At 38.7% G+C, this 72,089-nt stretch overlaps 2 protein-coding genes and 1 long non-coding RNA gene across 6 annotated transcripts; 2 read left to right on the forward strand and 1 right to left on the reverse strand.

The window, feature by feature from the left end:
* Positions 1–16,614: 16,614 nt before the first annotated feature.
* Positions 16,615–20,035, forward strand: LOC107789113 (adenylyl-sulfate kinase 3-like). 4 transcript variants are annotated; one of them, XM_016610882.2, is made up of 7 exons: positions 16,615–16,779; positions 17,702–17,850; positions 18,083–18,232; positions 18,765–18,883; positions 18,957–19,041; positions 19,231–19,277; positions 19,405–20,035. In XM_016610882.2, exons 2-7 carry the CDS (start codon positions 17,727–17,729, stop codon positions 19,501–19,503), a joined length of 624 nt encoding a protein of 207 aa, XP_016466368.1. In that variant the 5' UTR covers positions 16,615–16,779; positions 17,702–17,726; the 3' UTR covers positions 19,504–20,035. The 4 variants fall into 4 exon arrangements, with proteins under 4 accessions (XP_016466368.1, XP_075109959.1, XP_075109961.1 ...); XM_075253858.1 differs by lacking the exon at positions 16,615–16,779 and adding an exon at positions 16,816–16,907; XM_075253860.1 differs by lacking the exon at positions 16,615–16,779 and adding an exon at positions 16,953–17,135.
* Positions 20,036–21,562: 1,527 nt separating this feature from the next.
* Positions 21,563–23,539, reverse strand: LOC107789114 (uncharacterized). Its single transcript, XM_016610883.2, has 3 exons — positions 23,172–23,539; positions 22,542–22,937; positions 21,563–21,924 (listed from the first exon to the last, which is right to left on the reverse strand). Exons 1-3 carry the CDS (start codon positions 23,409–23,411, stop codon positions 21,772–21,774), a joined length of 789 nt encoding a protein of 262 aa, XP_016466369.1. The 5' UTR covers positions 23,412–23,539; the 3' UTR covers positions 21,563–21,771.
* A 3,618-nt stretch (positions 23,540–27,157) lies between these two features.
* On the forward strand, positions 27,158–47,618 carry LOC142180626 (uncharacterized). Its single transcript, XR_012709248.1, has 3 exons — positions 27,158–27,397; positions 45,858–45,917; positions 47,308–47,618. It is a non-coding gene; the product is annotated as an uncharacterized LOC142180626 (long non-coding RNA).
* Positions 47,619–72,089: the final 24,471 nt, after the last annotated feature.

Below are 72,089 nucleotides of genomic sequence, written 5' to 3' on the forward strand. Positions count from 1 at the left end.
ACGACATTCAAAGCCTGCTTCCTTAGCGTGTATACCTATCTATTTACTCTTGGCCAGGTGGAGCCATCCTCACCTTCATTAGACCCCGTGATCCTCGACTTCTGTGAACGATATCGGGTGACTCTCGGCCAAATTCATCCATCATTTTGGCGGATTGTTTACATGATTAGACATTTTTCGAACATGATTAAGGGGATGCCCTTCATCCTCGACCACTTGATCAGAATGTATAGTCCCCGACTCCTTCGAGGGGGCCTGATTAAGCTCTGATGTTGGGCCTCGAAAGCCTTTTTTGCTTGTACTGACGAGGTTAGGGACGGAGGGTGGATGAGATGTTTTGTCCAAGTTAGGACCTCGGACCTGATCCCAGTGGAGAAGATGCCGTTCCCCGAAAGGCGGAACACGAAACGTAAGTGGATATGCTGATTAAGCATTTTTCCTTTAGTATTAATTTATTTATGAACTAATGTCCTCTGCTGATGCAGCTGACGTAGTGTACCCTGGCATGATTAGAGATCTATCTGACTGGGTTAGCTGGCTAGATTCGACTTGCCCATATGTTGAGCGCACGTGGCGCGATCTGTCTAGGGCTCGATGGGAGGCCAAGAACCATGGTGAGCCCTCACTTCTACTGTAATTGAATCACCGATTGCGCCCTTATCCCCTGCATTTATATTTTGTATTTGTGCGGGTTTGTGAGAGGCCTCCTTGTGAGAGAAGCAACGCCTGGGGAAATGGATACCCCGAAACCTGACAAAGAGAAGAGAAAATGAAGGGAATCGTCAACTGAGCCTTCAAAATCTAAGAAGGCCAAAGTGGAAGAACCTAAGGCAGATTTAGTAGCCTTAACTCTAAAAGTATCGGGGAGTCCCCAAGCTGAAGGCGAGGAAAAAGGTGATTCCTTGGTAGCACCCGAAGGAGGAGAAAACATGTCCGTCCTTCATATTGCTAAGCTGGTGGCTTCTAAATCAGAACTTGATGCTGTTGTTGACCTACCTCGGGCTAAAGAGGCCTTCGAGGGTGTATCAGGTAATGTCCCCGAGCCGGTTGACGACCAAAATATTCCTCGAGTTGAGGTATATTTGGTAGGCGGTCCAGAGGAGCGTAGTTCTGGAGTTCTCTAGAAATAAGAGGCGGACTTTATTGATCCAGTCGGGGTTATTGAAGTGAGAGATTCCCCTCCGGGACCGACTTTACCTCCAAGGGAGATGCAGGATGCCCAAAATAAAGAACCTTCTGATATGGGGGCATCCGTCAGAGATAAAGATGCATTTGAAAGGCTTTTTGTTGTGCCCGAGGAAAACCCTGAGCTTGACACCTCACTTACTTTCAGTGAGATCGATATGCTCTATGAGCAGGTAATTTTTTGTAAATTCTACTCAGCGTCCTGATCTTCATCTTTCTAACTTTGTTTCTTTCACGGTTCCAAGCCAAGGTGCTTCATAATCAGACCTTTGCTAGATTTCAATTCGAGTTGGCTCACTACGAGGGTGAGCGCAGGAAGCTCACCTCGGAAGTTGATAAACTTAGAGCTCTTTTTGCCAAGAAGGAGGAGGAACTCCATGGCCTTCGGGGTTGTTTGGAGGCGGTGTCCTGAGAGAGGACTCATTTTACTATGTAGGTTTTTGTAGTTTTTGTTCGTTTTTGTCTACATGCTTACCCGACTTCTGTGTTTTAATACCTTTGGGCTGATCTATGAATCTTGAGAAGAAGGATGCCCTAATGAGGGAGGAGCTCCGAGCTAGAGATTCTGAAATTGTCAAACTCAAATGGCACGTGAGTGAGATAGCCTCTGAGAGAGGTAACCTTCAGGGGAAGGTGGTCTCAGTCGGACGTCAACTTTATGATACGAGGGCGAAGAGCAATAAGTATAAAGAACTTCATACTGAGTTAGTTGTTGCGCTATCTGGGATCAATGCTGAAGCCGAGGCACTCGTATCCTCGCACAAAGAGGATGATGTTGCTGCAAATGCTCAGGCCAGGAAGGTGTCCGAGGGGGTCGAGCTGCAATTTACCCGAGCCGTGGAACATGCCCAGTTAGAATCTCCGAGGCAGGCTCTCGAGGATATACATCCAAGGAGCATCGATTTGTCTGCCGAGATCGAGAGGGCTAGAAGGGGAGGCTACAACCCTGTTTGCTTCTAAAGGTGAGTCGAGTAGTGGCTCAGAAGATGATGAAGGCGAAATCCTCGAAGGGGAAGATGCCATTAAAGACTTGGGGGCCATGGCCGGAGCTATTGAAGGAACAACCTTCGAGGGAGCCATCGAAGGCACAGCCCCGGTGGTAGATTAAGGTTTCACTTGCTTTCTCCCTTATAAGGGCTTTAGGCATAAGCCTTGTAAATGTACCATTGTGAACTTTCAATATATATATATATGTGTGTGTGTGTGTGTGTGTGTATGTAAAAAGCCATTCGTTTTATATTATTTCTTGTTTTTCCTTTGCCTTTTAGGAATAAACTATGACGCTTGTTGACAATTGGTCCAAAATTTTGGACCTCGGGTTAAACCCTTAGGTTCTCTCTATTGCTGAGTGATTTGTAATGGTCGAAAGTTGACCATTTGGGGCTTAGTCCCGAGTCGAGTTTTGACTTGAGTTCATCGACCTTTAGGTCTAAAAATCGGCCCAGAGGCTATTTGAGGCGGCCCTTAGGCTCTTACGCATTGGGTCGGTGCCACCTCTAATCGGCCCTAAGGCTCTTTCAAGATGGACCTTAGGCTCTTACGTGTTGGGTCGGTATGACCTCTAATATAGGCTGGCTCTTAGTCTCTTATGTGTTGGGTCGGTACGACCTCTAATATAGGCTGGTGCTTGGGCTCTTACGCGTTGGGTCGGTACGACCTCTAATACAGGCTGGCGCTTAGGCTCTTACGCATTGGGTCGGTACGACCTCTAATATAGGCTGGCGGTTAGGCTCTTATGCATTGTGTCAGTACGACCTCTAATATAGGTTTTATTTTTCCTTCGTTAAAGACTTTTTGAAATTTTTTTGTGTTCGTCCGACTCTTCGATGGTTTGATAAGAACCTCGATTGTGAGCCATTATGTAACAATAAATGAGCGCCTTGGGAGGTTTCGCTCGATGGCTGAGTTGTCTCGAAGCCTTTTTATTATTTGGAGCTGATATGATCGAAGCTCTTTTGCTTATGTCTAGGGTAGCCTGATTAACTAGTTCTTTTCGAAGTATTTTCGAAGTAATTGAAGGCTATTGATTTTATAGCGACGGTCGGGCGTCCCCGAGTCGTGTTAGTTTAGCTGGTACAGCCTTGTGACCATAGTCACTGTATTCGGCCATAGCCTTTTTAGTCCCCGAGTGAGGTAGCCTCAACGCCTATATCGAGGGTATGCCTTTTCAGGGGTCTTACAAGTTTGAATATATAGCCTTGACTTTAAGATCAGGATTATGCCTTTTGTAAGGTCTTATAAATTTGAACATGCTATACTTGGGGTCTTACAGGAAGGTTACTTGTTTTAAGTATAATTCATGCCTTTCTTGAGGCCTTACAAATTTGGTATTGCCTCATGAAGGTCTTATATTTCTAGCATTGCCACAGGAGGGCTGTCGGACTTTGAGGTTGCCCACTTGGGGTCTTACGGCCTCGAGTTTTTGATAGCTCGATGGGTGACAGTCCTCGAGACATCGAAAGTTTTTGGCTCTGGATCCGTTCCTTGTAAACTTGATGTTGGCTCATTCAGGGCTTGTGAGCTCGAAGTTTCCGGCCCAGAGGTCTTATGGCTTCGAGTTTTTGGTGTCAGTTTTTGAGTGTTCGGGAAATTTCTGGCCCTGGGGCTGTTTCTTGCGAAAATAGCAAACTTATTTGAAGTGCAAAGTGTTTTGATGGAAAAGATATTCCTTGATTACTTGGCACAAGTATACATAGTTTTCGTCGTCGAGGGTTCGATTATTCTACGCGGACACGGTTCATTCAACCGTTTGGCCCGATACATCATCTTACTATCGAGACCCTCTTTGGCTTGTTTTGATCTCTCCGATGAGGCGATCTCCCGGGTGAATGCCTCCAATATTCGAGGGTGATTGGAGAGAAGCCTTGAATACTTGTTGAGTCTGCTTTAGGTAGCATATAGGTGTAGCCTTGTTAAAAACCTTGCCGGTAAAACCCTTTCTAGGATAAAATCCGATCGAAGAAAAAGAGTACAATGCATGATTTAAAACCCAAGGTCTTTGAGTCAGAGGATGTTTATATGTCTTTCATTGGACACCTTAGAAGTAATAGCATTTGAGCATTGATATGTTCCAATTGCTTGGAAGCTATTCGCCTTCCATGGTACCGAGCTTGTAGGACCCTTTGACGATTACTCCGAGGACACGGTACTGTCCTTCCCAGGTTAGGCCTAGCTTCCCTTCATTAGGGTTTCAAATGTTTAGGGTGACTTTCCTTAGGACTAAGTCCCCGACTCCGAAATGTCGGAGATTTGCTCTCCTATTATAGTAACTTTCCATTCTTTGTTTTTGGGCAGCCATTCGGACCAGTGAAGCTTCTCACTTTTCATCTGTTAGTTCGAGGGCTGCAGTCATGACCTCGTTGTTCGAGATCTCGGTGGCATGTCGAAATTCGGCGCTTGGTTCTCCAACCTCGACCAGTATCAAAGCCTCGGACCCATACACCAGAGAAAAAGGCGTCTCTCCCGTGCTTGATTTTGTAGTTGTTTGATATGCCCATAGCACCTCGGACAACACTTCTCTCCATTTTCCTTTCGCATTTTCTAACTTCTTTTTCAAGTTTTGAATGATAGTCTTGTTTGTGGACTCGGCCTGACCATTTGCACATGGTGGTAGGGTGTCGATAGGATCCTTTTGATTTTATGGTCCTCGAGGAACGTTGTTACTTTGCTTCTGATGAACTGCTTCCCGTTATCATATGTTATCTTGGAGGGAATCCCGAATCGGCACATTATATGGTCCCAAATGAAGTTACTGACTTCTTTTTCTCTTATCTTCTCAAAAGCCTGCGCTTCCACCCATTTTGAGAAGTAGTCAGTCATAAATAAAATAAATGTAGCTTTACCTGGTGCCGTTGGTAGGGGTCCGACGATGTCCATCCCCCACTTCATGAACGACCATGGTGACAAGACTAAATTTAGCTATTCACCGGGTTGGTGGATCATAAGTGCAAATCTCTAGCACTTGTCGCATTTACGAACGAATTCTTTGGTGTCTTTCTCCATGCTATCCCAATAGTAGCCTGCTCTGATCACCTTTTGGACTAAGGAATCAGCACCGAAGTGATTTTTGTAGGTGCCCTCGTGGATTTCTCGGAGTACATAATCTGTGTCCCCCGGTCCCAAATATACTGCTATGGGCCTATCAAAGGCTCTTCTGTATAGAGTTCCTTTTTCATCGAGTGAGAATCGGGCTGCTTTGGTTCGTAGGGCCCTTGACTCTTTTGGGTCTGCGGGCAGCTTCCCACTTTCCAAATAGTCGATATATTTATTTCTCCAATCCCATGCCAGGCTAGTGGAGTTGATCTCGGCATGGCCTTCTTCGATCGCTGATTTGGATAGCTGAACAACAGCCTTGTGAGTATGTCATCTTCCTCGACAGATGATTCTAGGTTTGCGAGGGCATCGTCCTCGCTATTCTGCTCTCGAGGTATGTGGACCAGAGTCCATTCTTTGAAGCAGTGCAATGTGACTTGAATTTTGTCTAAGTATTTTTGCATCTTGTCTTCTCGAACCTCGAAGTTCCCATTTACCTGATTCACCACCAGAAGGGAATCACATTTTGCTTCGATGACCTCTACTCCTAGGCTTTTATCCAATTCCAGACCTGCAATCATAGCCTCATACTCGGCTTCGTTGTTAGTAAACCTTGCAGTTTTTATAGATTGCCTAATTATGCCGCCCGTAGGTGGCTTCAGAACTATGCCGAGCCCGGACCTTTTCACGTTCGAGGCACCATCAGTGAATAAGGTCCATACCCCTGAAGATGTGCCCGCTTTTAGGAGAAGTTCTTTCTCCACCTCGAGCACGAGGATGGGCGTAAAGTCGGCCACAAAATCTACCAGAATTTGGGACTTGATAGCCGTTCGGGGTTGATACTCGATGTCGTACCCCCGAGTTTGATGGCCCATTTAGCCAGTCGGCCCGATAGTTTAGGCTTATGCAATATGTTTCGAAGAGGATATGTCATTAAAACACAAATACGATGGCATTGGAAGTAAGGCTTTAATTTTCGAGATGCACTTATCAATGCAAGAGCTAATTTTTCTAGGTGCGGATACCTGGTTTCGGCATCTCCCAGGGTACGACTTATATAATAAATAGGGACTTGCGTACCTTGTTCTTCTCGAACCAATACCCCACTTACCGCTACCTCAGATACGGCCAGGTACAAATACAATGTTTCATCCTCCTTTGGGGTGTAGAGTAAAGGTGGGCTTGTTAGATATCGCTTCAACTCCTCTAAGGCACGTTGGCATTCCGGAGTCCATTCGAAGCTATTTTTCTATTTGAGTAAGGAGAAGAAATGATGATTCCTATCTGATGACCTCGATATAAATTGGCCCAAGGCTGCTATCTGCCCGGTCAGCCGTTGTACGACCTTCACATTGTTTATCATCGTGATTTCTTCGATGGCTTTGATTTTGTCGGGGTTGATCTCAATTCCCCTGTTTGACGCCATGAAGCCTAAGAACTTTTCCGAACCCACTTCAAAGGCACATTTCTCAGGATTGAGTTTCATGTTGTAGCTTCTAAGGATGTCAAATGTCTCCTGCAAATGGGGCAGATGGTCCTCTACGCGCAGGGACTTAACTAGCATATCATCAATGTAAACTTCCATGGATTTGCATATTTGATGTTCGAACATCTTATTAACTAGGAGTTGGTACGTGGCTCCCACATTTTTTAGCCCGAAATTCACATTGTAGCAGTACGTGCCGTACTTCGTGATGAATGAAGTTTTTTCCCTGTCCTCGGAGTTCATCTGAATTTGATTATACCCCGAGTAGGCATCGAGAAAGGTGAGGATCTCGTGGCCGACCGTGGCATCGATCAAGCGGTCGATGTTGGGCAATGGGAATGAATCTTTGGGGCACAATCTATTTAAGTCTTTATAATCTACACACATTCTTAACTTATTCCCCTTTTTGGGGACTACCACCACATTGGCCAACCATTTGGTATATTTTACCTCCCTGATAGACCCTATTTTGAAGAGTTTTGTTACCTTGTCCTTGATCGCGTGTTTTACCTTGGACTGAGGTCTCCTTTTTTGCTTCACCGATTTGAACCTGAGGTTGACACTTAGTCGATGGGTGGTTATTTCCGGCGGGATCCTTGCCATATCTAAATGGGATCAAGCAAAGCAATCGACGTTATTAATAAGAAATTGAATGAGTTTTCTCCTGAGTTCGGGGGTTAATCCCATTCCCAGGTATACCTTTCAATCTGGGAGATGCTCGATCGAAACAACTTGCTCCAGTTCTTCGATTGTTGATTTTGTTGCATCTGATTCTTCGGGGCAACAAAAGCTCGGGGAGCGAGGAAGTCTTCTTCATCATCCTCGGGGGTCTGTTTGCCCTCCGGCTCCTCTGAGGTAGAGGGTATAGAAGTTGGTGCCTCCATGCGAACCGCGAACATCTCCTTTGCCGCACGATGTTCTCCATATACCATTTTATACCGTCTTCTGCGGGAAACTTTATCATCTGATGAAGAGTTGACGGTACTGCCCTCATATTATGTATCCATGGCCTTCCAAGCAACACATTGTACCTCATGTCACCTTCGATGACGTGAAATTTGGTATTCCGAACTATATCAGACATATTGACCGCGAGGGTGATCTCCCCTTTTTTTTGCTTTGCCGGGCATGTTGAAGCCGTTGAGGACTCGAGAGGTAGGTATGATTTGATTGAGCAGTCTGAACTATTCTACCACCTTCGACCTGATTACGTTGGCCGAGCTACCTGGATCCACGAGTACATGCTTAATTTGAATATTATTCAAGAGAAACGAGATTACCAGCGCATCATAATGTGGATGCGACAAGGTCTCAAAGTCCTCTTCGCTGAATTCTAGGATGTCCTCGGGCATGCCGCCCCGAATTTGCCATTCTGTTGCAGCGGAAACTTTTGTCCGCTTGATCACGGGTCCTTGAGGAATGTCGTTCCCCCCAATGATCATATGAATGATGTGCTGAGGTTTTCCCGTTCCGTTCCTCCCATCTGCCTCTCTTTCCTCCTGGGTTGGAGTTTTTCGAGCTTTTTGTTGGCTTTCTTGGCGTATACTTCTGTTAGTGTAGGGGTTTGTCCCGACGCGTTGGGTGTTGCGCGAGCCCACATCTATGGGGATTGGCCTTGGTGCATCCTCAAGGTTTCGCATTGGTAAACCGATGCCTGGAACAACTACATCATTCTCTCCATAGTCCCCAGGACCATTGTTTTCAGGTGCATTCACTGAGTTAGACATTTTAACCTGAAATAAAAGATTCTTGGATAAGAAAACGTGTGAAGAATAACTTGTGTTTTCAGTAAACCAGCACCAAAACAATCACTATTATTTTTAGCCCCACGGTGGGCGCCAAATTATTTACCTTGAAAATGATAATTACAATTAGATTTGATTTTGTGGTTCTAAAAATACGTGATTTATTTTTATGCTAGTTGTTAGGCAATAGATGCTAAGTATGAACTAAGAAAGTAAAATAAGAGCTTGAGGATAGTATGTTAGGCAAACCAAATAGCCGTAAATCGGGTCCTCGAACTGGCCTAAGCTGGGCCTCGAGGTCGAGCTAGAGTGCTTGACTGGGGCTATCCGATGAAGGACTAACAGACCTAAGGGGATTGAAGGTTGCTCTTTATGATCAAGGATGAATAATAAATGAAGAAAAATTAATGAAACACAATAAATGTAAGCAATAAATCAAAGGAAAGACAATGAAGAATGTTTAAGTTAGAGAGCAAAGAATGTTCTTGTTTTTGTATTGAATATCATGTGTGTAAGAAATAGCAAGGGTCCCCTTTATATAGAAGAGGGGGAATATCAACATGGTACATGTATAATTATTACAAGGAAAAGTAGCCGGTACAACTACTTAAAGGTCCAGTACGTGCTCATACTATTCTTGCAGGCGTTGTTAGCTTTTGATCACGCGCCTTAGGAATTTCCCACTTGTCCATGATAGCCGTCGATTTAGGACCCTCGGGGTCGGACTCGAGCTGAACCTCGAGCCTTCTGAGCTATGGAATGTCATAATGATCATAAAACCGGACTCTCCGATTTTAGTCGTTACAATTATCAAGGGGATGTGAACTTTTGTGTTTCCAGTTAGACACCTGAACCTCGTTGTGAGAAGGTCCAGGTATTTCTGCTTGTGCACCTTGATTGCTTCTTATCTCAGCATGTTAGGTCCCTTGAACATCATTGACAACTCTGTTTTTAGCTTCAATTGTTGTGATTGAGGGACCAGGTTCCCCTCCATTAGTTGGAGATATGGTTGCACCATCCTCCTTTGATTCCTCAACGTGGCTCATCATATCAGCCTTTCCATTTGCCATGTCAATGATTTTACCAGGAACAAGTGACTGTTCTCCGTCTTGATCATTCTTATCATTCAAATCCCTTCCACATAGGTCATGAGATTCATTGAAGATAACATGAATGCTTTCCTCAACACATTGAGTTCTTTTGTTATATACTTTTTAGGTTTTGCTTTGTGATGAATAGCCTAGACAGATTCCCTCATTGCTTTTGGCGTCAAATTTTCCAAGGGCTTCCTTACCATTGTTGAGGACAAAACATTTGCAACCAAATGTACTCAGATGTGTCAGCTTGGGCTTCCCTCCGTTCAGCAGTTCATATGGCGTCTTGTTCAGAAGGAACCTGATCATGCACCTGTTCACCAAGTAGCATGCAGTATTGACGGCTTCTACCCAGAACCCTTTTGCAATGCCAGTGTCAATCAATATTGTTCTTGCTATGTCTTCAAGCATTCTGTTCTTCCTTTCCAAACCACCATTTTGTTGAGGTGTTTTTGGAGTTGAAAAGATGTGAGTGATGCCATTTTTAGTACAGAATTCGTCGAATTTTTCATTGTCAAATTTTGTCCCATGGTCAGGCATGATACATACTACATTTCGACTCATCTTCACCTGGATCTTCTTTACAAATGCCACAAACACTTGAAACGTTTCATCCTTGGTTATAAGAAACAGAGTCCAAGTGAATCTGGAATAGTCGTCCACTATGACAAATATGTACCTCTTTCCTCCTTTACTTGGCACCCTCATAGGTCCACATAGATCCATATGAAGGAGATCAAGTGGCTTTGAGGTGCTAACTTCCTTTTTGGGTTTGAAAGAGGATCTGACTTGCTTTCCTTTTACACATGCATCACACACCCTGTGATCCTTGAAGCTTGGCTTGGGTAGACCTCGAACCAGGTCCTTCTTGACCAATTTGTTCAGCAACGTGAAACTTGCATGACCCAGCCTTCTGTGCTATAGCTCAACATTATCATCAACATAACTCAGACAACTAAGATCCCTATTTTGGAAGGACTCAAGTTAGCAACATAGATGTTTTTGTATCTTTTGGCCACTAACACCACTTCACCAGTCACAAGATTTGTGACTGTGCATATTTTGGATAAAATTTCACTTTGTTCCGTTTGTCATAGATTTGGGAGATACCCAGCAAGCTATACTTCAATCCCTTCACATAGTACACATTTTCAATAGAGTGAAAGAGATACTTCTTGATCCTTTCAACTCTCAGAATGTATCTCTTTTTGCCATTTACAAAAGATACACTCCCTCCCTGTAGGACCTTTAGTGAAATAAAATCCTTTGTACTTCCAGTCATGTGCTTCGAGCAGCCGTTATCTATATACCATTATTGGCTGCTTTATTTCACTATTCCCTGCATAAGAGAATCAAGAGTTAGATTTAGGGACCCAAACTTGTAATGAGAAAAGGGTTAAATTAGGGCTCTTTTGGTCCAGGCAAGCATTACACATTTTTTATGTGAAGGACTAGGTTCCCTAGCAGTAGTTACTTTTTCAGCAAAAACTTTATTTTTCTGTTGAGATTGGAATTTGGCCTTACAGGTTTCCTTAAAGTACCCAGTGTTACCACAGTGAGTGCATAACCAATTGTCAGGTATAGTGACGTACTTGCTATGAGGGTTGTCGGGAGTCTTTTCCCATTGAAACCCGATTCCCTGCCTGTTTCCCCCATTGTTTGTGTATATGGAAGTGATAGCATCAGAGGACCAGGTCTACTTGAGTGATTTTTCAAGATCACTCTTGACTCTTCCTAGTTCTTCCTGAAGTTGTTTGTTTTTCTCAAGCTCAACACACAAACTAGATTTCACTGATTTTAACTTATTTTCAAGCTTAAGATGTGCCTCGCTTGTAACTTCCTTTCCCTTTTGACTATTCCCAGGCCTACTCTCCATTTTAAGTTCCTCAATTGTTTCCTTTAGATCTACCACCACTACTAGTAGGTCATCTCTCTCATGTTCAATGTTAGTGACTCGCTCAATTAAAACTTCTTTCTCATTTTTAACACAATCAATGGTCTCTTTTAGATCGACCACAAAAACCACTAGATTGTCTCTTTCATGTTCTATGTTTGCAATTTTTTCAGCTAAGACATCTTTTTCTTTCTCCAGACTCTCAATTGTTTCCTTTAAATCTACCACAATGATTACTAGATCATCTCTACACTGTTCTGCTTCTTCTAGTTCCACACTTAATACATCTTTATCATTTATGAGACTGTGATAAGCATCAATTAAAACATTTGCTAAAGACATAAGTTTTTTCGGAGAATAAGACTTTAGATTTCTTTGAACATCCAGAAAATTTACCTCATCATCATCGTCGTCATCTCCATCATCATTAAATTGTGCCATCAAGCCAAAAATGAATTCATACTTAGCTGTTTCATTTTCCACTACCATCATAGAGCTGTTACCTTGATCATCATCTTCTTCAGACTCGCTGGAAGAGTCTCCCCATGCAGTAAGAGCTTGTTTCACAACGTTATCAGCGACATTTTCCTCTTGAAGCGTTTATGAAATCAGGTTCCTCTTGGCTACTTTGTCAATATTGTTTTTGTACTGGTCTTGATTTAGGAGAGGGAAATCCTAGATGAAGTGTCCTAGCTTACCGTACTTACGACATAAGTCATAATCTTTTGGCTTGCTGGAGCTCCCCCTTTTTGGAATGCCTTCATTCTTGCGAACCATCTTCTAAAAATATTTTGTCAGGTAAGCCATATCAGCATCCTCGCCACTTAAATCATTGCTGTCAGTTTCTTCTTCTTCTTATTCTTCTTCTTATCATTATTTTTCATTCTGAAAAGCTTATATTCAGTTGTAAGCATGCCAATCATTGATTGCTTGACCTGTGTTGTTCCCTCATGGGCTATTTAAAGAGCTTCCCAGATTTCCTTTGCTGATTGGCATGCCGATATCCTGTTATATTCATCAGGACCAATGCCACAAACAAGAATTTTCTTTGCACGAAAATTCTTTTTTATGGCCTTTCGGTCAGCATCATTGAATTCCTTTTTTTTGTTTTGGGAATAGTTACAGCTGGGTTGCCAAGAGTCTTGGTAGGAACAAAGGATCCATCACAGATAACATCCCAAAGCTCAGAATCTTCAGCCATGATGAAATTGTGCATCCTAGTCTTCCACCATCCATAATATTGGTCGTTGAACCTTAGTGGTTTTTAAGTAGACTGGCCTTCTTCGAAGTTTGGCGGAGGATCCATGAGGATCCTTTCTAGGTGTTAGCCGGATAGAAAGAACTTGCTTTAATACCAATTGATAGAATTTAAAGGTCCACCAAACTAGATAGAGAACCAAGTTCTCTATTTGTTTTCACAAGTCACACGCACACTGCAGTAAGTAAATGACACAGAAGAATTTTACGTGAAAAATTTCCAGCTCACGAGATAAAAAACCACGACCTACCTTTGTAGAATTTTAACTTCACTACTGAGCAACTTTAGATTACAACCTATGTAACCTAGGAATTAACCTCTTAATCTCTTATTAACTTGTAACACTCTATTACAAGCCACTTTATAATAACTCTATTACAAAGACTTTATAACTCGACTAACTCTAGCCAAGACACAAACACAAGGGTTTATGATTTACAAAGGGTTTCCTACGCAATGCTTCTAACTAAGCTAAGTAGGAATTACAAGTAAAAAACTTCAACAAAGGTACAACACAACTAAGGACATATAATAACTCAATACGGGGAACTGGTCCGTTGCTATGTTGTTTTTTATTCTTGATGCCCTAAAGAGTCACTTGCAATATTGATGGATGACTTGAGAGAATAGTTGATCAATTCTTGAATGTGCAAGTAATTTGTTTTATCTTGCTTGATGTTAATAATTCATTTGTGACATCACTTTGAATGATGTAAGCAAGTTAGATAAAGGGCATTCCCCATAAAGTTGACTGCTGCACTGTTTATGTACTGTACTATGTGCAGGCAACAACTTTACAACTGGGGCAGTTGACTTGTACAGTCTCCTCGGAAACTGGTAGCTATCTGTTCCCTCTGTTGTTCCTTTGACTCTGAAGAGTTGAACTGTGTCCCCCAACTGGAGACTTGTTGATCGTTAAGTTCTTGAGGATGTGTATCGGGTTCCTTATCTGGTTCTTATCAGTAGGTTTATTAGATCATCCATATATAACAGGGATATACATATAACCTATCAAGAGGCAAAGCCCGCAACTTTTAGAGCTATTTTACCTGTATAACTGGCCCATTAAATTGCCCGAGAAGTTGTCTTTATTTACTAAATTCTCTTATGGCATTCAAAGTAATAATATAGAAAAATAGTGGCAAAATATAAAAGCCTAAGCAAGCATGTTGATGACACTGACTCCTGATGGAGCTTAACTGCCGCTTCTATAATAAGAGAAAAAAAGAACGACAGTCGAGTAAGTTAAAAAAATAAACAACTCAGCAGCTACTGAATTATCTTGATATTCCCAACAGACACATAGAAAGTTGGTAGAAAATGACAAGAAAACTCAACACTCCTGGTGTGTACGTAATAATTTTTGTAAGCGGTGTCACAATTTATAGAAGAATTAAAATAGTAACTTTAGTTATCATACTTCTATACAATAAATAACTTTTGTTTATTAGTTTTGTTGAGTATTAAGTTAGAAAAGACAATTTATGTTAAGTGGTGTTAGTTTTTCCTATTTATTCATTTACTCACAGTATTAATACATATATTTAGTTAAAAAATTCGACGAAGCGATATCACGTGGCACTGCTATGTTTAGCATGCATCCATCCCTGCAACACTCTGAGCATTGATATAAGTTTTTAGGGTTACACTTGATTGGCTATTTGATATTTTAATTTATTTGTGTGAATTTGATTCCTCACCTTATAATCTCATTCCCCTATTTCCCCTTTTCATATCCCATTTTTTTTTTTAAAAAAGAGGTTCATAATATTGGACAGTACTCGTAGTTGTAGTAACTAGCAACCAATCTTTCTAAGGAATATTCAATACTATATTGTATTAAATTATTTTATCAGATAGTGAGAAAATCTCATAAGTAGAATAGTTTGAATGATAAAAATCAACATGAGGCAATGCTTTTTATGATAAGTTTAGTTTCTTTTGCAGTCGTCCGCAGAAGCGGATCCAGAATGTAAACTCTATGAGTTCAACTTTTAAGGTTTTAGTATTGAAGTTTCACAATCTAGAATTCTCATCATCAGGACCATGATGGCTCCTAACATTTCACTTGCCAGACAAGCCAACGTTAGAATATTTTTTTTAAATCCATTTTTAACAGTTTAATTTTACTTAATGAGAATGAACTGAAACTACTGCAATAATTCAAAGTAATAATGCGGAAGCTAAAATAACCAAATATTTAATACATCTCTGGACCCGGTGTCACAAATGCATGAGCTACTAGAATAGTACAAACAAGGGTCTGAAATAACATAAAGATGTCTGAAAGGAAAGTACACAGCCAAATAGAAAGGAAATGAGACTCTAGGAGCTGTGGGCGCTGAGCAACTGTACCTCAAGTCTCCACAAGCTGTCCAATCCGAGCACGCTAATATCCGCCGCTAGGACTGACTCCAAAATCTGCACAAGAAGTGCAGAGTATAGTATGAGTACAACCGACCCCATGTACTCTGTAAGTGCCGGGCCTAACCTCGACGAAGTAGTGATGAGGTTAAGTGACGAGTGTCTAGCGTATATAAAATTCTAACTCGTACTATGTAAAATAATAGTATAGAAAGATATCGAACCCATAGAGATTGGTTTATCTATTGTACAGACGTTTCTTGTTTTAATTACTATTTGAGAAAATCAGAAAGAGTTGAGTTGTGACTTATCTAACTAAAAATACATGGATAGAGCAATAGAAAATATTTTGCTTTCCACAAATATAATAAAAAGGTGTTAGGATCTTGACTTCACTTAATATTTCTATTATATAGCAGAATTAATATTCCTCAATTTTTATTTCTAAAAAAAGTATAAATGCCTCTCACGATTATAAATATGTATTATTACTCAAGTTGAATAATTAATTGCACTCCTCTCAATTACACAAATTAATCTTCAAACTAGTAATACTAAAGAACTAGAAAGATATGATTGAACTAAAACATGTTCTAGTTAATAAGTCCATTTCTGTTACCCTACTTGTTATAACTAATTATTACACTATTCGCCTCTCTCGATTACAAATAAGTGTAAAAATTAATTATAACATAAAATAGATAGATGATACTAAATAAATATTAACATCTATCAATACTACAATTAACTATATTATTTCTTCCGTCTCTCTCGATTACAGAATTAATAAATAGTTAATATAAAGTACAAGATAGATAGATATTAATAAATCAAAATGTCTAACTGTAAAAGCAAATAAAAGTTTAAATAAAAAGTTTTAGCTCAACCATGTGAATTTGAGGAATAATATCTACTATTATATAGAAATATTAAGATCTGTCTTTCTCCCAATACAAGAAAAGTTACTCCATATTGGAATTAGTACTAACAATGAAAATATTCTCGTCCATTAAATAAGAAATAGAAAGAAATATTCAAGAAGAATAATTCTCCCTATTTAATTAAAAGCAGGAAGTAGAGTAATTTTCTACACTGGAATCTATTTAGAAACAACAACTAAACCACTATTGTGATTTAAAAGAAAAGATAACTCGATACTAGTGAAAGAAATAAACATAGAAGCTTATTAAGAATTTGGATTCAAACTTCTAGCTCTAAGCTTTCTCTCTACCGGGACAGATAGAGTTAGAAGAAAAACGCACTATACTTTTCTCTAAATAAAGAAGAAGATGCATTTATTTCTTATGAAAGAAATTAGTAAAATTAAATGGAATAGAAAATTAATCAAACTAATAAAATTCTAAGTCCTGAAATGCAAACTCTTACTATATGTTATGATTTACTAAGCGCTCAGTGAGCTTATTGTGCACTAATTCTGTATATTCCCTGATGACGAAATAAAAAAAAGGAAATTCCAATATAGTGTTTTTTGGGTAGAAAAGATAATTATATTATAATTAAAGGGCCGTTGCTTTCACTCAATTAACATCGTTTCGTACTCGGTCAGCAACGGCTACCGTCACACTGCCTAAAACCTGGGAGAATCACAGAGCCTGACTAGAGTGCCTCCACTTTACTACAGTTTCCATATTCATAAATTTGGAAGAGGAAAGAAAACAAACTCCCAATTCCAAATTCATATTTCTGCTCTTCTTTCACAGGTAATATCTTAATGAAGGGTAAAATAAATTTGCATTCAAATGATTGTTTCTTGCTTTATGTGCATGTTTCTGCGTTTACTGTTCCTGCCAATGTTGATAAAAACTGCACAAGTCCCTTCAATTTCTGAGTGAGTTCACATGAAATGTAGCAACTGGAGTTTGTGAAAGTGCTCACCTTTGGCAAATTTAAACGACTAAAACTACTCAATTAAGGATATAGTTAAGGAACCATTTTAGATCTACCCCACACGTTTTTGTCATTTTCTCAAGGAAATTACCAAGATAGTGAGATCCCATTTTCACTGGAGAGATCGATCCCATTTGGTTGATACCGAAGCGTTTGTGTTTTTATTGGGGTATAGAGATTTAGAAACTAAAGTGTAGCTACATTTACCTTTCGTTTAGGATATATTTAGACTATTTTGTAACGTTAGTTTTTGCAATGTCATGCTTACCTTCTTATGCGTTTAACTTGATTTGTCAATGCTTTTGCAAAAGGACTGTTTTACTCCCTATTGGATAATAACTTGTTAGGTTAATTTAAGTGTTTTTCTTCATCTATGAAGTATATTACAAAGATCAGAAGAAAAAGGGGAGTGCTAAAGCATAAAGATTCTTGAATTCTCCAAAATCTTCTTTACTTTCATCTGTATTGAAGTAATTGGTCAATGAAAATCATGTTATAATGCACCAACTGCTTAACTGTGTGGCGAAGTCAAGAATTTTGCTAAGGTGTTCAAAGTTTAATATATATATGTATAAAAGGTAAATTTTGATCTATATACATAGTATAATTTTTATATATACTCAGTGTAATTTTCCGATGAAGGGTGTTCAACTGACCAACGTTCACGCTATGTGGCTACGCCACTGAACTAGTGTACTGCTCTTATTAATTTCTCGCATTTTCATGTGTTACTAGGAAAGGCGAAGGGTGCTATTTCTTGATGTCTACAGTGGCCAATCCTGCAAACATATTCTGGCATGATAATCTAGTCGGTAAGACAGAAAGGGAAAAGCTGCTTAACCAACAGGGATGTGTTGTGTGGATTACAGGTCTCAGTGGATCAGGTTGGTGTTAATATGTGTTGTTGCTTATTATTTGTCTATTGTATCAGCTGTATCAAATTCATATAGTTTGGACGTGTGTTTAGAGGCAGAGGAAAAAATGCCATCCCATATTCAGTTTGACATTTAGTCTGAAGTCTGAACTATTATTATGAGGTGGTCAAAAGTTTCAGATGCTCACTCTTGCAACATATTTTTACCGTTAGTTTTCAAGATTCAATCTGAATTTATGCAGGAAAAAGCACAATTGCATGTTCCCTAGGTAGAGAATTTCAGGCAAGGGGAAAGCTTTCGTACATTCTTGATGGTGACAACCTTAGGCATGGTCTGAACAAGAATCTTGGGTTCTCAGCAGAAAGCCGTGCTGAGAATATACGTAGGACTGGTAAGTGTATTCTTGCAAAATATAAGTACAACAACCACGAGTTTAGTAAGTTGTCTATTAGTGAGACTTGTGATGCAAACAACTTGAGCAAACAATGTGTTGCATATCTGTTTACATATGACTCAATAGATTAATTCTAGATTTGGAAGCAAAATCCCGGCTTCAAAATCTCTCCAGTCTCCAGTCCCCAGGATTTCTTATTTCAAAATTTTAAGCTCAAAAACGACCTGTAAACACTTGGAGAACGTGATGGTTCTTTCACCTTCAAATTTAAGTCCACACTCCACTTCAGTTACATGAAAATGGAGTGTATAAAGGCGGTGATGGAGTGGGAATAGCTGCAGCCTTATGGGAATTGCGTGTATCTCAGGCTTTAGGCTCAGTGTCATCCTGAATAGGTGTAGTTAAGGGGTACCTTTTTATTTTCTCTTGGACTAATTGAATTACTCTAGGTACTTATCGGTTTGGCACGACACTTATTGGTAAACAGTTTGTGTTCCTGATTATCTGTACTATCTATAAATTTGATCAGGGGAAGTTGCAAAGCTCTTTGCGGATGCTGGATTAATTTGCATTGCAAGCCTGATATCTCCTTACAGAAAAGATCGAGATGCTTGTCGTGTGCTATTGCCAGATAAAAAGTTTATTGAGGCAAGTCTAATGTTCAACAATTTATTGTAGAATCTTTTGCATATCTAATGTTCCTTTTCTTATGACATTCCAGGTTTTTCTGAATATGCCTCTACAATTGTGTGAAGAAAGAGATCCAAAAGGCCTCTACAAGCTAGCTCGTGCAGGAAAGATCAAAGGTGTGTTTTAGCTTTAGGATAGTAGCCCATATTGCTTTTGATATCTGTAATCTGGAACCAGAGTGAATTATCTCATTAAGTAGTTGGCATCATTTACTGTAGTGCAGTGGTTTATATTTGCTTAATTGGTGGTGAAATGATATCTTTGACTTTATTACTGAATGAAATACTTCAAATTCTTATTTGCAGGTTTTACTGGAATAGATGATCCTTATGAACCACCTTTGAATTGTGAGGTATGTATTATATTACTTCCGCTGGCTGCTAAGCTTTGAAGAAATTGTTAACTCCCTATTGGTTTTCATAATCACTTGTGTTCAGAAATGATATCTTTCACTTTTTTCTTTTTGCTTCTCTTGTTAGATTGAAATACAACAAAAAGATGGACTAGTTCCTGCACCAAATGAAATGGCTGGGCAAGTAGTCTCTTATATGGAGGACAGAGGCTTTTTGGAAGCTTAGTAAGCGTGGCGTGCTTGCTGCAGATAACAAGAAAAGACTCAGCAGATGGAATTGCCGAGAATTTTTAGTTCTCTCCATCTGTTTCTAACATTACATTTGCTGTTTGATATCATCACTATCTATGTGCTACAGGGTTAGGAGGTCAGAGTACGGCTGGCTTGCTTCTTCCAATTAGTTAGATGTGTTACTTAGATGACGAATATGCTACCTGTCAATTTGCCACTTTCTTTAAGACAATGTTGAATGCCAGAGTCTCCTTATAAGTTGAAGGTTTTTCAAGCAGAGAAAACAAGAAAGTCGGCATTCCATGTTTTTATGGAGAAGCTACACTACCAAGGAGATATTCTTGTTGAACTCTCTTAGCAAATTAAAGGCATCTTCTGCTAAGGACTTGAACCAGTGGATTTAATTGGAATTATGCAGCTAGCTTGCTTATTTTTTTGCTCTTTAGTGATTAATTTACTTTTCACTTATCGGGAGTGAAATGATTCAGTCAAAGATATTCTTGCTTCTACGAGCAATTTTGATGCTAGTAATGATTTTGATGTTAGTGACTATATTGATCGTGACCTTGATACGAAGCTGGGACTGCTAATTCGAAGGAATGAGCTAACTATGGATGTAATGCTGGAAATAGACCTATTTTATATGGTGTCACACCTTCAACTTCAAGAATGTTATGACATGTTTGGTAGTGAATTGACAAAAAATAAGGTATGCTGAAAAGTTCCAAACACGATGCCAATACTGAATGATATCTGAAGTTAGAAAATGTATGTTCAGATCTACTTTTTCAAATGGAAGCTCACTGCTTTAGTAGTAATTCTTTAGTTTTATTTAATGATTTGAAACAACAACAACAACTCCCAGGATTAGTCACACATTTACTGGCTCTTATTGACTGATTATTAAATCATAAAAGAATAAAGAAAGACATGTTAAGTGCCGTCAAAAAGAAAAATAAGAGCTGTTTGCCAAATGTAAATGGCCTACGTCAATAAACCATCCACTTGGCCTCCAAATTCCAAAAAGTTGCTTTAGATTAAAAAGATAAGACGAAATCAAAAGCTAAAAGCAAGAATCAAATAGAGATTTGCAGCAAAAGAGACGGAGAAAAGCAATGGTTTTTAACAGTCCAGTGGTGGTGAGTGTGGCGAATTTATCTGCAGATTTTTGCCAATTTATAGCTTGCAATCCGGAAAGACTAAGCAGTGATCAAGTTCTTTATCTCCTCTTTTGTTACCCTTTTCAACAGCTTCATCGCTTCACACTCTGTCTCTGGACTTTCTTTTGTTTCCCTCTGCCTAACTCATCTCTCTCTTTTCCCTCCTCTGCTCTCTTTTAAATGTCACACCACATGCTACTTGAATAATGTTTGTTTTATAACCATCCCGATACTCACTGGCTTGACTAATCTGGATCCGTGCTGTGTATGCTCATTCTACTCGGACATCTTTGCTAAAGGGTGGAGGGATCCCATCAATCCAATACTCCCCTTGGTAGTTTCTGGAATAATGTTAATATATGCCCACATGTAGTACAGTGTCTGTAATAATGATCCTTTTTTTCCCTTACTAAGGAATATGTCATTTTGATCGTCTTACTATGATTTTCTTGTAACTCCCTGTTGGTTATGGGGGAAAGATTTTCTAGACTGGTTATGATATCTAAATTGGTTAAAGATTCAATTTTTGGCTGTTTCTTGTCAATTGAATGATCAGCTAATGGTTGTTGTAGATTTGATGAGTAATTATGTTGTTGCTTTAATTTGTTGTGTAAGATTTATTAGCGTAAAAATTCTTGGTTAATAAAACCTACTTGAAGGAATACCTTGATCAACTTATGCAGAGTTATGGATTCAAATTCGTAATTCTATCACCTTCATCTAATTTACTAGGTTCAAAAACTATTATTTGTATATATTTAGTGGATATTTGAGAAATATATATGGTCTAAGCCGAAAGTTATGGGTTCAGATGAACCCACAACTTGTTTACTGGATAAGCCCCTGAGCTTATGTGAATAACACTATCACAGAACAGGACTGAGCAGCATGTAAAGCATACAAAAGCACCTAGAACGGCCTAAAACAATACATTATTGAAATAGCTGTGTATTATCTTAACCAAACTCCAGTGTTACATAACATATGACTTTACTACAAATTGCTAATTGAATAATCTGGGAATTAAGTCCAGTATATATACAACGGTATATAGTATTCCTATGTTTGGACACTAGGATCGAATATTGAAGTGTTAAAATGATTCATGAGACTGATAAACAGTCTTGAATATGCTCCAAGGAGCGTAATAGTAACCCCTCAACGTCTGTGATGCGTTTGTTTGTTATAGGAACTCCTCTTACTCCACAAATTGCTTCATTCAACTTTGTTGGCTGCTCAACCACTTGCTTCATTTTCTGCAGTTCCACATATATATAACACTTTTGTTAGATCAGTGAGTTCATAAGACTGCACATGCATATGATGAATCATAATTGATAATATCAGTGTATTTCAACCTATTGCGCCAAGTTGTGTACTCTATTTTTCAGGTTACTATATCAAACTTAGTTATAAAATGTTGGTTCCCCTAAACAAAAGTTACTTTTAGGAAAGTTTTCCTAATGATCAATGCATAAAGCTTAGACCAAAAAAGGGAAGGGATCCCGCGTTTACGGAGAGTCCGAGGAAGGGCCACGCTGCGAGAGTGTGATGTGGACAACCTACCCTAATCAAGGGTGGATCTAGAGTTCAACATATGGGTTCACGGGGACCCAACAACTTTTGCTCAGACTCTGTTTATATATTAAAAAGTCCACTAAATATCTATAAATATTTGACTGTAAGCCGAGTTATTATTGTAAATTCTTGAAGTCAATTTTAGGATACATAAGCTTCAAATCCTCTGACCCTAATACAAGTTCTTCCAATTACATACTTGTTTTTGGCAAACCAGTAATATTGAGTGCTAAAGTTGTTGATGTTTAGATTCATAAAAAAGGATTCAAAGAAAATAATGGAAATTTAGTCAAACCTTGTCATCAGAAAATTGGAATTTAAGCTTCTGATTCTGCTTATTTTGTTTCTGTTTTTGGTGATTTCCTATGAAGATGCAAATGGCAGCAGCAGCAATCCCAAAGGAGCAAATAGCACCAATTCCAGTGAAGCTCCAGTTCCATAAGTTCAATCCACTATTGTTCTTTTCAATATCTGCTTCCATGTTTTCTCTTTTCTTGATCACAGTACTCTCTTTGTCAATTACCTCAGCGTTATCCTCAAACTGCAAAGGATCTGAATCAATTTGAGACACACAAGTCTTGTTACTGAACTTGGGTGAGTCCAATTTCATGTTTTCATATTCTGTTTCCTTCATTTTCTTGAAGAAAACTTGTGACACTTGATCTTGTTCATTTTCCACCACAGTTGCTCCCTGTTGTGATACAATAGACGTAAGTAATTAAAGTATGCTCTCCGTAATAATTTAAATTTTCAGGTGAGATGATCACTCAATTTAAATAGCCAAAAAGCAAAAAATATTTTCACATTTTTGATCAACAGAAAAAGAAACATTCTCGACTTTTAGGCGAGATGATCACACAATTTAACATTCCCAAATCTGGAGCTTTGATCTTTTTTAAAAATATTTAGATGGTAACATGTTTACCTCAACTGGAACCTTAGTGATAACTTCTTTAATAACCTCATCATCTTCTTGGATATTTTGTATACTTGGATTCAGCTGATTTGGGAGTGGAACAATTAGTTGATTTGGCACTCTAGAGTGCTCTGTTGAGTCGACAAATTGAGAATCATATTTCCTAAAGGAAATATTTTGGCCTCCATAATCATGGATTTCAAGAAGTCCATTATTAGGAAGAATTTCCCACTCAGTTTCAAGATCCATTTTTCACTGAATGAAATTAGCAAGGAGTTGTTACTATTGAATTGGTTTAAATAGTTTAGAATTCCGTGGAGTTCTTATTCTTTTGGCAATTGAAAAGTCAAAGAGAGTGAGTAATGTGGGATTTTATTGAGAGAAGGCACTCAACTCAATATGGAGGATGTCTTCTTGCTCTTTAGAGAGTGAATGTTGAATTTCTCCTCTTAGTTATGATGGTGATTGAGTCATATAGGTGGAAGCTTATCACTCTTTGAAAAATCAATAGGATAGACCACATATAAGGAGGCTAATCTATACTAGATATTTCTCTCAATTATTAATTGGATTAATTAATATATAGTCATTCTCATTAGTTCAATTATGTCATTTCGGATAAACTTGAACTATGGTGTGAATTAACTATAGATTTTCTTTATATTAGTGGCGTCTAATCAACTTGGCATACCTCAACTGTTCCATTCGATATTCAATATTTACTTAGATTTGAATTACCTAAGTTTTTCATAATTTTCGGTCACTTTTCAATATCTATTACTTACTTAAATTTGAGTACGCTAGTCTTTCATAATTTTTGCTCACTTCATTAATAGTAGTTAAGCCATACCCTTTAGTACAACTATAGAGTAAACAATGTTCTCAAAGCCCTTTTATTTCTTCTCTCTTTTAACTAAAGTGATTCTCATCAACGGTGTAATTATAACTCCAATCTCTCATAACATTTTTTTATTAGGCGAAATACATAAACAACTGACTCATTTACCATTTAGACACTTCAAGTAATTATTAAGTGTATCAAGTAAATACCCGAACGCTGAAGACTCTATACGTAAGCTACATTTGCCAATGACGTGTCAAATAAGCCAATTAAAAAACGACACGTGTAAATTGGAATAAAAAATTGACACATAATTAAAAAAAAAAAGAAAGAAAAGAAAATACATTAAAGATGAAAGAGAAACCATTTTCCTTTACTTTTGTTAAGACCAGTACTAACCCTCCCCTTCCCCCTTCCCCTCCCTTCCATCTTCTTCTTTGCAGCAATCGTGTCCCCCATCCCCTTTTCTTAAATCCCCCAACAAATTAATACTCAAACCAATATGAAATAACATAGAATAGCTAAATAGAGAACCACTAAGGATCGTTAATTGACCTCGCTGAAAAAGCACATTATGCAACCTTCATTGTCGAAAATTTGTTCTCCAAGTAAAGCTAGAAAACGATTCTACCGGAATCTTCAATCTTCTCTCTATTATTTTCTTGATTATGAATTTAGGCTTATATTACTTTTTTTCTCTCTACTTTGTTGTTTTTGGTATAAAATTATACTTTAAATTTCTGCCGTGAAAATGAAATAAGGTGGAGAAATTGTGTTTTTACGGTGGAGATGAGAGTGACAAGACTACTAAGAAAAATAATTGGTAGCTCTTGTTGCTGTATTTTTGTTGCTTCTTTCGCTGGGTTTGGGACTGATTTTTGGTCGATGGAACTAGGCGGAGCTCGTAATAGAGTTTTGTATTGAAAGGTGGTAGTTTCTGGTGGTTTCCGGTGGCTTAGTTAGAGCTCTAATGGCTGATTTCCTGGCCTCTATGGTGGTTTCATGGTGGGTTGAAGTGGTTTTGTTAAGAAGAAAGAAAGAAGAGAGGCTAAGTTCTTGGTTTTTTTCCAAAGAAAAAACAATAGGCTGAAAAAATGACTTCAGGCGCCCAAGACTTTGTTAGCAAACATGCATGTGACACATCAGAATCATGTGTTTACTTTATATACTTAATAAAGTCTAAATGAAATATGTGTTAGTTGAGGTATTTGTTTGATTGTTAAAAATAACTTAAAAGGGCATTTTTCTTTCTTTGTTTTATTATTATTATTATTATTATTATTATTATTATTATTATTATTATTGTTGTTGTTGTTGTTGTTGTTGTTGTTGTTGCAAATTGTAAGAGGTATTTTTAGAATTCACGTAGTCCTTTTTAATTAAGAGAAGGTAGAAAGGAAGAAAAAATTAAAAGAGGCAAGAGTGAAGTTACCACACTCTATAAGTCATTAGATACAACTTAGGCCGGTTTATAGATAATGAGTTGTAAAGCATGAATTAATATAACATACTATTATTCATTTAAGACTCTTCCATTTTCTTCAGCAATTGATGTGAATGGTTTTTTCATTCTTACTTGTAAAGGCCAACGACGCAGGAAGAGAGAGGAGCCAGCTAATAATTAAGTACTTTCTTGGATTACCAATTTTTTTTCATTTCAAATTCTCAAGTACATCCACAATATTCAAGTAACTATGATTCAGATAAGAGAAATATTAATTAAGGAATTGAGATAAGTTTAGCTTTAACCTAAATTTAATTTTTTTAAAAAGTATTTCACTCCTATTTTTTTTCTATAGATTTTAAAAAATGATGTTAAATTAATTATTGAAACTCTAACTAAGAGATACACTTGCGACATTTCCATTAGTTTTATTTATATTAGGCGAACAAAACTAATGGTTATCTCATTATTACACTTATTAGTTTAAAGTACTTTAGTAGTTTCCGTAATTATCTAGAGTATACTATATAGTTTGAGTTTTTTCTAAAATAAAAAAGATAAAGTACTATGTAGACAATAAATTGCGTCAAGAAAATAAAATCAAGATTGAAAATATCGCAACAATTGTAGTATTTTATTTCGAATATCTGGGTGTACAATCTCTATGAATCCTCTGATTCTTCTTTTCAATAGTAAATAAATTCAAGGGCCTTTGAGCTTGATCTTGAATCTATATTTGTTTCCACGAACGATGATCTTGTTCTTGAGCTTGAGCTTGATTGCTTGAACTTGACCTTGATTTGTTCTTCGTTCTTGAGCTTGAACTTGATTTCTTGAACTTGAACTTGATTGCTTGAAGTTTAAAACTTGTAGAGAAATTTGCGGCGTTTGATCCATGAGCTCTCTCTTGCTTCTTGTTATAACTTCTGGTGTCTTTTCTGGGTTATGAAGACCCCTATTTATAGTTGTGGAAGGGAGGAGTTATGATAAGAGCAAACTCTTTCCGACCAATCAAATTGAAGTGTGACATGGTCGCATTTGACTGGCCAGAACATGTCGCTTGCACACGTGGCATGATTACATTGGTCTTTTAGTGTGACTTGGCATGCCTTGTCATTTTGACATGTGGCATGACCCTATTGGCTTTCCCGTTTGACTTGGCACGCCACGTCATTTGACATGTGGCGCTAAACTGGGCCTCTAGGAAGATGACATCTTGACTTAATGAAGTGAGCTCATCACTTTAGCACAATTAAATGGGCTACCCCAATGGATTAAGACTTATTTATTTAATTCATATATATTGAACTTATATAATTAATTCAATTATATTAGCCCATAATATTTATTTGGATCAGTATATTTAAAATATAGTCCAATTATTTATTGAATTTAAATTCAATAAATTTTATATGCCTAAAAATGCCCCATACTTCAAGACTTGTCACAGTATATATTTTGTTTATCAAAGACGAAGCTAGAAGTATCAACTCATATAAAGATTAGCTTTGAATTTGTATGCTTCTTACGTGGGGCAAATGTCACTACTTTTTGAATTCATAAATTATCATATTTGTCATGACATGGACAAACACTAATCACATTACTTTGTCCACTTATTTTGCCCAATCGTGTTCTTTAACAGGGAATATTTTCCCTCTTTTTACGCAGATCCTTGGACATCCCAAGTCGGATACATTCGGGTAATTATTTGGAATCGAAATGCTTGAGGAAGCATATTTGACTTCAAATTGGATACCTAGTGCCATTCCCAGTAGATATAGGGAAGCAATTTTTTTGCCACCTATACACATGATCCCACATCGGTAGTTACTGCACACAAGTCGTCCTTTACACACCTATATAAACCCTATGCTCATGTGATTGTTGAGCATTAATTCGCAAGCCACTTGAGTTTAGTTTTTTGGATTCGGAAGCATCAACGCGAAGGTAATTTCTTCTTCTTTTCTTATGTTTTTCTTCCTTTGTTGTCTTTTTTTTTTCTTTTTTATATGTCAAGCGAGAAAGATATGCTCTTGTTCAACAAGATGATCTATGCATGAAGAAGGCGGTCTTAGGGTGTGAGGGGATGGATACTCATCCCTGCCCAAATATCGGAGAGATTACTCTCAATGGCCCAACTATCAGAGAGATTACTCTCAATGTGGCTCGACTATCAGAGAGATTACTCTCAAAATGACCCGACTATCAGAGAGATTACTCTCAATATGGCCTGATTATCGGAGAGATTACTCTCAAAATGACCCGACTATCGAAGAGATTACTCTCAATGACCCGACTATCGGAGAGATTACTCTCAATGTGGCTCGACTATCAGAGAGATTACTCTCAAAACGACCCGACTATCAGAGAGATTACTCTCAAAACGACCCGACCATCGAAGAGATTACTCTCAAAATGATCCGACTATTGGAGAGATTACTCTCAAGGCAACCCGACTATCAGAGAGATTACTCTCAATGTGGCCCGACTATCGGAGAGATTACTATCAATATTCCCCGACTATCGGAGAGATTACTCTCAATGTGCCTCGACTATCGGAGAGATTACTCTCAATGTGGCCCGACTATCAGAGAGATTACTCTCAATGTGGCTCGACTATCAGAGAGGCCAACTTAAGGTGCAAAGGGACTCATATGTCCACCTTAAGATTGGAAAGTTATAGTTCCTTTTAAGGACAAACCCACGAAGAGGACAACTTAAGGTGCAAAGAGACTTATATGTCCACCTTAAGATTGGAAAGTTATAAAGCTTCAACTCGAAGACTTTATGGACTTGATGACGTCTACTTGAACACTTGGAAAACTTTGAAGATTTGGCGGACTTTGCAGACTTCAACCTGAAGACCGACAAACTTGAAGATTCGGCGGACTTTGACGTTTCAACCTAAAGAAGGACAAACTTAAAGATTCGGTGAACTTTGACGTTTCAACTTGAAAAATTTGAGGGCTCAAATATTTCCACTTGAAGTCCAACGAGTTTGAGGACCTCAACTTGAAGACTTCAACTTGAAGATTTGGAGGGGTAAATATTTAGACTTTAAGACCGACGAATTTGAAGACTGAAACTTGAAGACCGACAGATTTGAAGACTTTAGCTTGGAGACTTGGAGGGCTTAAATATTTCAACTTGAAAGGTGGAGAACGTGAAGACGTCAACTTGAAGACCGACTGTTATGCCCTGCAATATTACGATGATGTTACGCCTTGCAGTATTACAATACGATGATGCTACGCTTCGCAGTATTAAATTACGATAATGTTGCACCCTGTAGTATTGTACGTTGAATTTGTCGTAAGGTAATTGACATAAGTCCAAGGGAAAGATTATTTGGAGATTATAAGGATTATGCTACTTCAAACAAGTGATGAGTAAGTTCGTGAAGATGAAAGGGGAAGAAAGTCAAAGAAAATAAACTTTCGTCCAAGTTTGGCATGTTGGGATAAAATACGGGCCGAGCATTAATACCCGATATTTATGGACTAGTACCATACAAGGTACCATATGATCATGTCAATATGATGTATAAAGTGTATTAAAAAGGAGTAGTATTTAAGTAATTTGAGACTATTCTTAATTATGTGGATAATTGGTTAATTATTGAATTAGTGAAGAATTACCAAGTTAATTAAAGAAATCGATAATTAATAATAATTTGTGTAATTCTTAAGCATGATGTGGAAGCCATATAAAGCCCACATTATGATTATTCACTTACATACCATGTGGCATGTGTAGAGGAGTTAGTGGCTTACAAGGATAATTATGTATAGCTATGAGAAAAGTGCATAAATTTGCCAAAAAAAGGCTTAACGGATGGAGCTTGGCATTCAAATATTTTCCATATCCAAAAACTACAATCATAAGTTTTTAATACATTCCATTCTTAGAACACTTCGATCAAAATCTAAACATTACAGTGATAACATGATTTCTTCAACCAAAATCCAACAAGGTTCTTAGCACAATTAACAACGTAACATTTTGCGATTCTAAGGGAGTAAGGTGCAACCTTTTACAAGAATATCATAAGAATTTTTTTCTACTCCAGGTATGTTAAGGCTAAGCTCTTCTTTCATTTTGCATGATCTCATAATTACACAAGTTTGATAACGAGTCATAAAGAAAAATTCATATCCCGAAATTTACGTATATTTTGCTAGCCTCGTAAGTTAAATATATTTTTCTAGTTTTGTAAATTACGATATTCTCCTTATCGGAACTTCATATTCAATTGAGTATTTCCTTCTTCCAGTCAAGAGAGCAGAGAGTCTATATTTATACAGTATCACAGTATTTTCATTACCATTGAGCTATAATCGATGGACAAGTCCCTATTGGGCAACCTCTGATAAGATGGTAAGTTATATACCGAGCCTACTGTGGCTGAGTGCCTATGAGCGAGCCCAGTAGGTCGCGATACAGAGATTAGTATGGTCGAGTACCTATGAGCGAGCCTACTACAATAGAGCAGTTATATATATACCAATCGTTATAGGGCCGGAAAGCTATTTTACTTACTATATTGAGAGAGTTGAGTCAGTATCAGCAGGTAAGCATATCTTTAGATTATCTTTGACTTTCAGCTACTTGCAGTTATTATATTATCAGTTCAGTTTCAGCTTTCTGTATATTGCCTTACATACTCAGTACATTATTCGTACTGACGTCCCTTTTCTGTGGGCGCTGCATTTCATGCATACAAGTTCAAACAGACAGACGGGTAGGCCTCCTCATTAAGTGTTGCCCGAGTTCAGCTTAATCGGTAAGCTCCATGCCTTTCAGAGTTACCGGGTCTAGAACCTTATGTACATCTTGTATATGTATGTATATATGTTATGAGTAGGTCGGGGAGCTGTTCCGATCACATTATATCAATCAGTAGAGGCTTGTAGACCTATCCTGTCAGATAGTGCAGTATGTTGGGCTTGCATGCCTTGTATGTATATTTGGTTAGTTTGTCAGCTGTAGTACTTATGATAGCCTTGTTGGCCCAGTTTTATATTGACATTTATTCAGTATTCGCAGTTGTCTTTCAATGTGGCCCATGGCCAAAGTATCACATCATATGTTTAGAGTCCCTTAATTGCAAGTAGGTACGTAAGGATAGGTGAGACACTGGGTGCCGGTATCGCCCCCAGGTTCGGGGCATGACAGAAGTGGTATCAGAGCAGTTCTATCCTAGGGAGTCTACAAGTCGTGTCTAGTAGAGTTTTGTTTATGGGTGTGTTGTGCACCACACTTATAAGCAGGAGGCTACAAGACATTTAGGATTGTCACTCTTTCTTCTTACTCTAGATTGTGTAATAGAGCTCACTTATAAGAATTCAAACTCCTAACTTCTATTCGTGATAAATGATACCTACATCCAGAAAGACAGTTGGTAAGAGATTGAATGTGGCTATGGAAGAGTTGAGTCAGGGGAACACAATTTTTCATGATGCCCATGATGAATAAATATGAGGTATTCAGCATATCATGTGTGTATTAAGACGTGTAAGTTTCTTGATAAGGATCTCTAAGGCAAGAATGTCTATCCACTCTTACGGTAAACAAAAAAAAGAATAAGAGAATCAAAAGGTAGACACAAGTTTCAACAAATAGAAGAATCAAGGTGAAAAAGGGTACGAGGTACCTAATTAGTAGAGATGAACATTACCTACAATTCAGGAACAGAGATATAAGCATTTTGAGTTACCTTCATTAATAACAGAGGTGATGTTCTAAACGTCAATACCACACAAGAGGGGGGGGGGGGTGATTTGTGCGGTACCCAATTTTTCGATCTAGAAGAACCTGATTCTTCTAGGTGTTCTAACTGCTACTGTTGCGGAATTAAAAGTACAAAAAATAAAGAACACAGAGATTTTTACGTGAAAAACACCTAACTCAAAAGGTAAAAAAACCACGACCTACTACTCAGTAGAATTTTCCCAAACATCCACTAAAATCACTGAGCCAAAACAACATTTACAAAACTCTTTGTAAACCTAAGGATTAACTCTAATCCCTGTGTAGCACACAACCTCAACTGTTGCGACACCTTTAAGTTAGCCTATAACTTGAACACTCAAAGTACCAATTACAAATGCTTCTATGAAAGCTGAAAAGGTACAACTTTAAACCACCTACTACAATTGAACTAGAATAAAAATAAACACAATGGAACTGGTTCTTCTATCTCTTTCAAGTAGATTCAGGTTTGCACACTTGAATCACACACGAACTGCTTGCAAAAAACATTGCTATTTTTCTCCCTATTCACGTTTAACTTCTGCGTATGTGCAACACCTGTAAAAGAGAACAATCACTATTATTTAATGAGTTCGTAATCAGAGTTTGATTGAAACTCAATTGCTGATCTTCCATCGAAGTTGAGTCCTTGTTCAATACAAACTCCAACCCTATCATTTATTCGAATTGTGTGATTGTGTCATCTTCCCATAAGGAGACTTTATCTCCTCATCCAATATGCAAACTTTTTGATCAGTTCAGGAGATATTGCTGCTTGATTACTGAGACTTATCTCCTTCACGTGTATCTCACATGTCTAGGTTGATAAATAATGTGCCTCACATGATGAACCTGGTCCATGACTGAGTTCATTTGTCATTCTTCAAAACTTCACCTGAACTTGGGCCAACAAATTCACCATTTTTGATGATGATAAACTCTGTGCTTTTACTAATCAATGAACCTGTAGGAACTCAGCTTGACCATCAACACATTAACTTAGAATTTTAACTTATCATCAAGGACTAGATTTAATTAGGTTATAAATATCACATTATTCAGAATAAAGAGTAAAGCATAGTATCTCTTCCCCCTTTTGGCATCATCAAAAAGTTACATGTATTGTGAATCCCAGATTTTAGTAATTACTCATGGCCACTTGGGCAACTGCAAGTGAGAACATCGATGAAATCATCAATAATCAACAAACATATTCAAACTATTAAGAGCAAAATCTTCATAGAACAAGAGAAACAACAGCTGTCATTGATAAGATATGTTTCCACCAAAAAACCACAAAAAGAAAGAAAAACTTCCAAAGCATGAGCAAAAAAAAACGAAAAAGTCCTAATCTGGGTCACTGGGGGTACTAGTTTGGTTCAGAAGACAACAACTGGACATCCTAAGGCTTGGAGGAACTAGAGGGCTGGGTTTGGAGAAGGTTGAGCATATTTTGAAGCATCCCATCACTCTTCTCCTTTTCTTTTGCTATCTCAGTTCTAAGGCCATCTCTTTCAGTTTCCAGTTCAGCTACACGAGCCTGGAGCCGAGCAATTTCAGCATCCTTAGATCCACACTCTTGAACCAAAGCCCTAACCTTGCTATTCACATGTGTCTTCAGGGATGAACCATGTTCAACTGGGGTGACATTGACTGGATAGCCACAAGCCAGAAGAGTCTTGACCCAAAAGTGTTCCTTTCTTGATGCCATCTCCCATTTCTTTAAAGGCACATTCAACCTATCCAGAACAGTAGTCAATATGAACCCATATGGGGTGGCATGAGCCTTGGAGCCATTTATGACCCTGTCCAGTAATTTGATAATAAAGGTAGGCCAATTGATCTGCATTCCTCTCACAAGGCACTCCATAAGAACCAGGTCCATGTAGTTGGCAGTGTGCCTCCTCTCCTCTTTGGGCAGCAGGCACTTGTTAACAAATTCAAACAAGACCTTGTGCTCAGGCCTCATCTCACTTTTCTGCCCAAACCTGGCTTCAGGCACATCTTCAGCAGTTGCGGCATCACAAAAATTCCTAGTGATTTGAAGAGCAGTAGGGAGAGAATCTAGACATGGCCACCTTTGCCTTGTATAATCATCATACCCCTCACTAGGTATGTCTAGAATTTTACCCAATTTGAGTGCATCAAACTGCACCCTTACTCCTTTCACTATACTGGTGACTACCCCATTCTTCACTGTGGCATTGGCCATAAACTCAATCAATTCTTTCCTAGCCAGCCTCCCATCCATTTCAAGGACCATGTCCTTCCAACCTTGTGCAGCTAGGGTATCCACCAGTCTTTCTCATTCCTGGCTCATCCAGGTCTCTCAACAGTTTTCCTTTCAAAAATTTTCTTCTGCCAAAGATAGCAAACCTATCTTGTTCCTTTTCAGATTCCTCTTATTCTTCTTCTTCTTCTTCTTCTTCTTCTTCTTCTTCTTCTTCTTCTTCTTCTTCTTCTCCACTCCATTCTTCTTCTTCCTCAGTAATTTTTACCTGCTTACCTTTCACTACAGATCTGGTTCTTTTGGCTAAAGGGGGTTCATCAGATACAGGTTTAGAGGAAGACTTCTTGGAAGAAGCCTTGGCCCTTTTTGGTTTGGGTGTAGGAACCTCCAAAGTTGTTCCCCTTTCTTGATGGACCAGTTCCATCTCTTCTTCTTCTTCTTCTTATTCTTCTGCAACCTCATAACTCTCCACAGCCTTTGCTTTTCCCTTCTCCTTCTTTTTCTTCTTGCTTTCTACTAGAGCTTTCTGTAACTCAGCTTCACTTTGTCTGACCCTGCTTCTAGTGGCTCTTCCCTTAGGTACTGAAGGTACAGTAGGTTTTGGGAATGACATTTTGCTTTTCTTTATTGGCTTGGAAGCAGTTGGAGCCTTTTGTGTGGAAGCTTTACGCTTCTTTGGATCATAACTGGCCCCAACCCTCTTCAGAAGATCAGCCAGTGTTTCCTCAACAGATGAACCAGGTTCATCTTGTTGCTTGCTTAGATGCACAAGCCCTTCAGCCGCCTCCCCAGAACCACTTCCCCCTGACTTGTTGCCACCTTCTTCAACACCTCCACTAATAGCCATAACCTTTTCTTTCCCATTTCCCCTCTCATCATCACTTGCTCCCTCTTTTTTTTTCTTTTTACCTCCACTTCTACTAGATTCAGCCCCTTTTACATCTTTGACAGGACCAACCAAGACAAACCTATTTTCTACATTTTCAACCACAGTAGAGAGTACCACACAAGAACTTACCTCACCAGGGGTTTCTTGAATTTTGGTAGTGTTAGAAGACCCATGTTCTCCTCCTTCGCTAGTAGAAATAAAAGCTTCAGACTCAAAGCTTGAGTCAGATTCTTGAGTAGGACTTTCCTTCCTCTTGCTAGCCTTCAATTTCTCATTTAGAACTTTTCTTAGAGCTCCAGAAGCTACAGTTTTTCTGGCCAACATTTTCTGCCTACGAAACTTAGGTTTTGGGGTTTTACTAGGGGGTGTAGATGAGGATGTATTTGAAGGGGATACTGGTGGTGGAGTGCCAGGATTATCTTGGGGGTTAGTCATGGTGGATTGTTTCTTAAGAAAAATTTGGGAATTTTGGAGAGAAGAAGAGCGATCAGAACTTGAGAAGAGTTTTGACGGTTATGGACTAATGAAGAAGAGGTGTGGCGTGTATTTAAAGATGATTAGACTTAAATGCAGTAACGATAGCTTTTTCAAAGGTCAATTAGAAGTCTAATCAAGATATAATTCCGGTCTCTTAGTGATTATTAGGCATCACTAGATTTTAGGAAAAAATCCCGATTTTTAGAGTTCTAGGGGAACGAAACCGGTTCAATGCTCAACAGATAGAATTTCTGAGAATTTGATGAATGTAGGACTTCTGCTCATGATTGGAAAAATAATCTTTCTAATTGTGAAGAGTATAGAAAACATACTTGAGCTTTTCATATGAACACATACTGATGAACCAGGTTCTTTATATAGAACTCTCTTGAACATGCCTCAAATGCCAAAATAGAAGAAACTTTGTAAGAGATCAGTGAGTCATACATATGTCACAGGAGTATACTAATTAAAGTATGAAACTGAGTAAGAATTGATCTAGATATTTACACAAAGTTAGAACTCCTAACCAATATATATATATATATTTTTTTCATTGTGCATTCTGAACTGGACCTATTAGGTGATCTTAATCATCCCTAACTCCAACCTGTTCCTCTCAAAGTTTTCTCTACTCAGTGCTTTAGTGAAGATGTCAGCTATTTGTTTATCAGTAGCACAGAATTCTATTGAAATCAATCCTTTCTCATAGTTATCTATTAAGAAGTGGTGTCTAACATCTATGTGCTTAGTCCTCTTATGATGAACAAGGTTCTTTGTCATACTTATAGCACTAGTGTTATTACAGAATATTGGAATACATCCCACTTCAATTCCAAAATATACCAGCTGTTGTTTGATCCATAATAATTGAGCACAACAGGAAGCAACATCAACATACTCAGCCAGCAGTAGATATGGCCGCATAATTTTGCTTTTTGGTAGCCCATGACACAAGACATGAACCAAGGAAATGTGCCATACCTGAGGTGCTTTTCCTGTCCACTAAGAAACTTGCATAATCAGCATCAACATATCCAACTAGATCAAAATTACTACCTTTAGGATACCAGAGACACATATCATTGGTGCCTTTCAGATATCTCAGTATCCTCTTTACCGCAGTGAAGTTGGACTTTTTTGGATTTGCCTAAAAACGAGCACAAAGCCCTACACTGAAAACGATGTCAGGTATGCTTGAAGTAAGATACAAGAGTGAACCAATCATACCCCTATACAACTTTTGATCGAATGATGAACTAGGTTCATCAATATCTAATTTGGTGGCAGTTGCAATGGGTGTGTCTATTTCTTTAGATTCCTCCATTTTAAACTTTTTGATTAGCTATTTTGTATACTTCTACTGATGGATCATGGTTCCATTTGAACTTTGTTTGATCTGCAAGCCTAAAAAGAAGTTAAGCTCACCCATCATGCTCATTTCAAACTCACTGCCCATTAGTTTTGCAAAGTCCTTACTTAGCTTATTAGTGGTAGCCCCAAATATGATGTCATCCATATATATTTGCACAACAAGGAGATCTTTACCTTTTTCCCTTAAAAATAAGGTACTGTCAATTTTACCTCTTTTGTAACCATTCTCTAGTAGAAATTTGGATAGTCGTTCATACCAAGCTCTTGGGGCCTGCTTGAGCCCATAGAGAGCTTTGTCTAACTTGTACACATGCTCAAGACATTCCTTGATCTCAAATCCCGGAGGTTGTTTCACAAACACTTCTTCCTTTAGGTAGCCATTCAAGAAGGCACTTTTGACATCCATCTGATGAAGAATGAATTCCATGTGTGCTGCAAAGGCTATGAGGAGTCTGATTGCCTCTAGTCTGGCAACTGGAGCAAATGTCTCATCATAGTCTATGCCCTCCTCTTGTCTGTATCCTTGTACCACCAGTCTTGCTTTGTTTCTTGTAACTGTTCCATCTTCATCAAGTTTGTTTCTGAAGACCCATTTTGTACCAATGACTGATCTGTCCTTGGGTCTTAGAACTAGATGCGAAACTTGACTTCTTTCAAATTGGTTGAGTTCATCTTGCATTGCATTCACCCAATCTGCATCCTGCAAAGTCTCAACAACATTTTTAGGTTCAATAAGAGATAAAAAAGCATCAAAAGCACACAGATTCTTTAGCTGTGATCTAGTTTTGACTCCAGATGTTGGATCAGTAATAATGTTCTCAATGGGATGAGAACTTTGATACTTGTGAGGTTTCACAACCAACTGGTTTCTGCTAGATGTCTCTCCCATGTTTTGTTGCTGAGTAACATGTTGATGAACAAGTTCCTCTAGGGGGTTTGATTCAATTTCTCCTTGATTAGTTCTCCCTGTCAGGTTGCCCTGATTTGAAGGACCTGTTCCATCACCTGTTCCTTCTTTTGATGCCACTTTGACTTGTGCTGGGGATTCAGTCAGTTCCTTTACCAATCCAATGGCTTCATCTTCATATTCTTGTCTCTCAAAAAGAGTGTTAGTTTCATCAAATACTACATGTACACTTTCTTCTATACACAGAGTTCTTTTATTAAACACTTTATATGCTTTGCTATGTGAAGAATATCCCAAGAATACTCCCTCATCACTTATGGGATCAAACTTACCTAGGGAGTCTTTTCCATTATTGTGCACATAGCACTTGCAACCAAATGCCCTAAGATGGGATATGTTTGGTTTTATCCCTTTAAGTAACTCATAGGGAGTCTTCTCTACCAGAGGTCCGGTCATGCATCTATTGATTATGTAACATGCAGTGTTTACGGCCTCTGCCCAGAAGCTGTGGGGCAATTTACTAGAAAGTAGCATGATTCTAGCCATGTCCTCCAGAGTTCTATTCTTCCTTTCAACTACTCCATTTTGTTAAGGGGTCCTAGGGGCAGAGAAATTATGATCTATACCATTTTCATCACAGAATTCAGCAAACTTGAAATTTTCAAATTCAGTTCCATGATCAGACCTAATGGATACAAGTTGATTTCCTAATTGTTTCTGAGTTTTTCTAACAAATGCAATAAACATGTCGAATGCTTCATCTTTGGAGGTTAGAAATAGAACCCAGGTAAATCTAGAATAATCATCAACAAGCACCATTACATATTTCTTTCCACTTTTGCTCATGGTTCTCATTGGACCATATAGATCCATATGGACCAGTTCTAATGACTTGGTTGTACTTACCATTTTCTTGCTTTTGAAGGATGATCTTACCTGCTTCCCCCTTGTACATGCCTCACAAACTTTGTCTTCCTTGAACTTGATATTAGGTAACCCTATCACCAAGTCTTTAGAGACTAATTTGTTTAGCTGATTTAGACTTGCATGACCAAGTCTTTTATGCCACAGGAGGGGATCATTAACCAACACACTTAAGCAAGTGAGTTCATTTTCTGAAAGAGTAGACAAATTTACAATGTAAATATTGTTATCTCTTTTTCCCTATAAAACAATCTTGTCAGTGGTAAGGTTAATCACAAAGCATTTGGTAGAGGTAAAAGCTACACGATTACCTCTGTCACACAATTGTGACACACTTATTAGGCTATATTTCAAGCCATCTATCAGGTAGACATTCTCTATGGAATGAGAATCTGTTTTGCCTACCTTTCCAACCCCAATGATCTCACCTTTCTTTCCATTTCCAAAGGAGACATTACCTCCTTTTAAGTCCTCAAGTGAAAGGAACTGGTCCTTGTTCCCAGTCATATGTTTTGAGCAGCCACTATCCATATACCATATTTGGCTCCTCCCTTTCACTTGGACCTCTTGTTCATCATCTGATTCTCCTATGGCCATAAGAACTTGTTCATCTCCAGCTTCAGCTTCTGATTCCTCATCTGATGTATCTCCCCAGGTAGAAACCATAGCCTTTGGTTATCCTTTGTTCCCTTTTGGTTGAACCTGTTCCTTCTTCCTGCTCCTTCATTCAGCTCTTTCCTTCTTCCATTCAATTTCCCATTGAGGGCAGTTTTTGATGTGGTGATCAGTCTTCCCACACTTGTAACACCCCTCATTGGTTTGTTTTTCAGGAACCCTTGGTTTGTTGTAACTTCCACTTCTGGAAGGACCCTTTCCTCTCATTAGGTACTTCTTGAATTCTTTGTGATCATGGTGATTTCATCCTCCTCTAGATCAGCACCTTCAGTGATTTTGAATGCCAGGATCCTTTCCTTCTTGGGTGCATCCATCTTCAAGGTTTGCCTTCTAAGTTCATAGGCAGTGAGATTTCCAATTAGCTTATCCAACTTAAGAGTGACAATGTTCTTTGATTCCTGAATGGCAGTGATTTTGCTTTCCCAAGTGACTGGCAGAACCCTTGTCAAAATTTTCTCAACTTTGTCCTCTTCAAGAATAACCCTTCCAAGAGACTTAAGTTCATTTGTCAGTGTGGTGAACCTTGTATACATCTCCTGGATGGTTTCCCCTTCCTCCATGGTAAATTTCTCATATTGAGAATATAGCAGTGTTCCTCTAGACCTCTTCACTTGAGGTGTACCTTCATGAGACACTTGCAAAGTATCTCAGATTTCTTTAACAGTGGTACAACTTTTAATTCTACTATACTCGTCTGGACCAAGTTCACACACAAGCCATTTTTCACTTTAACATTCTTTTTCCATTTCCTCAAGTCCTCAGCATTGCAGTTAGCTCTTGTTTTTGGCACATCTGCTCCTTCAGCATTCTTCTTTATGGTAGCCAGGGGACCATCAGTGATGATGTCCCATAGCTGATAGTCTTCTCCGATGATGTGATATCTCATCCTATTTTTCCACCAAGAGTAGTACTGAGCATATAAAAGTGGAGGCCTAGCAGTGGATTGCCCTTCCCAGTTCCCAGGTGGTGCACTCATGTTGATCTTTTCCTAAGGTGTTAGCCTCTTCAAGGATAACCCGCTCTGATACCAATTGATGTTCTAAACGTCAATACCACACAAGAGGGGGGAGGGGTGATTTGTGTGGTACCCAATTTTTCGATCTAGAAGAGCCTGGTTCTTCTAGGTGTTCTAACTGCTACTGTTGCGGAATTAAAATTACAGAAAATAAAGAACACATAGATTTTTACGTGGAAAGCACCTGACTCAAAAGGTAAAAAAACCACGACCTACTATTCAGTAGGATTTTCCCAAACATCCACTAAAATCACTGAGCCAAAACAGCATTTACAAAACTCTTTGTAAACCTAAGGATTAACTCTAATCCCTGTGTAGCACACAACCTCAACTGTTACGACACCTTCAAGTTAGCCTATAACTTGAACACTCAAAGTACCTATTACAAATGCTTCAATGAAAGCTGAAAAGGTACAACTTTAAACCACCTACTACAATTGAACTAGAATAAGAATAAACACAACGGAACTGGTTCTTCTATCTCGTTCAAGTAGCTTTAGGTTTGCACACTTGAATCACACACGAACTGCTTGCAAAAAGCATTGCTATTTTGCTCCCTATTCACGTTTAACTTCTGCGTATGTGCAACACCTGTAAAAGAGAACAATCATTGTTATTTAATGAGTTAGTAATCAGAGTTTGATTGAGACTCAATTGCTGATCTTCCATTGATGTTGAGTCCTTGTTCAATACAAACTTCAACCCTATCATTTATTCGGATTGTATGATTGTGTCCTTTTCCCATAAGGAGACTTTCTCTCCTCATCCAATATGCAACCTTTTCGATCAGTTCATGAGATATTGTTGCTTGATTACTGAGACTTATCTCCTTCACGTGTATCTCACATGTCTAGGTTGATAAATACTGTGCCTCACATGATGAACCTAATCCATGACTGAGTTCATTTGTCATTCTTCAAAACTTCAAATGAACTTGGGCCAACAAGAGGTATGTACAATTAGTCGCACCCATCTCAGTTATGCCCTATGGGGGTTAACAAGTGTAGTTTAAGGAAAGGACAGAATATCAGAATCCGGTTGGGGTTAGAGTAATCCAAAATGGTGAATTGATTATTTGTATTAGTTGACATTTCCAAAGAATATTATAGATGTGCTAATAGATCTCCCCGTAAGACACCCAGGTGATGCACTCTAGAATATTACAATTAGATGTGAATACTAGCATGGTCAAAAATAATTTCGAAGATAGGCACTGAAAGCCTGTAAAAGATAAATATTACCTTAGTGTGACTCTCGTCCCTAGTAGAGCGAGGACGTTGAGAAACCCGAAGAGTAATAGAAATCAGTATGGACTGATGAACAGGATAAACTAAAAATGAATTTGGGACTGAGTTATTTAGTTATAGTCTGCATCATGAGAATTTCAGATTGTATTCCGGTAATAATAGAATGGACAACAAAAGAAGATCCATGATGAATTCATAAAATGATCATTCAGGGAGACGCTTCCTTAAAGCAAGCAGTATGATCAAAGTTAAGCTTAAGAGACTGTATGTGCCAGTTACACTAAGTGTCACCATCGCAAGTGAGGAATTTTGTTATCCTTGGTACAGAAGGATTACCGCAAGGCGAGTAAGGGTCATTGATGATGTGAAAGGATGCCAAAATGAAAAGGAAAACATCTATAGGCAGGTCGTTATAGCTCCAAGTCTTAGTACTCCCCTAAAGGGGGGAGGAATATGGAATAATAAAGGAAGAATGCGATAAAAATGAGAAAGAAATGAGATTGCACCTATCCAGATGTTACAGATATGCTATGATTCCAGAATGTTATGTAAGCACGACATCAAAAAAAAGTAAGGGTTTCTGCCCCGGGTATTATTGATAGATAAGGAGCCAGTATGTGAGGTCAGTTAAGACAAGGAAATAACCCAAGAAAGAATACGTGGAATATGGATATGAGAATGGGCTGACGAGTAGTTAGTAGTTGATTCAGGAAGAGCCTAGTCATGACTATACAAGAAGTTACAGACAAATTAGTAGATCATGCAAGATAAATGTAGTAAACCACAACATGGAGAATTCAGTCTCACAGTAATGACATTATAATACTTGAGATGTATTCAAATAGGAGTCGGGATAGTTAAAGGTAGCGTAGAAGTGTTACGGGGATAAAAAAGTGCCACTAGGAAGCCAGTCAAAATATCAGTTCAGGAGAAACCCTACAAGCACAAGGGCATGGAGGTAAGCAACTACGGATGATTATAGGAAAGGAAGGACATCAAAAGGTCCGTAATAATCTCATAGCTTTACAAGAGTCAAGGGTTCTCCCTAAGTACTACAACAAAAGACTAGCAATAGCTGAGGAAATAAGGAAGAAGGCTTCAACCTAAGCACAACAACCTAAAGAGGAGATGGTCGTGTAACGATAGTCTCACAACAATATTGTAAGCACTCCAAAGGAAAGTGGCACATACCGTGGCTAATGAACGAGAAGTAAAATTAAAAGTAATGTTCGAGATCATATGAGTTGCACGAAAACTCTGGCATGTGTGGGAACTAACATAAGCTAAGTATGTACGCAACAAGAGGACAGAAAGGTCAGGAAAAGTAATAGCTTATGTTAAAGGAAGTTAAGAAGGAACGAAAGGAATTGTTCGATCAATGATCCCGAGTTAGTTACGTTATGAACACACTTAAGAGTTTGGAGTTTTATACATGCAACATATACAGTCGTAGAAGATTCTGGTATATGTTAAAAGAAGGAATTGAGCCTAGGTTATAGACAAAGGATTGAATTATTAAAGGATTGCATCATGAATATTCCTCAGCACCCATGAAAGGCTAAACAGAATAACTAATACCATGAATCGCAGATCGGGAAATGACTTAAGCCTACATAAAGGCTAATCAGAAGAAGGAGGAAACTAAAGAGTTACATCAACAAACAAAATCTGGAATCCGATTATTGGACCCAGAAGTTATAGGAATCATGATTGAGAACATAGCAGAATCACTCTTATTATTAGAGGTGCAAGAGAGATAGAACAAAAACCATATTCTATAACGGCTCTACGATAAAGCCAGTTAGAAAAATACCAGCCTCATAAGAATTCAATAAGGAGCTCCCGTCGGATTGTATAGGCACCAGAGGTGCAAGTATTATAATAGAGCTTCAAATGGTGGACGTAATTTATACCTATGTGGGAGGGAGGTTATGAAAGAGATAGAAGAATGTGAGGTGATATTTTAAAGTAAGTAATGTAAAAGTGAACAACGTACAAAATACTCTAGTATAGAAGGATTAGAGTGGTCCATAGTTCAGGTAAAAGACTAGAAGCGATGGGATTCATTATCCATGAATTATAGCAGCGTTGTTAGTGGCATAACTTCCAGCCTATGGTTTCTATGTACCGAGAGGTCTATTAAAGAGAATAAAGAAGAGATAGAGACGACGTGATGTTTCGCTTGATGTTCTAGAATAACATAAGGAAATATATGGTGCAAGGAAGTTGAAGGAAGGCTGCGAGTAGTATAAATGGACATGTATGGTTCGCAAGCTAAATTATGGTAAAGCGACAAGGTTGTAGGAAGATAGGAGTAAGAATAAGAAAGGGCGAGTGCGAAGGTGACAAGAATGGATAAGCCCTCGGGATTAAGCCCACGAAAATGAGAGAGAGCTGATGGGTTTTTTAAATTATATAAAGCTCAATGTAGCCTGAATAAGCTCAAAGGAGTCTAAGACTAGTAGCATTTAGAAGAAATGGAATACTAACCTGGTAATAAAATGAGGGTGTAATTGTGACAGATAAAGATTGACGTTTGGGCCTTCGTTTGAATAATGATTTGAAGAAAAAAGGAGAAAGAGAAAAGATTTCGCAGACGGCACGAGATTAAAATACCCAACATAAGGTGAATCATATTGAGAGACTATGAAATACGATTATGGAAATCACTTTAAATATTCCTCAATGCAACGTAAGCCCTAATTGCAAGGTATTACGTAAGACGTTTCAAGTTATCAGTGGTATAATGTAGATCAATATGAAGGCAAATCAATAATGGATGGACAAAAGTCATAAAGTATGAGATGAGATTAGGTCGTCATTTTTAAGATGAACAGTAATGAGGAAGCATTAAAGGACTTAGACTTCTACATACAGGATAAGCAATGAGAGTAAGCTGGAATTTGGTAGCAGACCTCAGTAATGATAAATCGAAGTAAGAATTACGGTATAGTATGACCTATCTGGATGCAGTAAAGTCATACGGATGGATAAACGGATCCATGGAATAAGGTATAAACATATTCGTAAATTCAACAAAGTACGGAGCGAAAAATTTCAGTATACCTATAGATGCCCAGAGGGACATCTTGTCAAGCTCTGTATATGTTCACAAAGTAAGGCCTAGAGGTTGGCTAAACGCTGGAGGAAAAAGGAGAGAAGAGTCGCATAGGCGCACTTCCAAGGTCAGAATCGTACAGGCTACATGAAAGAAGGTAGCAATAGTTACAAGATTGGAAGGATTTCGGCCACAAGTCATGGCGTGAGAAAGAAGCCTAAAGGGGGAATACCCTATCCTTTGGATTTATTAAGGTATTCATAAGAGCTATAAGTTATGAAAATGATAAGAGCATCAATCAACATTCGAGGACGAATGTTCCAAAGGAGGGAATAATGTTACGCCCTACAATATTACGATGATGTTACGCCTTGCAGTATTACAATACGATGACGCTACGCTTCGCAATATTAAATTACGATAATGTTGCACCCTATAGTATTGTACGTTGAATTTGTCGTAAGGTAATTGACATGAGTCCAAGGGAAAGATTATTTGGAGATTATAAGGATTATGCTACTTCAAACAAGTGATGAGTAAGTTCGTGAAGATGAGAGAGGAAGAAAGTCAAAGAAAATGAACTTTCGTCCAAGTTTGGCTTGTTCGGATAAAATACGGGACAAACGTCCCGATATTTATGGACTAGTACCATACAAGGTACCATATGACCATGTCAATATGATGTATAAAGTGTATTAAAAAGGTGTAGTATTTTAAGTAATTTGAGACAATTCTTAATTATGTGGATAATTGGTTAATTATTGGATTAGAGGAGAATTACCAAGTTAATTAAAGAAATTGATAATTAATAATAATTTGTATAATTCTTAAGCATGATGTGGAAGCCATATAAAGCCCACATGATGATTATTCACTTATATACCATGTGGCATGTGTAGAGGAGTTGGTGGCTTACAAGGATAATTATGTATAACTATGAGAAAAGTGCATATATTTGCCAAAAAAGGCTTAACGGATAGAGCTTGGCATTCAAATATTTTCCATATCCAAAAATTACAATCATAAGTTTTTAATACATTCCATTCTCAGAACACTTCGATCAAAATCTAAACATTACAGTGATAACATGATTTCTTCAACCAAAATCCAACAAGGTTCTTAGCACAATTAACAACGTAACATTTTGCGATTCTAAGGGAGTAAGGTGCAACCTTTTACAAGAATATCATAAGAATTTTTTTCTACTCCAGGTATGTTAAGGCTAAGCTCTTCTTTCATTTTGTATGATCTCGTAATTACACAAGTTTGATAACAATTCATAAAGAAAAATTCATATCCCAGAATTTACGTATATTTTGCTAGTCTCGCAAGTTACATATATTTTCCTAATTTTGTAAATTACGATATTCTCCTTATCGGGACTTCATATTCAATTGAGTATTTCCTTCTTCCAGTCAAGAGAGCAGAGAGTCTATATTATACAGTATCACAATATTTTTATTACCATCGAGCTATAACCGATGGGCAGGTCCCTATTGGGCAACCTCTAATTAGATGGTAAGTGATATACTGAGCCTACTATGACCGAGAACCTATGAGCGAGCCCAGTTGGTCGAGATACAGAGCCTAGTATGACTGAGCGCCTATGAGCGAGCCTACTACGGTAGAGCAGTTATATATATACGTTATAGGTCCGAAAAGCTATTTTACTGACTATATTGATAGAGTTGAGTCAGTATCATCAGGTAAGCATATCTTCAGATTATCTTTGATTTCTAGCTACTTGCAGTTATTATATTATCAGTTCAATTTCAACTTTCAGTATATTGCTTTACATACTTAGTACATTATTTCATACTAACGTCCCTTTTATGGGGGCGCTGCATTTCATGCATGCAGGTTCAGACAAACAGACGGGTAGGCCTCCTCATTAAGTGTTGTCCGAGTTCAGCTTGATCGGTAAGCTCCATGCCTTTCGGAGTTATCGGGTTTAGAACCTTACGATGTGTGTGTATATGTATGTATGTATGTATGTATGTATGTATGTATGTATGTATGTATGTATGTATGTATGTATGTATGTATGTATGTATGTATGTATGTATGTATGTATGTATGTATGTATGTATGTATGTATGTATGTATGTATGTTATGAGTAGGTCGGGGAGCTGTTCCAATCACAATATATCCATCAGTAGAGGCTTGTAGACCTATCTTGTCAGATAATGCAGTATGTTGGGCTTGCAGGCCTTGTATGTATATTTGGTTGGTTTGTTAGCTGTAGTACTTATGATGGCCTTGTCGGCCCAGTTTTATATTGACATTTAGTCAGCATTCACAGTTGTCTTTCAATGTGGCCCATGGCCAAAGTATGATATCATATGTTCAGTATCCCTTAATTGCAAGTTGGTACGCAAGGATAGGTGAGGCACTGTGTGCCGGTCTTGCCCCCAGGTTCGGGGCATGATACCGACGAACTTGAAGATTTCAACTTGGATATTTCGAGGGCTTAAATGTTTCAGCTTCTCTTTTGCTTTACATTGTTCGACTTTTATCTTAGTTGCATAATTTTCAGCTTTAGGCGCTTGTAACAAAAGATTCTTTTTTTGTGGTGGGAGAGTCCAAATAATGAACCGTTTGATTTTTCAAAAATTAGATTTCAATATCTAATATATATCCAAAATTTAGAATCAAACACCTTCAAAATCACATCAGATAATATTTTGAACCCAACTTTAGATTTCACCATGTTGAAAATTTCAGATTTGCGCGGTCTCACCAAAAATATCATATCTTGATGTAGAAACGTTAAAATTATAAACCGTTTAATTTCTTGAAAAATAAACATTAAGATCTAGAACATATCCAAAATTCTCAATAAAAAAACTTCAGAATCGTCCAAGATAATATTTTGAATTCAACTTTATATTGCACCATGCTATCAATTCTAGATTTGCGCAGTCTCACCAAAATAATTCATATCTTGGTGTAGAAACGTCAAAATTATGAACCGTTTGATTTTTCGGAAACCAAACTTCGAAATTTAAATCATATCCAAAATGTAAAATTTAATACCATAAGTATAGTTTCAGATAATATTCCAAAAATCAACATAAAATTCTGACACACTGATTATTTCAGATTGCGCGATTTCACCAAAACTTTTGTATCTTGGTATGAAAGCCTCGAGATCAGAAGATGTATTACTTGCCATCAATCAAAATTTAAGATCTATATTCTCACAAATATTGGGTTCAAGTCTCGCGAAATTTGAAACGTTGTGCCAAGCAATCTTTTACTTATACTTGTGTTTCCTTTTGATGTCTCTCTTCTCTTTTTTTTTTAAAGGCAGAGGGAAGACTTGGAGACCAACAAACTTGAAGGTTTGGCGAACCTGAAGATATAGAGAATCCCTGGACTTCAATGCAAATACTTGACATCCTCCTAAAATCGGCCCATTGAAGATATCAATTTACCATGGAGGGTTGCCCCCTTTAAATCAAATGAGATCAAAGTTCAATAGGAGGATGACATTTCAGCTTGATCTTACATTTCTTCATACTTCATTCGAACAACAATTGGGGCAATATGTATCTTTTGAACTTGTGCGACTGAACTTAGAATGAAACTCTAAGCTGCCTACTGTGAGCACGTGATTTTTGCCCTATATGAATTATTCCCATAAATTCAAACAAAATAATTGTTTCCCATTGTTTGCAATTTCGTGGATGTTTATAGCATTTTTGTTAATTACTTGCATTTGTCTGTGCACGTCTATTTTATTTAGTTCATGAAAAATACAAAACAAAATACATTGCATTTGCATTTAGGATTTAATTTTGCATTTTTAAATCAATTAGTAATTTAGTTGCTTTACAAAAATGAAAATTACAAAAAATAACTTATTTTTGCATTTTTTTTAACTTTTAGCTTTAAATTTTGGTAGTTTTCTTTTAATTTGGTATTTAATTAGTCGTGGTAATTATTTTTAGAGTTAATTAATTTAATTTGGTAGAATAATTTGGTTTAGGGATTAATTTAGGTTTTATTTTCAATTTTTTTTTAAAAGAAAAAAAGAGTTTTGAAATAAAAAGAAAGGAAAAGAAGTGAAAAGAATTGAATTTTAGGCCAAATCCTTAAATTCCCGAAGCCCAAATTAATTTAATACCTGAAACCCGTTTAAGCCAGCCCAAACCCGTCTGTTACCCGGTTCAATCCCGTTGCAAGCCCGAATGACCCCATTTTGATCCCCTTTAATTTGAACCATCGATCTCCCTAGATCGAACGACTCAGAACTAAGCCTCATTTTATATAAAACTGTCTGAACCATTGCAACCCCCCATCTCATCTTTCTCAATCACCCTATCTTCAGATATGCATCCTCAACCCTAGCGCCGCCCTAGCTTCCTCTGGTGGTGGCGCCACCCCCGAAACACCCCAAATCAACACCATAAAACCTCCATAGTCCCCTCTTTCCCAATCTATCATTAGTTTCCCTCGAATCTGTCTAGAGCTCCTCGAATTTTGAATTTGAGTTTCGAGCCCTAAAAGCTTAAAATCGAACCTGTGCATGCAAGGTTACTCCTCTGAATTCCCTGGCTGTTCAAGGCTGTTTTATCACAAAAAAATAACATGCGCTTGTTCTTGACCAAGAACAAGCGTTTGACATTGTTTTGGGCTAACTCAGAGTGTCGATATCGACTTCGAGCCTAGTCAGTAAGTTCCCCTCATTTTTTCTGTTCATTATAGTTTTATCTCACGTTTTATTCTTCTTATTTTCTTTTCCTTTGTTTTAGTAGAAATTTGACCAATTTTCTGAGTTTGAATTGTTTTCTATTCGTTTGTTCCCTCTATTTCTTTTTCAAATCGTACAAAGCTTGTTCTCCGATTTTCTTGTTTTGTTGAGTTTTATTAATATCATAGTTAAATATTTGATTTTCCCTCTTGATTTTAGTCTCATTAGTTTAGTTTGATTAGGTTTATTTTGATTTAATAACTTAGTTGATTCCATGCTTATTTGTATTAATTAACCAGTAACTTAGTTTAGATTTTTTTTGATTGTGGAAATCATTTCAGTATTTGTATGCTTACAGAATTTGGTTGGGTCCGTTTATTGTTTGGGATTTGGTTTGTCTCTGACCCATTTGCAAAGAGCATCCCGTTCAATTGAGTTTAATTTATTGGATCAATTTGACCCTTGAGATTTCTGAAGTAATTAGCAGGTGTTTAAGGGATAGTCTAGGAATTTAGGCTAGGGGAATCTCTAGTAACTGATCTAGGAAATTTCTGGGAAGGTGCCTTTGGGACTTATTTGAAATACTGATCTAGGAAAGATTTAAAGTGCAAAACTGATTTCAGTATTGCTGCCCTAAAAGCTTGCCTATAAAGGCACCCTTTCTTCTTTAGCAAAGAGGAGGAGAAAGAAAAAATACCCTGAAAACTGAAACGGCTAGCTCAAACAAGAATACTGATTTCTTTGTTGAAACTGCTCCAAATTGAGTTTTGATTCTTGTTTCCTAGCCTTCTTATTTAGCTATAACTTTTGAAAATCACAAATTCTGATCGGGGAGGAAATGGTTTGAGTTTTGGGGTTTGAAGGTCTGGTTTGAAGCTGTTTGGTTCCTGGGTTACTGCTTCATTGCTGGGGATCAGAACTGATTTTTGCTGCTGCTTGATTACTGCTTCCTCACTTCTTTTGGTTTTTCCTTATCCCAGGTACATGTTTCTGAATTCACCTCACATGAGGTTTGACTTGAAGTGTAAAATGAAATCTAGAGTTTAAAACATGGTTTCAACATGCTCGGATTCATTAGTTTAGCCTCATTCTTTATAAGTTATATGGTTTTGAACTTATTTGATGCACTGTATATTTATTATAAGAGCTGTAGTTAGTTGATATCTGGTATGAAGTTATTTTCTAGCAAAGCACTCATAGCTCGATGTTGGTTTTTGAGTTCTTGTAATTGTAGCTAATTTTGAACTGTTAAGAAAGAAAACTTGATGGAAATCTGTTAATTGGATCATTAGCTAGATTCTGTGTTACGCATGTTAGCTAGAGTATGTTGTATTAGATCTCTTACTACTTTGCAAACTCACTTAAATGTTGTGACATAGTGTTGCGTCCATGATTTCATGTTACTATATGAATATTGTCCATAGATTGAGTTATATTACAGGCAAATGTCATGAGGAGTAGCGGAATGTTTTATTTTGAAAGTTAACTGTTGATTTAAAGTCATTTGGAATGAGGATTTAAGGTGGGGGAAATGGGATAGAGAGGAGCATATGCTAATACATGTGTACTGAATTTGGGAATCATGCTAGTGTGTAGATTATTGAATAAATTGCTCGCATATTGAAATTATAACAACAACTCTCAAAATGCTCAATTTAATGGTGCTTCAATTTTATGTATTTGAATATTTTCAGTAATTAATGACTTGCTTGTTCACTACTGAAACCAAGTAAAGTACTTGGAATTTGTACTTTAGAATGGCCATTTGGAGCCAAGAGAGTCTTGATGCCCAAACTGATTTGGCACCGTCCAGACTCGAACTCGAGTCCATTCTTGCCCAAAATTCGGGCATGTTCCAGGTCCAAGTCAGAGGGAAATTGAGAATATGACTATCATTAATTGAGCTTGAGCATCTCTCTTTAGAATAAAGTAGAAGTTTCCTTTAGTCTTTAATAAATTAATTAGGTCCATTAATTAATGGAGGTGAGCCGTATTAGATATCACAAATGGCTTATGGAACTCCAAAATTTAGTTTGAGCTTCCCTTTAAAATTGGAATCGAGGTGTGCCATGCCGAATAAAATCTTAAAATGCATGGCCCTCGCTTAATTAATATTTTAATCCTTAAAAATCGAGGCGTGCCATTTAGTTGAATTTCCATGGCCCTCGCAAACTTGAAAGTGCGTAGTTGATTTAGGCGCGCTATTTTTAAAAATTACCTTCCTAAACTCGGGGGTGCATTTATGTGACCCAAATCTAACTCTCAACAATGTTAGATAAAATATGTCGGGGACCTCGGGTGCATTTATGTGACGTGGTTCAAGACGTGTTTTAAATAACGTTGAAATCTTCCTTACAAAAATAATTAAATAAAAGCGGTTATAAAGTTAAAATTGCACCATAGGCTAAAACACGTACTAAAATCAATAAATAGGCCAATAATAATAGTTGAGCGACCGTGCTAAAACCATGGAACTCGGAAATGTCTAACACCTTCTCCCGGGTTAACAGAATTCCTTACCCGGATTTCTGTGTTCGCGGACTGTAAAATAGAGTCAATCTTTCCTCGATTCGGGATTTGAACTGGTGACTTGAGACACCATAAATTATCCCAAGTGGCAACTCTGATTTTAAACAAATAATCCCATTTCGATTGTCACTTAAATTGGGAAAAAACTCCCTTATACCCTCTCGGGGGTAGTGAAAAGGAGGTGTGACAGCTCTGGCGACTCTGCTGGGGATCGAAGAACCCAGAACTTCTGGTTCAGGGTTCAGAATTCGAGCTTGGAATAATTGTTATAGTTGGCTTTGTTTATTATCTGACTTTTACGTGTTTGGGCCTAATGTGCTAAGTGTTGCTTTTTACCACTTTGATACTATTTGAGCTATATATAAACTGCTACGAAACCCTTCTCTTCTCATCTTCGGGGATGTGCACGCTGGCGTGACTCCCTATTCTGTTAGTGTCATACCTTGAAATAAGAAAGAGGCTCGGACAAGTTACAAAGTCGGATGACCTTTTGGTTTCCGGTACGTAGCCCCCTCCTTGGCTCGAGCTGTCCGCTCGGGTGCACAAGTCTAGAACAGTATACCCAGGTTTAATACTTAAAATAACTCAGCCTCATGTCGGATCCCTAGTAGGAACGTTTGTTTGCATCATATGCATTTGACTTTGGAGACTCAACACATGGGTTGGGTCTGTCTAGGACATGTGTACCCGAAATGAAAAGACCATCCTGATGCATCTTACTTGCTACTTGCGCATTCATTTGCTTTGGATATGCATGTTGACCAACTTATAAAATAATAGGAGAAAAGTTGAGAAGAAGAAAGTCAATGTGAGGGCTGAGAGAGATAATTGCATGTTTTTGAAAAACCGATGTCCAAAATATACTGGAACTCTGCCGAAATGTTGGAAAAAAAAGAAAAAAAAGAAAATTTTATTTTTTTAAAAAATATAGTTGGTTTTTGTTTTGTCAAAACTACCCGAACTATGCCAGTTTGGTTCTCACCGGATGTGAGATACATAGGCAACCCCCATCGGGTCCAACTTTCCTTTTGCAAAAATAGCCCAAAAAGAACCAATTTTTTTATTGATTTGTTGTAAATAATTAAGGGGGTGCCATGCTTGTCAAAAATAGCCGAATGTCCCCAAAAGGACGCCGGAAGGCTATTTTTGCAAGAACAGCCACCTTTGGTCTCTTTTTCAAATTTTTGGTCGGTTAGCAAGCATTGCCTTAAAATCTCCTCCCCCGAAGTGCTGAAAGGACGTATTTGCAAAGTCGGGTTTTATTTTTGAAATAAAAATTTGAAAAATAGTGTTAACTTTTTCTTGAGTCAAATGAGTCATGATTTTACTTAATTAAATCACCCTAATAAATGTGCAGAATGAGCACCAGTCAAAATTTACCAATAACAGTCATGACCAGATTCCTTTGGAGCTGTATATGTGGTGGTAAGATCTAGGTGAATCAGGACAAGATAGGGTCAATCACTACTTGGGAGGTCTCCCCGGGTTATTGAAGATCAGGCTTAGAGGAGACATAATAAAGGCACTGGTTACGTTTTGGGACCCAGCTCACAATGTGTTTCATTTCTCGGATTTTGAACTCACACCCACTCTGGAAGAAATAGCCGGATATATTGGGAGCATTGAAGCTCCTCTGAGACACAAGTATTTAATTGCTCCAAGAGTCGTCGCTGCACACAAGTTCCTAGATTTCTTAAAGATAAGCAGGGGGTCCATTACCCAGATTTGGCAGCTGGTTTTTCCACTTCGCAGTTTATATACCAGCGATACAGACACATAGGGGGTTTAACAATCCAGAAAGCAAAATTTGCAGCAAAGGGAATCGCCTAAAATGGGAAGAACACAGGTGCTTTGCTTTTATGGTGGTATTTTTGGGTCGTCTAGTATTTCCCAGAAAAGATGGGAATATCGATATATGGATAGCTGGGGTCGTCAGCACTTTGCTTACTCAGGCCAAAAGCACCCTCGCACCTATGATAGTGTATGAAATCTTCTGAGCTCTCACAGCCTGCAAAGCCGGAGGAGACTTTTTTGTAAGGTGCAACTTGTTGCTACAAATGTGGATGATTGAACATCTATGTCATCGTCCTCAATACATGAACTATGGGTCGACAGAGAAAAGTTGCATAGAGGAGTTTTATACAAGGGTTTACGGGTTTAGCATGCCAGAAGGGGTCACAGAATGGATATCACGTCTCCGTTCCGTCACTACAATCAAATAGAATGGAAGTTCGGGTGGCTTCCTGTAGATGAAATCATATACATGCCAGCTACTAGACCTCACTTCCTCCTAATGGGTCTCAGAAGTATCCAGCCTTATGCCCCATACCGGGTTTTGAGGTAGCTGGGGAGATGTCAAATAGTTCCAAAGGATGAAGACCTTAGTACTCAGGTAGTCGAGATTGGTTATAACGGTCAATTTCATAAAGCATCAGTTTGCCAGATCTGGAGCGAGTGTCAGTACTTGACAGCAAGCACCCAAGTGCATGATCTATCCAAGGGTAAAGTCTCGCCCGATTATCTCGCATGGTACCAAAGAAGTGTTGAGTTTGGGAGACCAGCCAAAAGACCCCATCTTCAAGAATTTGTCGAGGCGTCACAAGCGCAATGGGATTGGTTGGACAAAGAAAATGAATATACGGCTACCATAAGCAAGTTGGAAGAGTAAGTCAAGGATCTTCAATTTGAGAATAGTTTGCAAGCCGCCACAGATGAGGGTGAGAAGAAAGGGCTAGCCAGGGAAAATGATGCCTGCGAGCCCAAATTCGGAAAATGAAAATAGCGGCCAAAAATCCTGCCAGTAGTGCAAAAGATGGAAAGCTTATAGATAACCTTAGGCGGAAGGTGAGTGAGTATGGTTTTGATCTGAACAAGGTAGAGGGTGAATTAGCAAGGGCTTGAAAAGAATTGGCCAAGAATGCAGAGGAACGAGCGCGCTTGGTTAAACAGTTAAGAGAGAAATATGACAATGAGGTTGTGGGATTGAAAAAAAGGGTCATCATCTTTGAGAGTAAAATGATCAAGCAGGCAAAAGACTTTAAGGCAGAAAGAGAATACTATTATGCAATGATGACACAGTTAGAACAAGATCTGCAACAACTTCAGGAACAGAATCATATAGCTGAACAAACTTTGGAAGTTAGGGCCCAACAGATTGGGCATTTGTTGCAAGAAAAGGGTGTCATAAGAGAAAGGGTCAGAAGGATCGCGGACTACATCACAATGAAGTGCAGTAAGTGTAAAGACATGACCAGATCCATGTTTTTAGCCACTATAATGACCTTTGTTCGCCAGATAATGGAGGATCTCTATCATCTCCAAGGGGATTTGGCGCATAGGCCCGCGGCGAGACCGACTGATGTCCCGCGGACCCCTGGAGTAGTTGAGGCATTAATGTATTCATGATTTTTACTCAAGTCTGTATTTTCGTCTTTCTGTTAGAGTCTGTTAGTCTATTTTCGAGTCTGTGTTTTTTTTTTCTGTTGGAGTCTGTTAGTTTCCCTTTTCGAGTTTGTTAGTTTTTATGATTAAATTTGATAGATGAGTCGTTGTAATCAAAACATTTTCGTTTTATGGAAAATTTGAAAATCCCAAAATATTTTATTATTTATTTTTACATTTATCCCCCAGAACTACGCTTGGTCTGATTCATGCGGCGTCATGATATGTAGGCAATCCCCATAGGATTCGATCATAACCAGAAAAAAAAGAAAAAAAAGAGAAAAGAAGAAAAAGAAGAGAGAGAAAACAAGAAACGGTGGGAAGGAAACAATGGCAAAACAAGAGTGGAAAATGAGGGAATAAAGAACAACGAGAAATCAAGCAAATAAAGGCAGGAGTGGAAAAGAGAGAAGTTGCAAAATGAAAATTGAGGAAAGCCGGGATGACGCAAACAACCGATCAATTGCATAATAGAAATGGTTAACTACTTAGGTGCATTTCATCCCCAATGTGTGATTTCCTATCTGTTAAGCTCTAATCGTTAACAAGTTTGTTGTTGAAAAACAGTACAGGCAGGTGGTTAGTTTGTTTGGCATTCTGGCAACTCATCCATACAACACAAGTCCAAAAACAAGTTGATCATAACTAACCAAGAACTGGATGCAAGTGTTATTGATCCATCGAGAGAGGGGGAAGAGGCTGATGTTAATCTGAAAGAGGAAGTGTATAAAATGAAATAACAGATGGCAGAGATGTACCAGGCATGGGTGAAAGGGAATCCACCACTATCCTACCCCGCCAACCCTGCTTTCGTCCCGCCGTTGGCTTAATCCCAGAAACCTCCCACTGTTGATTCATCCCCAAGCTTTCCCATTTACCACCACTACCATGGTACCACTTCCCAAACACCACAAGCCCCACCACCCAAGCCAGTTCCATACCCTCCTCCACCAGCCACCCCTGTTTTCGTGGCACCCCCACCTGCTACACTTCACCGATCCTCCAGTGAGCCTTTATTCAAAACCCAAGATAACCAATACTTTCCCCGGAGCCTACTTTCAAGGCCCCATAACCTAATTACTCCTACACTCCTCGTTTCGACCTCCCCGTTGAAACTGAGAAGCCACCTAAAAATCCAGAATAGGAGGAGATGTTTAAGAAGGTTAAAAGCTTGGAGCAGTCATTTAGAAACATGTAGGGATTGGGAGGCTAGGTGAGTGTGGCTTACAAGGATCTGTGCCTATTTCCCGATGTTCAACTGCTAGTAGGATTCAAGATGCCCAAATTTGATGTATGACAGGCAAGGAGACCCGGTGGCCCATTTGAGGGGATTCTGCAATAAAATGAGAGGAGCTGGTAGGAAAGAAGAGCTGTTGATGGAATACTTTAGTCTTAGTCTAAGCGGTGTGGCATTGGAGTGGTACACTCGTCAGGATCACAACAGATGGTATACATAGGATGATTTGGCCCAAGCATTCGCTTGTCACTTCCAATACAACCTCGAGATTGTTCCAGATCATTTGTCTCTGACTAAGATTGAGAAGAAGCCTAGTGAAAGTTTCAGGGAGTATGGTTTTCGTTGTAGAGAACAAGCGGCGAGGGTTGACCTTCCGATGAAAGAGAGTGAAATGGTGGATTACTTTCTACAGGCCCTAGAGCCCACTTACTACGGCCATCTGGTATTGGCCATAGGCAAGTCCTTCAACAAGGTAGTGAAGATGGGTGGCATGGTAGAAGAAGGGCTTAAGTCAAACAAAATCCTGAGTTACTCAGCTATTAAGGCAACTACCCAAGCTATTCAAAACGGTACTGGGGGAGTAATCGGAAAGAAGAAGAAAGAAGATGTGGAAACAATTAATTCAGGATCAAGGTTTGGACCTAGGGGCCCGCCACACCATTATACTCAGCCTCGACCCCGCCAAACCTATACCCAAACCCTGTATAATCTACCCCAGCATTACTTCCCATCATGGACCCTCATTTTTCTGTCCACCATGCCCAAACATACACTCAACCTCCGGCCCACGCATAATGGCATGCGCCAGCCCCACAAAACACCTACCCAGCTCCACAAAATGCTTACCAACCCCCACGAGCCTACCGAAACCCTGCCGGCCCAGGTTTCCGGCCCAATCAAGCATTTAAAAACGAGAGGTTGCAGCAGAAGAAAACCTTCACCCCATTGGGAGAATCCTATACTAGTTTGTTACATAGGCTGAGGCAATTGGATATGCTGAGGCCAATCGAGTCAAAATTGCCAAATCCTCCTCCGAAGAATCTTGATTACTTTGTAAGCCGTGAATATTGTTCTAGTACTCCGGGACATGATACAGAGAAATGCTGGCACTTGAAAAATGCTATCCAGGAGCTCATTGATACAAACCGGATTGAAGTCCAAGCTCCAGAGGCACCCAATATCAACCAGAACCCACTGCCAACCCATCAGGAAACAAACATGATCGCGATAGCACATAAGGGAGGGGAGCCCAAGAAACCTTCACAGACCGTCATGATGATTCGGTCCAGTGAGGTCAAGCCAGTTAAAAAACCAACAGTTGAAAGATCAGTGAACAAGTTAAGTGGTACAAATGGTGAACCATCTACGGTAGTCAAGAAAGGGTCCCCAAGTGATGTTGTAGAAAAACAAGAAAAGTCCAAAGTGGGTGTGCCAGAAGTGGCAAACAAGCCTGTTGTAATTGTAGAGGGTGCCTGTACGGATCCTGTCATCATCAAGCCTGTAACCCAGTCGCCGATAGTTGACAACAAGGCTATCCCGTAGAACTATGAACGGGTGATAGTGACCTAAAAAGGAAAGGATTGAAAGAAGAAGTCAATGAGGCCCATGGATTAACTCGTTCAGGGAGATGCTTTGCCCTAGAAGAGTTAAGGAAAGCTAAAACCTCCAAAGATAACCCAGTTCTTGTGAAGAAAGCGGTAACTGTAGAAGAGGCGGAGGAGTTTTTGAGAAAAATGAAGGTACAAGACTATTCCATCGTGGAGCAGTTGAGAAAGACGGCTGCTCTTTTCATTACTGTCATTGTTAATCCACTCAGACGAGCATCGTCGGGCCTTGATGAAAATCCTGAATGAGGCTCACGTTCCCAACAAAATCTCAGTGAACCATCAGGAAAAGATCGCCAACAAAATATTTGAGGTGAACAGAGTCACTTTCTCTAATGACGAGTTTCCTGTGGAAGGTACTGAGCACAATAGAGCCCTCTATCTTACGGTGAAATGTGAAGATTCCGTGGTTACCAGGGTATTGGTTGACAATGGTTCCAGTGCAAATATTTGCCCTCTCTCTACTCTGAACAAGTTGAAAGTGGATGATGAGAGGAGTTACAAGAACAGTATCTACGTTCGGGGATTTGACGATGGAGGGAAAGATTCAGTTGGTGATATAATGCTCAAGTTGACAATAGGATCGGTTAAATTCACCATGGAGTTCCAGGTGCTTGATGTAGCCGTTTCCTACAATCTGCTATTGGGTCGACCTTGGATTCATGCCGCCAAAGCAGTCCCGTCCACTCTGCACCAGATGGTCAAGTTCGAATGGGATAGACAGGAAATCATTGTACATGGCAAGGATAATTTGTGTACTCACAAATGATGTCGTTGTCCCGTTAATTGAGGTTGAAGATGACAAAGGGCCTTGGGTCTATCGGGTTTTTGAAACAGTGTCGTTTGAGAAAATTCCAGAAGGAAAATGCGTTCCAATTCAAAAGGTAACCACCGCATCAGTCATGGTGGCCTTTGAAATGCTGAAAAATAGTTTTGTCCCAGGTAAGGGACTGGGTGCATCTCTGCAGGGTATCATACAGCCGATGTCTCTCCCTAAAAACTTGGGTACATTTGGTCTGGGATTCAAACCCACATCCGCAGATGTGAAAAGGGCTAGAAAGTTGAAACAGAGGGCATGGGCACTGCCAAAACCTATCCTACGTCTCTTCAGGTCGTTTGTCAAGCCTGGTGTTAGGAAACACCCAGTGAGAACAAGTCCCAGTTCTATGGTTGGCGTTGATAAAGAGTTAATTGAAAGATTCAAGAGGTTGTTCAACGATGTGAACATGGTGGAAGTTGTAGTAGGTTCTAGCAAAGCAGATGTGCAGTTTGTTGGGCCGAGTGCAAAGCTTAACAATTGGAAGGTTACTCCTCTCCCTATTCGGAAGGACTTTTGGTAGTTTGCTTTGATTTTCTTTCAGTTTATCTGGATTATTCCAGGGTTGTAATTCAGATTCTCTGTTCCGTCCATTTGGATGTATAAACCTTGTTATCTTTTAATTTTAATGAAATGCGATTTCCCTTTTTCATCATTCCTTATAGTTTTATTTTTGTTTTTCTTTTTTTCCCTGTACAGTTCTTTTTATGCTGGTTTCAATGACATGACATGCATGAGGAATCTTCGGCCCAGTCTTAAAAGTCAATCTAATTCTGAAATAATAATCCAAGAAATAGAATGTGATGATGGATCAGAATATGATGAGGATGAGGCCTTTGAAGAGATTAGCAAGGAACTAAGTCCTTTTGAGGAAAAACCCAAGCCTAACCTGAATGATACGGAAGCGATCAATTAGGGGACCCAAATAATGTTAGAGAAACTAAGATAAGTGTCTGTCTTGAACCGCAAATCACGGAAGAGATAATTAAAATATTGTTTAAATACAAAGATATTTTCGCATGGTCATATGACGACATGCCGGGCCTAAGCACTGACTTGGTAGTTCACAAATTGCCCACTGACCCGGCATTTCCTCCTGTCAAGCAGAAGTTGAGAAAGTTCAAAACCGACATGAGTGTGAAGATTAAAGAAGATGTCACAAAGCAGTTTGATGCAAAGGTCATTCAAGTCACGCGGTATCCCACTTGGTTAGCCAATGTTGTACCTGTGCCAAAGAAGGATGGTAAGACCAGAGTGTGTGTTGATTACCGTGATCTCAACAAGGCAAGTCCAAAGGACAACTTCCCACTGCCAAATATCCACATTTTGATTGATAATTGTGCCAAGCATGAGATTGGATCTTTTGTGGATTTCTACGGGGTCTATCATCAGATCTTAACGGATGAGAAAGACGTAGAAAAAATGACATTCATCATGCCACGAGGGACATATTGCTACTAGGTAATGCCATGCAGTTTGAAAAATGCTGGGGCAACGTACATGAGGGCAATGATGACCATATTCCATGACATGATACACAAGGAGATCGAGGTTTATGTGGATGATGTGATCATAAAGTCCAGGAAGCAGTTTGACCACGTCAGAGATTTGAGAAAGTTCTTCCAAAGGCTCTGCAGGTACAACCTTAAGCTCAATCCTGCAAAGTGCGCATTCAGTGTGCCATCTGAAAAACTGCTGGGATTCATAGTCAGCCGTCGAGGCATCGAGTTGGACCCATCAAAAATCAAAGCTATCAAAAAATTGCCGCCTCCAATGAACAAGACTGAGTTGATGAGTCTGTTAGGGAGGCTGAACTACATCAGCAGGTTTATTGCTCAGCTCACGACAACTTGTGAGCCTATATTTAAGTTGCTGAAGAAGGATGTTGCGGTCAAATGGATAGATGAGTGTCAAAAAGCATTTGATAAGATACAAGGGTACCTGTCAAACCCACCAGTGTTGGTCCCACCAGAACTGGGGAGACATTTGATTCTGTATTTGACAGTTTTGGACAATTCATTTGGTTGTGTGTTGGGTTAGCATGACATCACCGGTAGGAAGGAGCAAGCCATCTATTATCTCAGCAAGAATTTCACATCTTATGAGGTTAAGTACACTCACCTTGAAAGGACATGTTGCGCCCTAACTTGGGTAGCTCAAAAGTTGAAGCATTATTTGTCATCTTACACTACTTACCTCATCTCTCGTTTTGATCCGTTAAAGTATATCTTTCAGAAGCCTATGCCTACAAGGAGACTTGCGAAGTGGCAAATTTTGCTCACGGAATTTGACATTATCTATGCGACTCGGACCGCGATGAAGGCCCAAGCATTGACCGATCATTTGGCCGAGAACCCGGTTGATGAAGAATATGAACCGTTGAGAACTTATTTTCTCGATGAAGATGTGATGCATATTGACGAGCTAGAGCAGATTGAAAAACCAGGTTGGAAACCTTTCTTTGATGGGGCTGCAAACATGAAAGGAGTCGGAATTGGGGCCGTGCTTATTTCTGAAACAGGGCACCATTACCCTGTTACGACTCAACTTCGTTTCTATTGTACCAACAACATGGCTGAGTACGAGGCATGCATTTTGGGTTTGAGGTTAGCTGTAGACATGGGTGTCCAGGAAGTCTTGGTCTTGGGAGACTCGGACCTTCTGGTGCACCAGATTCAAGGAGAATGGGAAACTCGGGATTTAAAACTCATACTGTACCGACAATGTTTGCATGATCTTTGTCAATGGTTCCGATCAGTAGAGTTTAGGCATATTCCAAGGATCCATAATGAGGTTGTCGGTGCTTTGGAAACTCTGGAATTAATGTTACATCATCCAGATAAGGCTTATGTTAACCCTTTGCATATTCAGGTCCGCGATCAACATGCTTACTGTAACATGGTGGAAGAAGAACTTGATGGTGAGACATGGTTCTACGATATCAGGGAGTATATCAGGATGGGGGTGTATCCAGTACAAGCCACAGGTGATCAAAATAGAACAATTCATTGTTTGGTAAGTGGATTTTTCTTCAGTGGAGGAGTCTTGTACAAAATAACTCCAGATCTTGGGTTGTTAAGATGCGTAGATGCTAGACATACCATGACTATCATGACCGAAGTACATTCCGGAGTCTGTGGACCGCACATGAGTGGTTATGTTCTGGTAAAGAAGATTCTCCGAGCAGGTTATTATTGGCTCACCATGGAGCGAGATTGTATCAGTTTTGTGCTCAACTGTCATCAATGCCAAGTACATTGAGATTTGATTCATTCTCCGCCATCTGAATTACACACAATGTCTGCACCATGTCCCTTCGTTGCTTGGGGCATGGATGTCGTTGGACCAATTGATCCAGCAACATCCAATGGGCACAAGTTCATCTTGGTAGACATTGATTATTTCACCAAGTGGGTTGAAGCTAAAACTTTCAAGTCTGTGACCAAGAAAGTAGTGGTCGATTTTGTTCACTCAAATTTCATTTGTCGGTTCAGGATACCAAAGATAATCATCACAGATAATGGTGCTAATCTCAACAGTCATTTGATGAAAGAGGCATGTCAACAGTTTAAGATTACGCATTGTAATTCCACCCTATACCACCCTAAGGCGAATGGAGCAGTCAAGGCAGCCAACAAGAACATAAAGAGGATACTTCAAAAAATAGTGGAAGGTTCTAGGCAATGGCATGAAAAGTTGCCCTTTGCGTTGGGTTATCGCACTACTGTTCGCACTTCAGTGGGTGCGACTCCTTATCTATTGGTATATGTCACAGAAGCAGTGATACTTGTAGAAGTTGAAATCCCATCCCTCCGGATTGTTGCTGAAGCCAAAATTGACGATAATGAGTGGGTCAAAACCCGGCTAGAGCAATTGAGTTTGATCGACGAGAAAAGATTGGCAGCAGTGTGTCATGGCCAGTTGTATCAAAAGATAATGGCTAGAGCATACAACAAGAAGGTGCGTCCCGGAAAATTTGAAGTGGGCTAGCAAGTATTAAAACGCATCCTTCCACATCAGGCTGAAGCAAAAGGCAAGTTCACCCCAAATTGGCAGGGGCCGTTCATCGTAACGAGAGTGTTGTCCAATGGTGTTTTGTATTTAACAAATATAGAAGGCAGATGTGTAGATATGACCATCAATTCAGATGCAGTCAAAAGATATTATGTATGATTTATTTGATTTAAATTATGTTTGTTTGTATTTGGCATGTTTTGAAGATTGGAATGACGAAGACATTTTGTTTTGCTATCTAAACACTTTATCCTTTATTACCCCTTTGAGCCTTATTTATTTCCTTCCATACCCCTCTTTTGGAATCAGTAACAAAATTCAGAAATATGAACACACAAGATAAGTATGAAAAAGAGTGAAAAAAAGAGAAATAAAAGAAAAAGAGAAGAAAAGAAAAGAAAAGGAAAAAGATAAGAAAAGAGAAAAATCACAACAGCAAGGTAATTCATATGTCATGAACTACGTCCGACCTGAATCCTTTTAAGGATAAGTAAGCAGCCTCACGGTTCGGTCCCATCAAATAAAAATTCAAAATCCCCCAAATAAAGAAACTGGGGAAGAAGTTGTGGTTGTTGTAAGAAATCTGATTCCAAAAGTTGTAATTTTTGAACCCAATTGAGTTATTTTGAGCCTTTTGATACCCTTTCTTTCTAACCCTATCCAAAAGCTCACATTATGGTCCAAAGAAAGACCTTCTGATCAGTCTTGAAGAGATGCCGAGTCGAGCAAGTAGAGGTGATTCATATTAGGAACAACACTCCGGTCTAAGTAGGAAAAATGAAAATGAGAGAGTCTTATTGGTGATAACCCTCACGAGCACCGTAAGGCGACAGTGAGTTGAGAGATGAACAAATAAGAGAGGTTTGTTGGTGAAAACCCTTCAGGGCACCGCAGGCCAAACAGGGTCAGTGATTTGGTGAAGAAATTGGGTTTTGAAGATTTCGGGGCATTAAGTATGACAACTGAAATTCGATTCGTTGGGCAGACTGGGCTGACTAATCCGAAATGTATGTCGTGATCATTGGTACCAGCTGCTCCACTCAGATAAGTCTCTTTTCTTTTTCCCCTTCAAACAGTCATCCATGTTTTGGATTTTCCTTCCTTCCTCCTAACTCTCAAAGTCATTGCATTTCATTTCTTTCGGTTTTATTTCTATAAGATGTTTTCAATATCAGTTGTGTTTAAGCAAATAATAAAGGATTTCAAATCTTACTACCAACTTCTAATTGCACAAAGCAAAGGGCTGCCAAAGCATATCAAAGATAGTATGATGTAAAGTGGGAAACAAGGTGTTAGTGAAAATTCCATTGGTCGAAGGGTTTAGTAATCTTGTGGGAGATACAGAGGTTCAGGTAGAAAGGTAAAAAATGTAAAGCAACGGTTTGGGTATAGAGCACTCAGGTCATCCAGGGTCCTGCGGTTCAGTATCAGTTAGAAGGTCAAAACAATTCTTGGTCAGTTAAAGGCATCCAGTCAAAGCAAAGCATGGAAAGGGAAGAGCGACCTTCAGCAAGAATGCCACAAGCAAACCACCCCATTTTTTAAACTGACAAGATTTTTCTTTTATTTGAAACAGGGGAAGAGAATTTTGTTTGTTTCGAAGAAACCCTCCGTAAGGAAAATCAAGCACCAGACAGGTTTGACCGTAAATTCTCAAGACCCTTCTGGATAATGGGACCTAGTTTAAAATTCAAAATATTCATGAGTAACAAGATTTAGCATAAGTGTACCCTAAAGAAATATAAGTCGGCTTCAAAGTTTTCATTCTTAGGATAGGATTCAATTCGAAATTTTTAGGACCCTCCTAATTAATGGGACATAGCTTTAGGACCTCCATTAGATAACAAGATTTAGTGTAAGTTCTGCTGTAGGGAAGTATAATTTAGCTTTAAAAGTTGTAACTCTTAAGATAAGACTTGATTTTGATTTTCAGGATCCTTCTGGATAATGGAATTTAGTTTTAAGACCTTCATAAATAGCGAGATTTAGCAAAAGTCATACCTTTAGGAAGCATAATTCAGCTTTAAGACTATCATTTAACTAGGGGTTCTTAGGACCCTCCTGGATAATGGGATTTAGCTTTTAAATTCTTAGAGCTTTTGGGTACTATGATTCGATTAACACTCACAGATGTTCCCGATATCAAACTGAGAAGAAAACTTTCTTTTGTTTTGTTGCAATCAGGTTCACAGGAAACAGTTTCAGAGGAGTCAGTTCAAGTGTTAGAAATCAGGCGCCCACCTGGAGAATAGAGGGAAAGCAACAAGGTTCAATGGAGTTCAGCAATCAGGAGCCCACCTGAAGAACAAAGGAAAGTAGTTCAAGTTTCAAGGCAGCAGTTAAGTGTTGGTAATCAGGAGCCCACTTGGAGAGCAAGGGAGAACAACACGAGTGTTAAGGATAGAAAGTAGTTCGGGGTCAAGCAATTAGGCACCCATTTGGGGAAGCAAGGAAAGATAGTTCAAAGGAAAAACAGTCGCAAGAGGAAGTAGTTCAAGCTTAGTAATTAGGAGCCCACCTGGAGAACGAAGGGAAGCAATTCAAGTGTTGGTAGTCACGAGCCTACCTGAAGAACGAAGGGAAGCATCAAGTCAAGTGTTGGTAATCAGGAGCCCACCTGAAGAACGAAGGGAAGCAGCAAGTCAAGTGTTGGTAATCAGGAACCCACCTGAAGAACAAAGCAATTCAAGTGTTGGTAATCAGGAGCCCACCTGGAGAACAAAGCAATTCAAATGTTGGTAATCAGGAGCCCACCTGGAGAACAAATCAATTCAAGTGTCGGTAATCAGGAGCCCACCTGAAGAACAAAGCAATTCAAGTATCGGTAATTAGGAGCCCACCTGGAGAACAAAGCAATTCAAGTGTCGGTAATCAGGAGCCCACCTGGAGAACAAAGCAATTCAAGTATCGGTAATCAGGATCCCACCTGGAGAACAAAACAATTCAAGTGTTGGTAATCAGGAGCCCACCTGAAGAACGAAGGGAGGAACAATGTTCGAAGAGGGATAGTTCAAGATCAGCAATCAGGCGCCCACCTAAACAAAAGGGAAAGCATCTCAGATTACAATTCAAGCCGGTAACAAAGGAACTTCACCTGGAGAATACAAGTCAACAAGGCAACAGGAACCGCAAGACCAAGTTTGAGGACATAGATAAGATTTTTGTAATGCATAGATCATAGTTTAGTCTAGCTTCTTTTATTTTGTCATGGTATAATAAGGAGTTCAGTAAGCAGTAGTAGCAGCAACAACAGTGAAATCCCAGCTTCATGGTAGTTCCAGCTACCGAAACTTCCCGAACTACACTGACCTGATTCCTTTATAGCCAAGGATATGTAGGCAACCTCGGAAGCAGGGTGCGGTCAAATCTTTCAAAAATGCTTCCCACGGAATATTCAAACGGGCAAAAATCGCTCGTATCCGCTCACTTTATCTTTGCACGGAAACTCTCCGTGTTTCCGAGCAAAGAGGGGCAGCTGTGAGCACGTGATTTTTGCCCTATATGATTATTCCCATAAATTCAAACAAAATAAATTTTTCCCATTGTTTGCAATTTCGTGGATGTTTGTAGTATTTTTTGTTAATTACTTGCATTTATCTGTGCACGTCTATTTTATTTAGTTCATGAAAAATACAAAAAAATACATTGCATTTGCATTTAGGATTTAATTTTGCATTTTAAAATCAATTAGTAATTTAGTTGTTTTACAAAAATGAAAAATTACAAAAAAATAACTTATTTTTGCATTTTTTTAATTTTTATCTTTGAATTTTGGTAGTTTTCTTTTAATTTGGCATTTAATTAGTCATGGTAATTATTTTTAGAGTTAATTAATTTAATTTTGTAGGATAATTTAGTTTAGGGATTAATTTAGGTTTTATTTTCAATTTTTTTAAAAGAAAAAAAGAGTTTTGAAATAAAAAGAAAGGAAAAGAAGTGAAAAGAATTGAATTTTGGGCCAAATCCTTAAATTCCCCAAGCCCAAATTAATTTAATACCTGAAACCCGTTTAAGCCAGCCCAAACCCGTCTGTTACCCGGTCCCATCTCGTTGCAAGCCCGAACGACCCCGTTTTGATCCCCTTTAATTTGAGCCATCGATCTCCCCTAGATCGAACGACTCAGAACCGAGCCTCATAAAACTATCTGAGCCATTGCAACCCCCCCGTCTCATCTCTCAAATTCACCCTATCTTCAGAGATGCATCCTCAACCCTAGCGCCGCCCTAGCTTCCTTCGGTGGCAGTGCCACCCCCGAATCACCCCAAATCAACACCATAAAACCTCCATAGTCCCCTCATTCCCAATCTATCATTAGTTTCCCTCGAATCTGTCCAGAGCTCCTCAAATCTTAAATATGAGTTTCGAGCCCTAAAAGCTTAAAATCGAACCTGTGCATGCAAGGTTACTCCTCTGAATTCCTGGTGTTCAAGGCTGTTTTATCACAAAATAATGACATTCTCTTGTTCTTGATCAAGAACAAGCGTTTGACATTGTTTTGGGCTAACTCAGAGTGTCGATATCGACTTCGAACCTAGTCAGTGAGTTCCCCTCATTTTTTCTGTTCATTATAGTTGTATCTCACCTTTTATTCCTTTTCTTTTCTTCTCCTTTGTTTTGATTGAAATTTGACCAATTTTCTGAGTTTGAATTGTTTTCTATTCGTTTGTTTTCTCTATTTCTTTTTCAAATCGTAAAAAGCTTGTTCTCTGATTTTCTTGTTCTGTTGAGTTTTATTAATGTCATAGTTAAATCTCTGATTTTCCCTCTTGATTTTAGTCTCATTAGTTTAGTTTGATTAGGTTTATTTTGGATTTAATAACTTAGTTGATTCCCTGCTTATTTGTGTTAATTAATCAGTAACTTAGTTTAGATTTTTTTTGATTGTGGAAATCATTTCAGTGTTTGTATGCTTACAGAATTTGGTTGGGTCCGTTTATTGTTTGGGCTTTAGTTTGTCTCTTACCCATTTGCAAAGAGCAACACGTTCAATTGGGTTTAAGTTATTGGATCAATTTGACCCATGAGATTTCTGAAGTAATTACCAGGGGTTTAATGGATAGTCTAAGAATTTAGGCTAGGGGAATCTCTAATAACTGATCTAGGAAATTTCTGGGAAGGTGCCTTTGGGACTTATTTGAAATACTGATTTTTAAGCTAAGGTTATAACGGCAAAAATGAAAATACCAAAAGATTTAAAGTGCAAAACTGATTTCAGTATTGCTGCCCTAAAAGCTTGCCTATAAAGGCACCCTTTCTTCATTAGCAAAGAGGAGGAGAAAGAAAAAATATCCTAAAAACTGAAACGGCTAGCTCAAACAAGAACACTGATTTCTTTGTTGAAAACTGCTCCAAATTGAGTTTTGATTCTGGTTTCCTAGCCTTCTTATTTATCTATAACTTCTAAAAATCACAAATTCTGATCGGGGAGGAAATGGTTTGAGTTTTAGGGTTTGAAGGTCTGGTTTGAAGCTGTTTGGTTCCTGGGTTACTACTTCATTGTTGGGGATCAGAACTGATTTTTTCTGCTGCTTGATTACTGCTTCCTCACTTCTCTTTGGTTTCTCCTTATCCCAGGTACATGTTGTCACACCTCCTTTTTCACCGCACCCGCAGGGGCACAAAGGGAGTTTTTCCAATTAAAGGACAATCGAAATGGGATTTGTTATTTAATTCAGAGTCGCCATTTGGGATATTTATGGTGTCCCAAGTCACCGGTTTAATCCCGAATCGAGGAAAAGAATGACTTTGTTTAAAAGTCAGCGTACCAGAAATCCGGATAAGGAATTCTGTTAACCCGAGAGAAGGTGTTAGGCATTCCCGAGTTCCGTGGTTCTAGCACGGTCACTCAACTGTCATATTTAGCTTATTTATCTGATTTTTAATACATTTTGAACCTATGTACCAATTTTAACCTTGAACCGCTTTTATCATTTATTATTTAAAGAATTGCAACGTCGTGAGAATGCATCTCGAATTGTGCCACATAAATGTACCCACAATTTTCGATATGTTCCAACTTCGTTGAGATTTTGATTTGGGTCACATAAATGTGCACCCGAGTTTAGGAAGATAACATTATTAAATACGCGCCTAAAGATGCTAACGCGTTATTATTTTGAGAATGCCGCGAAATTTGCTAAGACGGCATATCCCGAAACCTAAGTGTGTATCATAAGCACCTATTGAGGGCCCCGCAGTTTGCAACTTATTAGGCGAGGCACGCCTCGTTTATTTTAAGGATATCCTAAAGCGACTATGGTTCTCTATTTACTTTTGTCTCTAAAGATAGAGAAAAAAGGCCTAATTAATTACAAGCGTGCAATGTCCCAGCTTTTGTTGTTCGGACCAAAAACTTAATGATGACGCACCTCAACGACAATGCATACCTTCATTTTAATTGACAGACATGAACTCCAAAATTCCTAAACCAATTTATCATACCCATTATCTATTACGAACTATGGGTTTTAATGAACCGATTTAATGTAAATGAGCCTTTCTTTTCCTGACTTTTAACTGATTTCAACACTAATCTGCCAACAACAATTCAGGTTTTGCTTACTATCGAATTCAGAAACTGTTATTCAAACGAAGACATCCTAATACACTAGCATGATTAATGATAAAATTACTAGCGAGTAGGATGAATATTACTAGATCAGCTCATGAATTGAAATCCTATTACAAGTTTATTACCCTTTTAACCTGACATTAATCTAGATCCACCTATTACTGATGACAATTGAGTTCCTCCAAACTGATTCAACAATCCCATTTTAGAAACCTATTGAACTGACTACACTTCATACCATTCCAAGGGTTCAATTTACCAGTTCAATATTATACAATGTTTAACAGATAACCCACCTTAACAAACAGTTCTGATTATACACATAACTACCATCTATATAATAGGAAAACATCTAAACTACTATCAATTAAAATGCAGGCAGTCCTCAGTTGAACAATAAATGTGTTCGAACATTTCATTTCAAACTTCAACGAGCTTACATCAATGTGGTTCAGGGTAGTGTACCTGGAATCGAGAATAACAGAAGAAGAAGAATAAGAAAGGCAGGTCAGCAGTAGCAGTAGTATACAATAAAGCAACACAATAGCAAAGAGCAGAACAACAACCAGCAGAAATAACACCCAACACAAGCAGTCCAAAACCCAGGAGTGAAACCAGAAAATACCAAGCAATTCACAGACAGGAACAGAATGTATTCAGAAATGAGACAGGAGAGTAGATTTTCTGATTTATGTTGTTCAGATTCTCAAATAAAGACACTCAGAACCTCAATTAAAGAGTAACAAACTGATTCTGATTTTCAGTAGTAAAGAAGACCTCACTTTTTCAGTATTTAGCTCTCAACCTATTGAACTCTTTAGGGTAAAAACTCAGCTTGTATTTCACTCTTAAACTCTGAATTTCTGATGTCAAAATCTAGCCCCTCAATTTGTCCCAAATGTCCCTTATTTATAGCCAAAAAATCAGCCTGCCTTCCCTGGGAACACTTAAAGAAATCAGGCTTAAACTACTGCCCATTCCCCTTAGAACCCCACTAACATATGTCTTCTTGTTTCTCACTTTACAACCTTACAAGCACTATGTTTTACAACCTTTACAGAATCCCTTTTTTTTCAGTTTTACAACCATGTTATTCCCTGAAGAATTGCTGACAGTTTCAGTCTTTTCTTTATTAAATTCCCTAGTTATGGGCAGTATGGCTTTTTTTAAAAATTAAACAATGCCCTGATAATGCCCATGCTACTCCTGACTCATTCTAGCCCATTTTTTTTTATTAAAGAGAGTCATTAGTTTAATAGTTCACTGAATATTCAATTGGCAGGCCACTTAAACTAAGCCACTTTTAGGTTTTCAAATCCCAAACTACCCCCTGGGAATCTGAACTACTGCCCTGTCCTAAACCTCTTAATCTGATGGTAGAACTCTATAAGTTATAACCTTAACAACTGATTTCTAACTGATCACTAAAGTACTACAGCTATAACCAATTCACAACCAAATTCAAACAATGATTCAATCAGAATTGAAGCAGTATGAATCAAATTATTATCAGGTTATTCTAACATTCAAGCATGTAAAACTAATCGACGACACTTATCCAATCGACTACACGAATTACAACACATACAATCAATAGCAATTAATCAGAATTGAACATGCACACAGGTGATTCGAGTCGTATTGATAGAAACAGGGATTTATAATAAAACTTAGCTAATCGACGAAACTCATTCAAATCGATTATATAGTTTATCATATACTTGACCATGACCAGAAAAAGTTCGACCAAATAAAGGTCATTGAAGAAGGACAAAATCAATCGACAAAAAAAATTGAAAAATCAATAAAACTAAACTAAACAAATAAACAGATATAAACAAATACAAAATGGAACAAACAGGAAAAGAAAAATACCTCAAGAACTCGGAAACTGGACGACCCTGACTTGGACTCTGACTCGGACCTTTTTTAAGGTCGAACGGACCTTAATCGAGTGTTCTCAACTGAGAACACTTCGACTAAGGTCCACTAGACACCCAAATTCCTTTAATTTGGACAAACTCCAGCCTTTGGTTTTCTAGGGTTCTTGGGGTTTGATTTGGGGTTCGAACGGTTTTAGCCTGATTCGAACCAAACCAAAGGTGGTTTGGTAACGAGGGAGGTCTGGGGGCGTCATGGTGTGAGTTTGGGGCTGGTTGGGGGTAATTTCAAGTTTTGCTCGAATCTTCGATTGAAGATTCGAGAAGCTACAGGCTGATTCGAGCAAAATGGATAAGGGATTTGGGTTGAGGGTGGTCTAATGGCTTTAGGGTGTTTATTTGGTTGTCGGCGTCGTCGTTTCCGCCGGGTTTCAGGTGAAGGCGTGAGAGGGCTGCTAGGGTTTGGGCTATGGAGTTCGTCTCTGAGAGAGACGAAGATAGGGGGGTGTTTGGTTTGGGGGGCGGGGTATGGATTAGGAATATATAGTATGGGGGGAAATGATCTTGGGCCGTTCGATCCGATGAGATCAACAGCTTGGATCCGTTCATTAATGGAAACGACGTCGTCTTACTCACCTCGAGACCGGATCGGGCTTTGGATGGGAATGGGTCAGGGCATGGGGGCGATTTATGGCCGTTGGATCAAATGAAATGAACGGCGTGGATCAATTGGCCTGATACGGCATCGTTTCGGTTAGTCTGAGGGCAAGCTGGACCGTTTGATCTTGGGAGATCAATGGTTCAGATTTTGCACATCAAAACGACGTCGTTTGGGTGGTCTTGGAGACAGACCAAATTGGACCGGGTGAGGGGTGTTGAATTGGCTCTGGTTTTGGGTTGTTTTGGACGGCCCAGTTCCGATTTTGTAGGTATTTCCACTTGTTTTTGTTTTGTTTTCTTTTAATTTCTAATTAGCAAAAAATTCTACAATAAATTGTAAAACCAAAATTAACCTACAAAAATATTAATTAACACTTAACTACAATTAACACACAAAATTTAACACCAATTAGAAACAAAAATCACACAATTGTACACTAATTGAGAAAAATAGAACAAATACATATTTTTGTGATTTTCTTTCTTTTAAAACCAAACTATGGTTTAATTAATTCCAAAATGCACAATTAAATCCTAAATATGCATGCAACATGTATTTTTGTATTTTTAATTAATTAAACAAATTAAACACTCACAGACAAAATAATTATGAAAAATGTCACGCGAAATTCTTAAACTTG

This window comes from Nicotiana tabacum, chromosome 5, assembly GCF_000715075.1.
Source record: "Nicotiana tabacum cultivar K326 chromosome 5, ASM71507v2, whole genome shotgun sequence".
NCBI lineage: Eukaryota > Viridiplantae > Streptophyta > Magnoliopsida > Solanales > Solanaceae > Nicotiana > Nicotiana tabacum.

Bases quoted from the DNA above. Each gene is read 5' to 3' on its own strand.
- LOC107789113 (XM_075253858.1), top strand. From the start codon at position 16,819: ATGATTGTTTCTTGCTTTATGTGCATGTTTCTGCGTTTACTGTTCCTG. The intron at 17,851-18,082 runs GTTGGTGTTAAT...GAATTTATGCAG, and splicing joins TACAGGTCTCAGTGGATCAG to GAAAAAGCACAATTGCATGT. The intron at 18,884-18,956 runs GCAAGTCTAATG...ATGACATTCCAG, and splicing joins CAGATAAAAAGTTTATTGAG to GTTTTTCTGAATATGCCTCT.
- LOC107789114 (XM_016610883.2), bottom strand. From the start codon at position 23,411: ATGGATCTTGAAACTGAGTGGGAAATTCTTCCTAATAATGGACTTCTT. The intron at 22,938-23,171 runs GTAAACATGTTA...GTATCACAACAG, and splicing joins TCACTAAGGTTCCAGTTGAG to GGAGCAACTGTGGTGGAAAA. The intron at 21,925-22,541 runs GTTTGACTAAAT...GTGGAACTGCAG, and splicing joins TCCAATTTTCTGATGACAAG to AAAATGAAGCAAGTGGTTGA.